The sequence below is a fragment of the Myotis brandtii genome, unplaced genomic scaffold (assembly GCF_000412655.1).
Source record: "Myotis brandtii unplaced genomic scaffold, ASM41265v1 scaffold123, whole genome shotgun sequence".
In the NCBI taxonomy this organism is placed as follows: domain Eukaryota; kingdom Metazoa; phylum Chordata; class Mammalia; order Chiroptera; family Vespertilionidae; genus Myotis; species Myotis brandtii.
Window position 1 is genome coordinate 15,100,952 of NW_005354291.1, and position 68,215 is coordinate 15,169,166.

Here is a 68,215-nt window from a genome sequence, read left to right on the forward strand (position 1 = left end):
GTGTGTGTGTGTGTGTGTGTGTGTGTGTGTGTGTGTGTGTGTGTGTCTCGCTCTTTAATCCTGTTGCTCGCTTGAGGAAGGAAGAGAATCTGAACTTGACTTCCGTTCTCAGCCCGGAGTTAAAAAAAAATAAATCCACTATTCAATTCTGCTTCACGTTTTTAGAAGGAAGCCTGATACTCTTAGGTAGTGCCCGAGTGCACCTTTGGAGGGGCACACACAGAACAGCGAAGATGTGACAGGGTTGCTGATGTCACGACAGGGACAAGGCTTTGCTGGAGGGTGCGAGCACTTCACTTACTTGGACAGTTCCTTTGCATGCCTGTTGTGGTCAGCCAGATTTTCCGGGAAGGGAATACAGGTAGCTTGTAATGGAAGAAGATTAAGATCTTTATTTCTGGCTTTTAACTTGGAGCTTTCAGCTCTTGAGTCCATTCTGTATGTACACCAGTCGCTTTTTGAAACGGGGCACCTGCACTTAGAAGAAACCCACAGTGAAGTGTTGCGGGTTAGAAACAGAACAGTAGGCCTCATTGGCTGTGCTTCTGCAATATGGGCATAGGGAGTTTCCCAAATGTACCGCATATGTGAATGTTTAGGTACTACAGCGTTTGGCCAGACTGTCTTCTCCGTGTCCTGTTGTTTTCCTGGCTCTAAACTTCATTTTGGTTTTGATGTGACAGAGGGGGAGGAAGACAGACTCCTGGCTCAGCCATTTAGAACTTTGTCATCTTGGGAAGGCCAGTCTTTCTGAACCTCAATTTCCTTGCCTGTAAAATTTTTAAAAAAGGAGAGAGAAATATACTGATTATATTGTCCCCCTCAGAGGCTTATTGTGAGGCTCAAAGTGTCCTTTCTCCACCCCACCCCTAGTCCTTGTCGTTTTAAAGGCTTGTTACTTTGGTAAGAGCTTCATAAAGTTCCTCAAGAAAAGTAAGTTTTAAACAATGATCACAGTCATTCATTCATTCAAAAAATAGTAAGCCCTTGCAGTTACAAGTACCATGTTAAGTATTAAAGGGGATAGTGGTAATCAAGGGAGAGGGCATGGTCCTCATGGAGCTTGTATTCCTATTCTGGGGGTGGTTGTGGCTTGCCCTGCTGTTTTTGTCTTTTTGGAAGCTTCAAATTAGCTATTTCCTTTTCTTCTTTGTCCAAAAGATTAGACCACTTTGTGGTGGTGTGAGGAAATTTTGTTTTTAGGCTGGTGGTATCTCCTCGTTTGTAAACAATGTCCCTATTAACTCTCCTCTGAAATGGCAGAAGCAGGTATATTTAGCAGTTCTGTATATATCTATGTGAAGTTACGTATTTCTGATTTGGAACTTGTTTTATTAATTGAGTAGGGGGAAAAGGGAAGAAATGGGCTAAACATTGCCACAGTCAGGGTTAGAGAAGCTACAAACTTAACTTGTATTAGAGCTGTAAGCTGAAATTTATGATCCCAAATTCTTGGTGCTGACCTGGTGTGAGATCTCAGTGAATGATCCACCTTCATTCGAAGAACTCTTACTGCAGTTGATAATAACTGACCTTGGATGCTGAGACCTCCTGTGTGCAAAATGGGTAAATAAGGAAATTGCAGATGCTTTTCATTTTACCATTTAAAGCTGTGCATTACAACGTAGGGGTGGGAGAAGAAGCATTGTGGATTTTTAAAGGAAGGGGCAAAAGGTATACGCCAACTCTCAAAATCAACTGATAAGGTCCAATTATTTTGATTTTTAAAATGATATTAATGGGACTATTTTTTAAAATATATATTTTTATTGATTTCAGAGAGGAAGGAAGAGAGAGCGAATCATTGATCGGCTGCCTCCTGCACGCTCCCCCACTGGGGATTGAGCTGGCAAGCTGGACCTGTGCCCTGACTGGGAATCGAACCATGACCTCCTGGTTCATAGGTTGACGCTCAACCACTGAGCAATACCAGCCGGGCTAATGGGACTATTATGGAATTTCTAAGTATATTTCAAATTTTTTTACTTAACTGATTGATATTAGATTTTGTGATAATGAATATTACAAATCAAACAGTTCTTCCAAGGATGTAGTAAATCTACATTCTATTAAACTTTAGAAGGTTTGTTCTCACTGTTTGAGTCAGTTGTGATCTGCATTGCAAGCATACAAACTTAATGACTTCACTAGAAGTTAATAATATTTATTTGTAGTTGTTTAGAGTTTATAGAATGGTTTCATGTCTTCTTGGGCAGTGTGGCCGCCAGGACAGGGTAATATTAGTTATTAGTTACTCACTGTCAGTAGGTATAAATAACTACTTATCCTAGAAAAGCAGATTATTAGCTAGGGAAAGCTTAGAAAAGTTTGGTCTGGTTGTAGTTGAAGAAGTTGAACCGCTGCAATTTTCCATCTTGGATAAGTTGAATATTAATAGTAAGGATTTTGTATCCCAATAAGAAATTTATTAATACATTTGTATATTTATTTATTTTAATCCTCACAGGAGGATATGTTTTCATTGATTTCAGAGGGAAAAAAAGAGAGAGAGAGAGGGAGAGAGAGAGAACATCAATATGAGAGAGAAACATCAGTTGCCTTCCATATGCACCCCAACTGGGGATAGAGCCCACAACCTGGGTATGTGCCCAAACAGGAAATTGAACCCACAACCCTTTGGTGTACTGGGCAACACTTCAACCAACTGAGCCACATAGGCCAGGGCTGTTAGTACATTTTTAGATACTGTTTATTTATGTTTATGAAGCTTTTGGCAGGGATTATAGTAAAAGCACTATCCTCCTCCTACATAGTAAACATCTGTCTGCACATACTTTGATTGTAGGTGGACAGGATTTGCCAGTCATCATTTTTAGGATGTAGTAATCACACAGTTGATTATGACTATGCAGTTTCATTCTGGAATTCTGGTTCCATTAGATCTCCATTTTTTTTTGCTTCAGGCCTAAAAATATATGAACCCTTGATCATAGTATCCCATTTTCAGTGGGCCTGGATCCCAAATCCTTTTGGAAGTTTCTGTTTTCTGAATGGCCATGGTTTACCACTCACTCCTGCCTGCCACCATAACCCCTGGCCTGCTGAGTCTGCCTCAACTCATTTAACAGCTCTTTCTAGGAAATGGAATTAGTTTATAATATAGTGATTGGCTTTGCATTGGGTAGACCTAGATTCACATCCTGGCTCCTCAAATTACTTCCCACGTGGTCTAGAATAAGTCATTTGACTTCTGTGAGCCTCAGTTTCTGCATATTTAAGCTGGGGTTATAGTGCCTACCCATACTTATACAGTAAGATATCTCTCTCTATTTACCTATTATGTATGTAATACATATTACATACTTATATGTAAGTATGTATGTCTATAAACAGTGTCTGAGTTATAAAATGAGCTTACTAAATGTTAGCTACCCTCTGCCTGTTCCTGGTGCCCGCGCTGGCAAAGCCTCGTGTGTGCGCCCGGGCCGGAGGGGGAGGGAGGGGGTAGAGCTGCCCAAGTTGAGAAGAATGATCCGATTGAAAACTTAGGCACCAGTTCATTCTTCCCAGCGCTCCCCTCACCCCCCGCCCGAGGGAAGAGCCTGAAAGCCCAGCAAATCCGGACTGGCTGAGTCCATGGCCACAGGTGAAGCGGCCACAGAGACATTTTTACTGTAGGGCGTGTGTGTGTGTGTGTGTGTGTGTGTGTGTGTGTGTGTGTGTGTCTCGCTCTTTAATCCTGTTGCTCGCTTGAGGAAGGAAGAGAATCTGAACTTGACTTCCGTTCTCAGCCCGGAGTTAAAAAAAAATAAATCCACTATTCAATTCTGCTTCACGTTTTTAGAAGGAAGCCTGATACTCTTAGGTAGTGCCCGAGTGCACCTTTGGAGGGGCACACACAGAACAGCGAAGATGTGACAGGGTTGCTGATGTCACGACAGGGACAAGGCTTTGCTGGAGGGTGCGAGCACTTCACTTACTTGGACAGTTCCTTTGCATGCCTGTTGTGGTCAGCCAGATTTTCCGGGAAGGGAATACAGGTAGCTTGTAATGGAAGAAGATTAAGATCTTTATTTCTGGCTTTTAACTTGGAGCTTTCAGCTCTTGAGTCCATTCTGTATGTACACCAGTCGCTTTTTGAAACGGGGCACCTGCACTTAGAAGAAACCCACAGTGAAGTGTTGCGGGTTAGAAACAGAACAGTAGGCCTCATTGGCTGTGCTTCTGCAATATGGGCATAGGGAGTTTCCCAAATGTACCGCATATGTGAATGTTTAGGTACTACAGCGTTTGGCCAGACTGTCTTCTCCGTGTCCTGTTGTTTTCCTGGCTCTAAACTTCATTTTGGTTTTGATGTGACAGAGGGGGAGGAAGACAGACTCCTGGCTCAGCCATTTAGAACTTTGTCATCTTGGGAAGGTCAGTCTTTCTGAACCTCAATTTCCTTGCCTGTAAAATTTTTAAAAAAGGAGAGAGAAATATACTGATTATATTGTCCCCCTCAGAGGCTTATTGTGAGGCTCAAAGTGTCCTTTCTCCACCCCACCCCTAGTTCTTGTCGTTTTAAAGGCTTGTTACTTTGGTAAGAGCTTTAGTAAAGTTCCTCAAGAAAAGTAAGTGATAAACAATGATCGCAGTCATTCATTCATTCAAGAAATAGTAAGCCCTTGCAGTTACAAGTACCATGTTAAGTATTAAAGGGGATAGTGGTAATCAAGGGAGAGGGCATGGTCCTCATGGAGCTTGTATTCCTATTCTGGGGGTGGTTGTGGCTTGCCCTGCTGTTTTTGTCTTTTTGGAAGCTTCAAATTAGCTATTTCCTTTTCTTCTTTGTCCAAAAGATTAGACCACTTTGTGGTGGTGTGAGGAAATTTTGTTTTTAGGCTGGTGGTATCTCCTCGTTTGTAAACAATGTCCCTATTAACTCTCCTCTGAAATGGCAGAAGCAGGTATATTTAGCAGTTCTGTATATATCTATGTGAAGTTACGTATTTCTGATTTGGAACTTGTTTTATTAATTGAGTAGGGGGAAAAGGGAAGAAATGGGCTAAACATTGCCACAGTCAGGGTTAGAGAAGCTACAAACTTAACTTGTATTAGAGCTGTAAGCTGAAATTTATGATCCCAAATTCTTGGTGCTGACCTGGTGTGAGATCTCAGTGAATGATCCACCTTCATTCGAAGAACTCTTACTGCAGTTGATAGTAACTGACCTTGGATGCTGAGACCTCCTGTGTGCAAAATGGGTAAATAAGGAAATTGCAGATGCTTTTCATTTTACCATTTAAAGCTGTGCATTACAACATAGGGGTGGGAGAAGTAGCATTGTGGATTTTTAAAGGAAGGGGCAAAAGGTATGTGCCAACTCTCGAAATCAACTGATAAGGCCCAATTATTTTGATTTTTAAAATGATATTAATGGGACTATTTTTTAAAATATATATTTTTATTGATTTCAGAGAGGAAGGAAGAGAGAGCGAATCATTGATCGGCTGCCTCCTGCACGCTCCCCCACTGGGGATGGAGCCCACAAACTGGGCGTGTGCCCTGATCAGGAATCGAACCGTGACCTCCTGGTTCACGGGTCGATGCTCAACCACTGAGCCACACCGGCCAGGTCTGGCCCTTTATCATCATTCATTCATCAGCAGCTACTAACTGTGCACCTACTATGTGCCCAGCATGTGAGTGGGTTCTTGGGAAACACCAGGGACCCGAAGAGGAAGAAGGTCTGTCTCGCGGAGCCTGCACCGTAGCTGAGCTTTACGGTCGGGGCGGGGAGACAGCTGGTAAACCCTGACACACAGGGAAGAAATGACGCAGTTTGAGAGCGAGGCCGGGGTCCCAGGCAGCCCCAGCATGGCCCCCTCGCAGGCCCAGAGGAATGGGGTGAAGGGTGGCGGCTGAATGAAAGGCCTCTGCAATTTTCCATCTTGGATAAGTTGAATATTAATAGTAAGGATTTTGTATCCCAATAAGAAATTTATTAATACATTTGTATATTTATTTATTTTAATCCTCACAGGAGGATATGTTTTCATTGATTTCAGAGGGAAAAAAAGAGAGAGAGAGAGAGAACATCAATATGAAAGAGAAACATCAGTTGCCTTCCATATGCACCCCAACTGGGGATAGAGCCCACAACCTGGGTATGTGCCCAAACAGGAAATTGAACCCACAACCCTTTGGTGTACTGGGCAACACTTCAACCAACTGAGCCACATAGGCCAGGGCTGTTAGTACATTTTTAGATACTGTTTATTTATGTTTATGAAGCTTTTGGCAGGGATTATAGTAAAAGCACTATCCTCCTCCTACATAGTAAACATCTGTCTGCACATACTTTGATTGTAGGTGGACAGGATTTGCCAGTCATCATTTTTAGGATGTAGTAATCACACAGTTGATTATGACTATGCAGTTTCATTCTGGAATTCTGGTTCCATTAGATCTCCATTTTTTTTTGCTTCAGGCCTAAAAATATATGAACCCTTGATCATAGTATCCCATTTTCAGTGGGCCTGGATCCCAAATCCTTTGGAAGTTTCTGTTTTCTGAATGGCCATGGTTTACCACTCACTCCTGCCTGCCACCATAACCCCTGGCCTGCTGAGTCTGCCTCAACTCATTTAACAACTCTTTCTAGGAAATGGAATTAGTTTATAATATAGTGATTGGCTTTGCATTGGGTAGACCTAGATTCACATCCTGGCTCCTCAAATTACTTCCCACGTGGTCTAGAATAAGTCATTTGACTTCTGTGAGCCTCAGTTTCTGCATATTTAAGCTGGGGTTATAGTGCCTACCCATACTTATACAGTAAGATATCTCTCTCTATTTACCTGTTTTGTATGTAATACATATTACATACTTATATGTAAGTATGTATGTCTATAAACAATGTCTGAGTTATAAAATGAGCTTACTAAATGTTAGCTGTTTGTCTTAGGTCCTGGAAATAGTTTCTGAGATGGAGATTGACATGTAGTTTACTGTGGCTGCTCTTGGCATCATTACTAGTGGCGGAGTGAGGGGAGCAGGGCAGGGGGAGGAATTGAACTGTGATGCAGTGATAATGGAGCTCTGGAGCTGGGATGGCCCTGCAGAGTTATCTAACCTGGAGGCATGGGGGCAGGGCCTTTAAACCTTCCCTCCCCTACTGACTGCTTATTCGGACCTGGGCAGCCCCAGGGAAGAGGGTCTTAACCAGAAGGTCTCTTAGCTGGAGAGCCTCTGTGGAGAGGGACTGAATTGAGAGCCTTTGGTTCCAAGTGAAGGAGAGCCTCTCTTACTCCCCTAGCATTATGGGTTTCCTCACTTAGCTCCATTCACCTGAAACACAGGTGTGGGATGGTTCTCACGACTAAGTAGGCTTCGTGGGCCAGGTTGGGAGTTACTAACCATCATAACATTGTTTTGATGGCAATATGTGCTCTGAATTCCATATATCTGTTTACAAATAGCTTTTTAGAGCACCACCTGTTCCTTATAGACCATATATATATATATATGTTTTGGCCAACTTAGGCTTATATCTATTGAAAGGAAAATGAAGAGTGCTTGCTGTTTATTTTCTAATCAAGGAATATTTATTGAGGGTATAAAGTATATAGACCACCATTGTGGTCTTGGAAGACATTTTCTTGCCTTATCTAGAAATTACTTTTGTTGGATCTTGAAAATATCTGCTACTTTTGATCTTGTCTTTGAAATCCACCTTTGTAATGGGCATTGATAGAAAATATTGCCTAATTCATCAAAGATTCATCTTGTGCACTTTGTTTATTATAGTAAGAACTATTCTGTGCTCTGCTAATGGTGTTTTATTCACAGCCCTTACTCTTTCTCTCTTTACTTGTTGCAGGACTTGAGCTTAAATTCTAGAAACTAAACCTTTGATGTTAGCTTTCCTTCAAGTCCAAGAATATATATCATCTGTAAAAAAACTGAAAACAGTAGATAAAACTGGGAACTCTTTGCAGCTTAATCCTCCTCTGAGCAATTTAAAGAACTTGAAGGTACCGAAAGGGAAATTTTAGGGGAAAAAAAAACTGTCTTGATTGATTTTTTATCACCAGCTCTTTAATATTTTTAAGGGATTGATTCAATTAAAGATATTTTGTCATTTCATTATTTTACCAGTCATAAAATGGGCATTATGGAAGAAAATTAAAAAAAAATAAAGGGGATAGGCAAAGTTCTTTTTTACTTTCTAGTCAAACACATAATCCCACCAGTTAGATCACCATTGTTAACGTTTTGATATATATTCTTGTAGTCTTAAAATTTTTGTTCTTACAGACAGTTTTTGAAAAAAGAGGATCATATATTTTACTAGAGGCCTGGTGCACAGATTCATGCACTGGTGGGGGCGTGGCCTGCGGGGATCAGCCCACTGAGGAACAGCCACTCATCCCAGTCAGCCGAGCGGTGCTCCCACTGTGGGAGTGCACTGATCACCAGGGGGCAGTTCCTGTGTTGAGCGTTTGCCCCCCTGGTGGTCAGTGTGTGTCATAGTGACTGGTTGACCAATTGTTCTGGTCGTTCTGCCATTTGGTCACTGGGCTTTTATTATATAGGATAATCTGCTTTTTACACATACAATATTTTGTGGGCATTTTAGCAGAGCCAGAAATTTACCGGTGTGTCACCACTTTTTTTTCTTGTTAATCCTCACCTGAGGATGTTTTTTTATTGATTTTTAGAGCGAGTGGAAGGGAGGGGGAGAGACACACAGAGAGAAACATCGATGTGAGAGAAGCACATCGATTGGTTGCCTCTTGCACTCACCCCGATGGAGCCTACAACCGAGGTACATGCATAATGTGCCATCATATGTCTGCATTTGATCATTCTGCTATTGTTTGATCTTTAGGTTCTGCTATTGTTTGATCTCTAGGCATTATCCAATTACTTTCTTAGGATAAATTCTTACCTGTGGACTTGCTATGTCAGAGGATATGCATATTATTATGACTTTTAATACATGCTGACAGATTGCCCTATAGAAAGGTTGTACCAGTTTAACCCTGCTGTTGCCAGAGCGTCCTTTGCTCACGGCCTCGATAATCCCTGGTTCTCACTGTTTTAAAGGCATGCTGGAGAACTGCTAGTACCCCCAAATGTCTCAGCAATAGGCGGGCCTCATTGGACCGACAGCCTGGAGCAGATGCTGCCACACTGAGGGGGACTTTCCAAGCCTTTATGGATTTCTGCTGGGGACTTATGTGCTCTTTAGTTTTTTGGTGGTTAACAGGTTCAACAAAATATTGAATAATGCTGAATGATATTTCCAGGAGGGACAAGCTCAGTTGCATCTGCAAAAGAAAATAAATATAGATTGTTGACAAGCTAGTCAGGGATCGGCAGTCCAGCCTGCCATGGACCCTTGATTGTGGTTTTTCAGTAAAGCAGTAGGCAGGTTGCACATACTGCTGTTTTTGCACAGCAGGGTGATAGTGTCTCCAAGGCTGCTGTGTGCAAAGTGTCTTAATTGTGGGCACCAGCATCCCTGTGCTTCCGAGCCATAGGAGGTTAGCTAATTGAGGTTAACTTCAGAGAACCAAATGCCAAGGGAGGGGTTGGGGCCATAGGACCACAGAAAGGCTTTTCTCGGGGGGCCGGGGGGTAGGGCTGTCCCTGTGGTTTATTTTGCATACTTTGCTACAAAGTGTATATCTCTATGCCAGGTTGGACTAATTATCTTGGTTTGTCATTTTGCTTTTATCATCAAATCAGTTTTAAAACAACGAACTCATGAGGAGGGCGGGGTAATTGTTTTGTACAAAGTGACTGTATGTGTGTTTTAATTCTGTGTTTCAGAATGCTTCCAGTTTTCAGTAATTGGTGAAATAGCAACTTGCTTTATTTAATCAACATGATGTTTTAGCTTGATTGTACTTGAGAGGTTTTTATAAACTGACAAAAAGTGAGTAGCATTTGTATTACTTAATAATTATATGTTCTGATTTATCAGAAGTAGAAAGGGAAACAAATTATTTCTGCTAAATTATACTTATGAGGATAATATTTGAAAACAGTTGCAGGAGTTAAAGTTAGAAACAAGAAAGATTAAGAGGAAGTTTAAAGAAAAGTGAGGAAAGAGGAAGACATAAAGAGGAAATGTTAAATGTTAATCATGTAATTGACTGTAATCAATAAGAAAGTTAATATGGTTCTCATATATACTCATAATACAGTGTATTTCACAGATTTAAATTGTCAGAGAAGAAAAACTTTTTCTCTACCCTCTTAGGTTCAGTATTTAGAGGCCTGCAAATTAAACTGACAAAAGATAGATTGCAGAGAGAAAAATCAGATTTAATCACAGAAAAAAAATGTGACTCATAGGGGCTAGGAGTTAGGATTTGTGGCGTATATACCCTCTTCATAGGAGAAGGGGAGGGGAGAAGGGCACTTATGGGAAAACAAATGACCTAATAATAGAAGGGGACGGAGAGAAAGGACACCTTTAGGAAAACAAATAACTTCTTGGAAAGACAAATGGTTCTTAGAGAATAGCTGGGAGATATGACAGTTTTGCGTCAATGTGCGGTTCAGTGTGGCCTGGAGACTTATCTCTGGTGATAAGAGTCAGTCTTCCCTGGTTGCTTCTAGGGAGGGGATTTATGACAATTGAGTTCTTTTGAGAGGCCTTTCTTTTTGGCAGGTAGGAGATTTCGGGAACTCAAATGCCTTCAGCTCAAAATAGTTTTTAGGCCACAATGGCATATTCTGGACCCCATCAAAATATATTGCAACTCAAATCATGTTACCCCTATAATAGCAATTATAGATAGTCAGATAGCAAGAGATAGTATCATAGTTCAGGATTTTTATTTTTCATTTCGTTGGAAATTTATTAGAAATAGAGAGCCTTAAGGCATATGACTTTATAAAGTTGATAAAGAGGATGAATTTAGACAAAAGTTAGTAGGATATCAAATTGCTCATGAGTAAGGGAGATATTTGCTAAATTTTAAAAGGTATATTTTGCCCTAAGGGTAAGCCCAAGTTTGTTGATGCTTTACCTCATGTCTCTTCAAGTTAAAGCACTCTGGAGAATCTTTTGACATTGATGCTGAAACTGAATCACAATCTATTTTAGGTTTCTAAATCAGCGGTCCTGAATGTAATGATTATTTCAGTATAATTCTTAGTAGAACTCTGTTATAACACAATTTCTTATTAAAGTGACACTCTGCTTGTTATGCCCGACAAAACTCAATGTCTGGGGAGAAATGGAAACAAACTGAGGAATGTACAGAAGCAAGTTCTGGCTATTTTTGATTGGCAGCAGGTGCAGTTTGTAATCTGAGAGACTGAGCCTGGGATGGTTGGTGACGGTTGTTAATGAACACACACAGTGTGCCAGAAGCCGTGGAGAGAGCCTGGCATTGAGAATAGGAAGTGTCTTCCAGTGGTAGAGGCAAGAACGTGCACGCCTAACATGAGGCAGCTCCAAGAATTCTTTCCATTGGTTTCCAGCTCCTCAGATCTCTTCTTATCTGGCAGCACTTACGTATACACTGCCGTAACGTTAGCCCTGTAGTGATATGGTCCGACTCTATTAGGCATTCAGTTTTAGAGGTCCAGGTGAGGTTTTGCAGTACAGAAGCCAAAAAGGTTAGATTCCTGGGTGGTAGGTGTGTTGGTGCTTCAAAACCCATAGAATCAAAAGAAAGGAGAAGTGACTGTTCCCTGTGATAGGAACGATGATGGTACTACCATTTGCCCTTTATTGAGAGCTTACAAAGACCAGGTGAGACACCTAGCAGTCTGCAGTCTAGGTTTGGGGATGAGGACACTAAGCTCCCGAGACAGCTGCCTCTCCTTCAGTGAAGGCACATGGGGTCAGGGAGATGTCGCCCGATGCCACAGTTGGATCCTCTTTGATGTTGGATTCATCTTGACTGACACACACGTGTGTATAAAATAAGAAGTTTTTAAGTAGAGGACTTAAATTCAGTATAAAACAATCAAGGAAGCAATAGAGCCATTTAACTTACTTTTAAAAGGTCTCATGCTTATCATTTTCACACTTGAGCTGAAATTTAAATTTGTAAAACAAGAAAAGACCTGAGCAAGGAAGCACTTTGCCCATACCTTGTGTACTCATGATCTGATTCCTTCTCATGATAGGACTTCTGTTCTTGTAATTGTGGAGACTGTGAACATTTGAACGGGCACTTTCTGTTCTGAATGGGTCACGTTTCATAACTGAGAGCTGATTATCTTCATTAGGCTAAAGTCTTCGAAGAGGGATCATTGGTCACAAGGCCTGCGGTTTTTCAGGCTTTGGTGCACCTGGCCAGCCCATTCTCCAGAAAGGGTTTAACCTCTTTATGCTAACACTGGCCCAGCACGGCGTGCTCCTTTCTTCACACTCCTCAGCATGGATTTTAATAACCATTTTCGGATGGATGAACCCCCCCCCCCCATTGTTACTTGTACCTGTTGGATTTTATGTATACTGCTCGTTTGCATTTTTTTTCTGTTTGTGTTTTTGGTCCATTTCACAAATGGGATATTTGGGTTCTTATTGATCTGCATCGGTCTTTGTATATTCAGGATACTTTTTGATGTTCATTTTCCCCTGTTTTATGGGTTGTTTTTTTGCTGTTTACTATGTTTTCATTCATTAGAAATGTTACAGTTTTGTATGATCACAGAACATCCACATAGAGAGAGAACTTCAAGAGGAAGATAGGGTAGAGTGAGGCAGGTTGTCTGTGAAATTGCTTGCAGGAAAAGTGGTTGGGCATGGTATAACATTCGTGACTGCGTTCACTTGGGCATCAGTGCACAGTAATGCTGTTACACTTGTGAGGATCTGTTTCCTTTTTGTATTTGATTTTAGAGGCTTTTTCACAGAGTTGGTTGCAACTCCTGCCGCCCTCTCTGACCTCTTGACCCTCAGCTTCCCTGACCACTACTGACCAATTGACAGCCGAGCTTCAGTGCTCAACACCTATCACTTTCTGTACATTTCTAAAACCCCTTGAAGTTTTTATTCCAGCCAGTTCCCAGGACTTTGAAACTTTTACATAAAGGCCCATTATTTCCTTATCACCTCTTCTCAACAACCAAGCTGCAAACGGAGGCCTCTTATAGGCTAAATTGCCCGTGACCTCCTTTTGATAGCAAACTTAAATGCTGAATCATAAGAAAGTTCTAGTTTTTCTCATTCTGGCATTTGGATTGAAATTACATTTGTATGTTAATAAAATGAGACCATAGCACTCAATTGAAACAAGAGTGTATTCCCACCCCACACATCATGTTGATTTGGTAGCCCTTGTGCTTTTTCAGATGTCTGAGATTTGGGAAAGGTTCCTAAACTGCTTGTTCTACAGATTGAGATTTGAGATTTGGTTATAGCTTGAGATCTGCCATTTTGCAAGGCCAAGGAACCTTTCTGAGTATAAATGTTCTTATCTTTAGAAAGTAAGGATAATATGACATTGTTTGTGACTAAATCTTTACAAACAAACTGTAGAGATGTTTGAAAAAGCAAATAGTTGTGTCAAGATTTGGGGTTTTTAGTGTTTTCTGGTTGGGTTTTTGATTTTTAGTTTGTCATGTGGTAGTGTGGCTGCTTCCCAATTTGTAATGAAATGCACACTCTGGTTAGTTGGAAGAACCCAGGCAGACCTTTGCTTTCCCCAGTGGAGTTTGCAGCAGATGCTCTCCTAAAATCCGTATTCAGCTTCCTTGGGGGAGCTTTTAGTTTCTCTTTAAGTTCAGATCTGGGAGTTCTTGCTGTGTGGATTTTCCCAGAGACTGCAGTGCTTGCCTGCTGGCCTCAGGGTAAGTCCAGCTTCTTGAATGAGTTGAGCTTTTCTGTAGTTTCTGAAAAAGACCTTTCTGACCCCAGAGTAGGGAAGGACTATGGCAGCTGAAGCCTTGGGGAGGGTTTTTGTTTGTTGTTGTTTTTTACCAGTGTAAGTATAGCTGACTTGGGGATTTTTTTTTCTTGTGATCTGTCAATCATTCTGTACCCAGGTTTCATTATAACAGCAGATTCCACTGTGATTTTAACCATTTGATTAACAGAGCCTTGCTTTTGGCCTATTGTACTACATGATTTTTGAGTAGATGCCTGCCTGTATTTGTAATCATGACTCAACCTAGTTTGTGTTTTGATTCACTTCAGGCCTTTCTGCCTTCTGCTCTTTACCTACCATTAGGGCCTTAGAGAGTGGGAGTTTAAGTGTTATTGTAAAAACATTAAAAGGCTTACATATGACTTTAATTTGTTTCCTTACTTCCCTTTTAGATTTTGCATTTTAAATTAGGTTAAAGAAAAATGAAAACAAAACAAAGAAGAAAGAAAACAAAACAAAAACTAATTTATAGAGGCATACAACAGATTGGTGGTTACCAGAGGGGAAGCGGGTGGAGGGAGGGTGAAATGAGTAAAGGGGGTCAATTGTATGGTGACAGATGGAAACTAGACTTGGTAGCAGCATAATCTAGTTCATGCAGATGTCAGTTTATAGTGTTGCACACCTGAAATTTTCATAATGTTATAAACCAATGGTTACCTCAAAAAAATAAATTAACAGAATTGTGAATATATCAAACTGTATTACGGAGTTATTCATAGTAATTTGTATAGGCATGTGATACTTGGCATGTGTATATATACGTAAATATATCAATGTGTTTATATTGAATCTTTGTTTTTCTTGGGATTTGATTGATTAAAAACAATTTGTAAGCTTCACCTTTGATATATTCATATTAAGAAATTTGACTTTGGTATAAATCAGTTTTTCTCATAACTTATTTTTTTTAACATTCTATGAGATATGTAATCTAAGGAATACTTGGAAGAAGTTTTAAAAAATATATATTTTAGAGAGAGAGGGAGGGAGAGGAATAGAGAGATAGAAACATCTATGAGAGAGAAACATGTATTGACTACCTCCTACGTGCACATTACTGGGAATCAAGCCCAAAACCCAGGCATGTGTCCTGACTGGGAATCGAACTGGAGACCTCCTGATTCATGGGTCACTGCTCAACTGCTGAGCCACATCAGGAAGAATTTTGGAAGAATTTTTAAAGAATTAATTTGAAATGTTTTTCTCTTGACAGATATGGAAATACTATTTAGAATTCATTTGAAATATAATCATATGTACATTTGAATATATTTACATATGTTAATAGAATTTTATGTAATATGGCAAATTCTCTATGGCCAGATTTCTAGATATTTTTGCTGTTTTATAAATGATATATTACTTTTTCCCTCTAGTTTAGAAATGAATAGTTTTGAGTCTTTGATAATGATCATACTGTAAAATTATATCTGTGTTCTGTAAGAGTTAGTAATTGGGAAAGGAATGAATGTCTAGTTAAAAGGATAATACCGGCACGTTGGCCGTTGTTGATCAGTAGTTGGCCTGCACACGAAAGGTCAAAAGGTTGCAGGTTTGGATCCTGGTCAAGGGCAAGTACCTGGGTTGCAGGTTCCAGCCCAGTTGGGTGTATTCGGGAGGCAGCCAATCACTGTGTCTCTTTCACCTGGATGTTTCTCTCTTTCCCTCCATCCTCCCTTCTTCCCTCCCTTCCATCTCTCTAAAAATCAATGGGAAAAAACATCCTCTGGTGAGGATTAACAAAAACAAAGCAAAAAAACCCCACGACATCGCTGGTTTAATAATATATCAATGGGATCTAAACTTTGCAGTAGGAAATGTCATGAGATGCTCTCTTGAAAACAAGTCATATCATAACATGCTGTGTGAGTGTACTTAGATGATGCACTGCTAGGCCAGGATTTAAGACATGACTGATTTGTGAGTCTAGTTTTCATTTTTACTGAGGTATGTATAAGACTTAGACACGCCTTCTCCTTTGACAAGTCTTTCCCTGTTGCAACAGATTCTGTAACTTGTTTGGTTGCTGAAGCACTGGCCTGCAGTATGGCCCCAGGCAAAAGCTTTGTCTTTCTGCCTAATCCCAGCAGAGTGACTGCGAGGGTGGGAGGGATCGCTATATATATACATTTTCTCAGGTTTATTTTGAAGGGAGGGTAGGGAGCAGAAAGAGTATATTTTTCAGGGAGTTCAATAGGGCAGTAAAGGTACATGGAAAACAAAGGTAGGGAAATGAATCGAGCACTTTGTGCTGGGGTGTTACTGGTTTTAAGTACAGTAGTCTTAAAATCATCCTGGGAGTTGGTACGTTGACCCAGTTCCTTGACCAAACAGGGTCCAGGAAAGGCAGGCTGAGTTTTTGTTTCTCAATGTCAGTGCTTTTTCTGCTGTCCAATTTGATAGTCTCTGTACTGGTAGAATCCTTTTTCTTTACATTTTTTACAAGGAAATTGCTTTATTCTTATTGATTGACAAGTAGACCTTTGCTCATGACTTATTTTTCTTCAGTTTAGCAATTCTATTAGCTTGAGTAGATTTACCTCATTGTCTATCTTTGTTTTTAAAGAATGCAAAGATTGAGGTCAGGAAATCTTTATATTGTAGTTGGGTTTAAGCACTTGCTTCTTTAACTTGGTTTTCCTTATATCTAGTTTTTAAGTAATTCTGAGGATTCATATGGTATTGAACATTTTGAATAAACTTACTAGTTGAATGACCTTGGGCAGACCACTGAAGGATCACCTGGAAGCGGGCTCAGGAAGAGTTTGTAGAATCTGAACCAAGGGATTGCTTATTTCTGTTTGTGGAACTTCGGTATTTTTAAGAAACATTCAGGAATAACTATGAACATTATCTTCATCCTGATTTTCAGCCTAAATTAGGTTTATTTTGGGTCCATGTCGTTTTGGGTCCTGACATGGCCTCTGTTAGTTAAGGAAAATATGAATTTCTACTCTATAGACAACAATGATATATTTATATGTCAATATTGGTATATTGTTATCAGAGTATTGAGGCCAGAATGGGAATAAAAATTAGGTAAAATAGGAACTTATAGCTTTCTGCTTAGTTTGAATTTGAGGCGTGGTAGGCTTGTGAGTTTTAATTGAAAGTAAGGAAAGAGTGGGTCTAGGCTAGGGGAATAAACTAAATATATTGAGTGTTAAAAGCCCAAGTTGTTAAATATAGTTGAAGGGCTCTTTTTTTTTTTTAAATGTAAAGCTTCCATGTTTATTTGGATAGAATGGTTTGTCTGAATAAAAGTCTTGTGTTTAAACGAGTGATGGCGAACCTATGACACGCTAACTCATTTTTTTGGTTGATTTTTCTTTGTTAAATGGCATTTAAATATATAAAATAAATATCAAAAATATAAGTCTTTGTTTTACTATAGTTGCAAATATCAAAAAATTTCTATATGTGACACGGCCCCAGAGTAAAGGGTTTTTCAAAATGCTGACACGCCGAGCTCAAAAGGTTCGCCATCACTGGTTTAAACCCTACTCTAAGCATAAAAACTTGTTTAACTGATTGTAATCGCCATGTACTCAACTTGCTACCCATTTTGGAGCAGTCTTACATTACGGTAACATAAGGGAAGATAAACTAAATCAGAGGTTAAGATAGATATGCTTAAGTGAGCTTGCTATAGTTCCTATGCTAATTAAGCAAGTTGAAAAAATATTTTTGTTTTAACTTTTCTTTATATATCAGCTTTAGTGTCTTTTAAAAATTTTTAGTAGGAGAAGATGCCTCAAAATATTTGACAAAATTTATTTAAAAGCCTCTTTAGTTTTCAGTTAAAAAGTATTTACCAGTTAATTAAGAAATGATTTTTAGGCACCAGTGGGATGCAGTTAGTCTTCTAACCAGTCTGTGTCCACTTCTTCTAACCCGCTTTGGGTCACTGCTGAAGCAGAGGTTTTGCTTCTGGGCCTGGTGGACGATCAGGTGGAAGGGAGGAGGCCTGATTGTGGAGTTCCTTGAATGTATCCAAAGGATTTGGGACTTTAGTCTGGGGGTTTCTGAAGTGCCGTGTGTTTGAGATAATCACAGTGTAATTTTCAGAAGGCTGATACGAAGGTGGTGGTCAGACTTTTTGTTTTTTTTATCCCCTAAAAGAATTTGAAAACACAGAGTCGTCCTTGCACATTTGACGTCACATCATTTTTTTTTAAAGGTTTACATAAATTTAGAGGGTATAGTTTCCATTTAATTGTAAACATTTTCATTTAAATGTACTAAAACAGAATACAAATACATTAACTTGATAACCATTATCAGCTCTTTAAAAATAATAATGAGAAATTTTACATTTTTTTCTTCATTTCTATTCAGTTTTTCCCCCCAGAATTTGATCCTAAGATGGAGTATTGTCCTCTTGAAAGCTCTTTATTGATCATCCTATCATGTTTTTCTATAAAAAATGTATATAAACTTAAATTTATATTGAGAAGCACTTCTGGAATGGCAGAATAAGGACTTCTAGAAGTCTGCTTCTCCATAAAGCCAATGAGAACACTGGCAGAAGTGATCAAAATAACTTTTTCAGAAATCTAGAAATTAACCAATAATCCCAGGAATGTTCATTCAAGGGAAATGACTGACTTCTTAAAGAATAGTGAGTTTTGTGTATGTTAACTTGCTCTACTCCTTTCCTCCCCAGCGTCCAGTAGCTTTAAAACAAATAGTATAGTAGTTCTCCGAAGGGGAAGAATAGGTTAAGAGCTCCCCCAAAGCCCTAGACCTAGAGAGCTGTCACTGTTTGACCTTCATGGAAGCTCCCTGATAAAGCCTCATTCAGAGGCTTTATTTGACCTGACTCAGAGATCACCCAGTGGTAAAAGTCCTATCCTTGGGTGTCTGTTGAAAACAATTGGCAGTAATTGTTTAATATGGCCACTGCCTGCAGCAGTGATACCAGTGGGGGCAAACAAGAGGTGGGCCAAAAACTTAACGAAGTTATATTGTGAGTGAGAGATCCGTAGGGGCTTTGAAAAGCTCTGACATATTTCTGGTGCTTTGGAAGACCAGTGTGCATACCCAGGAAAGACCTGGGGAGGCCCTCATTCTCTCTTCTGGCTGACCTTGAGGCTCTGCAGAAGTAGGAAAGTAATGGTTGAAACATAAACTGTTGAAGCAATGAAGATGTGCCCCAGCACACACACAGAGCCCCTGGGCGATGTCAGGGTGGGAGACTTACTGGGGTGGAAGCCTGGATGATGAGAGTACTTGATGCACCTAAAAAGGCATTTGGATTTACATTTCATGACAAAAAACCTTGTACTGGTTTAATAAGACACACTGCAGGCCAAACCTCCCCACTGGAATCTGATCTGGAGGAGTGTGTGGACATCATCAATGAAATCTTTCTTAAAATTTGTTTCCCTCAGAGCTTTGGCAAAGTATTGAACAGCAGTGAATTATGGCTTGTATCCTGTGACCTGGTCTGCCCATGACCCATGTTGCCAGCTAATCATGCAGCCATATGTTTTACCTGTTGGACAGACCAGGGAGGAGGTAAAGCCATTTGTCTTTTGAGCTGAGGCCATTGGGAATCAGAGGTAAGGGGAGGGGCCCACTCCACCATGGCCTTTGGTCTCCAGGTACTGTTGTGAGCCCACCAAGAGAGAGGAAGCAGGCCAGTGTTTTGGGGATGCCGTGCTGTAACTCAGGTGGTGCATAGGGATCACATATGAAAATAAGATTTAGGAGTTTTTATTATGGCCAAGGCGAGGATGCTGACAAGGGTAATAAATCAAGTTCTGTCTTTTTTGGAGTCTTTAAAAATGGGATAGTTTAACAGTGGTCTGGACAGTTTCTCTGCAGTTACATATAGGCACACATACATGCACACACTCATGCACACTTACATTTAACCTGGAGTACTGTTCCCATTTTAAGACTCTGAGTTGGTTCTGAGAACTCTGGGTCCCACCTTTCCTTCAGAGTGAGTGCTGTATAGTTCTCTGTGATCCAGCACTCTCACTAAGCTGACTTGAGTAGACACTCCAGTGGTTGCCCATGGCTAAATAATACAGACTTTGCCATATTAGTCTAGTTAAGTTACTACATAAACAACAGTACCAATAGTATATCCAGTGAGTAGAAGGAACTGATTTCCGGAGTTGCCATCTTATGTTATTAAAGTGTCCAGTGTTCAACAAAAATGTAACATACTCAAGGAAATAGGAACGTAGTATGGCTTATGATCTTCGCCACCATTTCCATCCCCTATGCTAAACTCTGCATTCCGCACTGGGCACATAACAGGGGTTCAAAAACATCATTTGAATCGTCTCACATTGATTACTGGCTGTAATAGGCTCATTTTCAGATCCCATGAATTTTTTTCTTCTGTAGTAAGTGTTGACAAACCCTGGTGTTTTGTTTTTTATTTTTTTAAATTCTCACCCAAGGACATGTTTTTATTGGTTTTAGAGAGAGAGGGAGAGAGAAACAGCAATGTGAGAGTGAAACATTGATTGATTGTCTCCTGCACAGGCCCTGACTGGGGATCGAACCCACAACCTGGGTATGTGCCCTGACCGGGTGGGAATTAAGGCAACCTTTCTGTGTACTGGACAATTCTTTAATCAACTGAGCCACGCTGGCCAGGGCTAAACCCTGGTGTCCTTATTATGTCTCCTAGAACAGGGTTCTGATTAAATGATAGCTTTTTAAAAAAAGTCATACATTTGCCCAAACAAGTTTATTAGTATCCTGAAAAATGCAAAGGCTTTTTTATTTTTTTTAAGGCAATAATATACATTCATTCCAGGAACAGAAAAGAGGAAACTGGGGATGCTGATGTCATCACATCAATGCATAGAGTATTATCAATATTTTCTGTTTCCAAATACTCATTTGTGTATATTCTTCTATATTTTTCATCATTCTGTTTATTCCAGTGTTTGAAAAAAGATGAAGCAAACCTGCTAGACTGGCAAGCTTCAGAATCCTGTGTCACTGCCAGGAGAAGATGCCCTGAATTTGCATTGATGCCAAGCAGGGAGGCAAGGGCTGACTAGTGTCTTAGAGAATGTGCTCAGAATTCCAAATAGCACTGAGCTGGTCAACATTCAAAGAGTGACATGAGAAAGGGCAACCCAAAAAGTAAACAGTTGTTTACTGGCAATTGTAATCAAGGCAAAAAATGACTGGGGTTCACAAGGGATCATGAGATTAAAATTTAACTGTTAAAGAACCTGGTTAGTGAAACCTTAACTTGCCTTTGAGGACTAGTTTGGGTTTAAAATAAATTCAAGCCCTTGTCTTTTCTTTTTGTTTCATAGTTTTCTGTTTGCAAAAAGTATAAGAAGATAATAAGCAATTTTCCTATGAAAGAGCATTTTGGATTTTTTGTATTAAAGCAAATGAAAGTAAAATGCAAGGGTTTTCTTTGTTCACCGTGGAAATAATATTGCATCTAGAGTAGTGCATAATATGTACACATGTACATGTGTATAAAATTTCAGGGATAAGGCTATATCTAGTTATTCATAGCTCATGTACATAAATGAATATGTGTGCCTTATTTCAATTGACATCTGTTATAAACTTATTTTTCTTATAGTTCTTATATATGAGTATACATATATAATTTTCCTAATTCTTATATTTAAGAATTATATTATTTTCTTGTAATTCTTATATATGACTACATTATAGGATTAATTTACCAATGAATATGACTTTTTTGTATTACTAACCATTTGTACGCCATAAGCATCTATAGACGCAAGCAGCGGACCTTTTTAAATTAAATTCAAAATATAGTGGCAGTTAACTGGTTAAAACAAGTTACTATTATAATTACTAATGCCATTAATAAAGCCCAGATAAGAGCAATAGTTTGTTATTCTCGCTATTAAGTTGTTACATTGACATTTCTTTTCAAAATTTTTTAAAAAAACTTTACTTTTCAATTGCAATTTCATTGAATATTATTTGTATTAGTTTCAGGTGTACAGCAGAGTGGTTTGATCATAATATAGATTATAAGTGTTCTCAGTATTTCCAGTACCCATCTGGCACCATACATAGTTATTACAATATTATTAACTGTGTTCTCTGTGCTGTACTTTACATCCGTGTGCCTATTTTGTAACTATCAATTTGTGCTTAATCCCTTTACCTTTTTCACCCAGTCCCCCAGACCCCTTCTCCTCTGATATCCATCAGTCTGCTCTCTGTATCTTTGAGTCTGTTTCTGTTTTCTTTGTTCATTTATTTTGCTTTTTAGATTCCACAAATAAGTGAAATCATATGGCATTTGTCTTTCTCTGTCTGACTTATTTCACTTAGAATAATACCCTCTAGGTCAGTGATGGTGAACCTTTTGAGCTCGGCGTGTCAGCATTTTGAAAAACCCTAACTTAACTCTGGTGCCGTGTCACATATAGAAATTTTTTGATATTTGCAACCATAGTAAAACAAAGACTTAAATTTTTGATATTTACTTTATATATTTAAATGCCATTTAACAAAGAAAAATCAACCAAAAAAATGAGTTCACGTGTCATAGGTTCGCCATCACTATTCTAGGTCCATCCATGCTGATGCAAATGGTAAGATTTCATCTCCTTTTTATGGCTGAGTAACATTCCATTATCTAGATGTACCACAGCTTTTCACGCCACTCATCTATTGATGTGTAGTTAGGTTGCTTCTATATCTTGGCTATTGTAAATCACACTGCAATGAACATAGGGGTGCATATATTCTTTTGAATGACTGTTTTGGGTTTCTCAAGATATGTATTCAGAAGTGGAATTGTTAGGCCATAAGGCAGTTCCATTTTTAATTTTTTGAGGACCCTCCATACTGTTTTTCATAGTGGCTGCACCAGTCTGCATTCCCACCAACAGAGCATGAGGGCTCCCTTTCTCCATATCCTCTCCAACACTTGTTTGTTGACTTATTGATGACAGCCATTCTGACAGGTGGGAGGTGATATCTCATTGTGGTTTTAATTTATATTTCTAAGTTGTTACATTGACATTTCCTAAGTAGCCATCCTAAGAAGATGGGATCCGTTGGACTCTAGTTGTCAATAGTGGTATGATCCAGCAGCAGGTTCAGATTATGTGGTCACATCTTTATCTCTTGTCATTTCTCCATTCATTGCTTTTTCCTCTGCCTCTCCTCATAGATCTAGTCTCACAGGTAAATATGGGACTCTCCTTTTCATATTTGTTGGAAATGAACTCGCAGATTTGATAGGTGAGGGAGGAGGATAACAGCATCCCAAGGAGTCTAGGCTTTGTAGGTTACAGCCAAGGAGAAGGGACCCCTTGGAAGAAGACAAGGTGGGGGTAGATTGGGGAAGAATCCAAGCCTACTTCACTATGTCTTAGTATCACCAGTGAGGCTGGGAGCAGGTGGGGGTTGGGAGGACCTGCATGGACCAGGTGGGGCAAGAAGTACTGGGGTGGGGGACTCAGTTGGCTGGCAGAGCACTGAGTGACAAGAGCCAGCCTAAAATGTGTCTGAGAGAAGAGCTGAGAGAGAAAGCAGGTGAGATGGAAATAGGTGGAGGCCCAGGAATGAATGAATGGCAGAGTGAAGCTGAGGGAGCTGAGCCAAGGGGAGATGGTGAGAGGTGTGGGATGGGTGAGGTGAGCGCCTTCAGGACCAGGAGCTCTCATGTGCTCTTGTGCTTGTGCCACAGGTGCTTCTCTGAGGAGCCAGCACGGGGCGTGGCAGAGAGGGTAGCCATTCAGGAAAGGTGCTGTGTTTGTGGGGCTCTTGGCACCAGTGGGTCAGCATTGGCCTCCCCTTTCACTTCTCCCACCCTTCTCTACAGACTTTGGAAAGTGAAGAGGGAGAGGAGAACCTTGGTACATGTCAAGTACAGATTAACATGTAGTAGGCAAAACTGAGTTGAAAGTTACGGGAAGAGGTGACAAATGGATTTTTGTTTTGATCATTTGTACCTTCCTTCTTCCAAAAATAAAGTGGCTTTCAAAAATACATGTAATACTATAAGATAAATAATAAATGTGAGAATATTAGTAATAGGGGCAATTAGGAAAACAAGTGGATGTCCTGAGTCATTACAAGAGGTAGGTGACAAATTTGGCTTTCAGATTTCTAGCACACAGAGGGATGAGGCAAACAGAAGCAGTGGTATGTTCTGCAGTGTCCATCTGATTAAAAAAGCAACACTCATCACTTAGCCATTTCTAAGACACTGTAAAATACTGAACGATGTGCATGACAATACCCTTTCATAAATAAAACAAATTTATTGGGTTTGCTCACGCCATTAAAAGCAGTCTGACCAGGGAATGGAACATTGTGGTCCTGGTAACCAGCTCTGTGGCACTTGGCTTCACTGAGGGACAGAGTTTTCCTAGCACAGGAGTCACGTGCCCAAGTACCTCTATGGTCCTGGCACATAAATAAATACATGAGTGGGGCTCGGCGGCAGGGGGAGGCCTGGATGATCAGAGAGTACTTGATGCACCTAAAAGGCATTTGGATTTACATTTCATGACAAAAAAACCTTGTACTGGTTTAATAAGACACACTGCACGCCAAACCTCCCCACTGGAATCTGATCTAAAGGAGTGTGGACATCATCAATGAAATCTTTCTTAAAATTTGTTTCCCTCAGTAGAGCTTTTGGAAGGTATTGAACAGCAGTGAATTATGGCTTGTATTCTGTGACCTGGTCTGCACATGACCCATGTTGCCAGCTAATCATACAGCCATATGTTTTACCTGTTGGACAGACTGGGGAGGAGGTAAAGTCATTCGTCTTTTGAGCTGAGGCCATTGGGAATCAGAGGTAAGAGGAGGGGCCCACTCCACCATGGCCTTTGGTCTCCAGGTACCATTTGGGCCCACCAAGAGAGAGGAAGCAGGTTGACGTTTTGGGAATGCTGTGCTGTAGCTCAGGTGGTAAATAGGGATCACATATAAAAATATGATTTAGGAGTTTTTATTATGGCCACATTTTGAATATCTGTGCTGGCAGAGGGGAGGACGTTGACAAGGGTAACAAATCAAGTTCTATAGTGTTTCAGAGGAAGCAAGAAAAATCCTTTAAAATTAGAAAATAGCTCTGAAGGATGACCTGAGTTTTTTTTGGAGTCTGTGAAAATAGGATGTATCTGAAGTTTTGTTCCCGTGTTAGGAGATTGTGATTTGGTCCTGAGAGCCTCTGCACCTACCTTTCCTTCAGGTGAGTGCATGCAGGACATGGAATGCTAGGGTGCGGTGAGTTCTCCCTGATCCCGCACCCTCAAGATCATGGTTTGACAAGAGAAAAGGCAGCCTGCTAATTTATTTCCTAGTACAGTGTGAGCCCATGTTTTGCAAATTGAATTATGCAAATTTCAACTAATGACATAAATAATATTAATAGAAGCTTCACATTATGTGCATAATTTCAACGGACACATTTCCCCAAATTATGCATTAAGCCATCTCATATTTTCAAAGTTAGCAGGTCGACTGAATCATAAAAATGCTCTGTTACCCAGTGGCCTCACCTTTTCTTAGGGAAAAAAACCTACTAACCCTTGGCAGTATGTGAACGCTTGTTTTTGTTGTTGTTGTTCTTTTTGTTTGAACTTCAAGGACTTTGGTGACATTTGTGTTATTTTAGAATGAACTGTTATTTAGATCATTATTATAACTTTCAAAATATCCAAGTGTGCTAATACTGGTGCTGAAAATCAGTATGATATGCCATGCTGTCAGTTTATGAGATGCAACTGAGAACTATTAGAACTAATGCTGCTAATACAAGCATCGGTAAAGCACCAGACAGCATGGCGACTGCAGATTTATGTGTTCGGAGGATGCCTTCCCCACACTTTACCCCCAGACTGTGGGTAATGTCTTGAATTATGTTAAGTTCTTCAGGAACACGTCCCATGAATCAAATGCAACCATGCTTTATGAATTCCTGTTACCTAAGCTTGGAAAAGATCACTTAGGTTGAAAAATACATGTAACAACGTATTTATTTGTCTGACATTGAAGAGAACATCTTTAAGGGGTTAGAAGAAGAGAATTCTGCTTCTGTTTCTTTGAAACGTGTCAGTAAATATTTATTGAATTGTTTTGTGCATGCTTGTTGTGGGGAAGAAATGTATTTCTTGAACCTACTGGTATTTATGTGTGGAGATTGGATGGTCACTTCCTGATTGTAGCTTTATTCTAAATGTATTCAACGTCATTTGTTTTTCACATCAGGTGATAGGGCTTTTAATAATTGCTTATTATATGCCAGGCTGTTCAAAGGGCCTTAACTCCTTTAATCCTCATGGGGACCCTTTGAGGTAGATACTGTTCTTCCTGCCTTTTACACGTTAGACAACAGAAGCACAGGGAGGTTGACTTGCCAAAATCTGAGAACAAGTAAGTTGCAGAGCTGAGAGTAAGATCCAGGTTGGCTGGCTCCAGAGTCTGTGTCCTCAGTGCCCAAGCTCTGTGGCCTCTCTGGAAGCTAGAGGTGAAGTTCCTCTTGTCGAACTTCATACCCTGAGTGGAACTTGTTCAGCAAGCAAGGAGATGTGTTCCCATGTAGCAGGAATTAAAGTATGGAAAAGATCCGTGTAATAAAGTAGGTGTTCAAAACCCCTGATATTTGCATTTGGTAATTGGCTACCAAAGGAGGATGGAATAGATTAGGTTAAGTTTAAGAAAGTGAGGAAGAGGGCCAGGCTCTGCCCCAAAAAGAATTTCAGGATTGAGTCTAGAACAGTGGTTCTTAACCTTCCTAATGCCGCGACCCTTTAATACAGTTCCTCATGTTGTGGTGACCCCCAACCATAAAATCATTTTCGTTGCTACTTCATAACTGTAATTTTGCTACTGTTATGAATCGTAATGTAAATATCTGATATGCAGGATGTATTTTCATTGTTACAAATTGAACATAATTAAAGCATAGTGATTAATCACAAAAACAATATGTAATTATAGATGTGTTTTCCGATGGTTTTAGAGGCGACCCCTGTGAAAGGGTCGTTCGACCCCCAAAGGGGTCACGACCTACAGGTTGAGAATGGCTGCTCTATTCCTTTTCCTCCCTAGAGTGAATGAGTGAGCTCTCCCGAATCTAAGGCTGGTTTTTTCACCCATCATTTAGATCTCTTTAACACCTATTTTGGGGGAGGGGAGAATCTGAAATTGGGATTAACTTTTTCTCACTCAACTGCATCTTTTGTAATTCACTCAAGTTTTACAGTATGGACTACAGTATAGAAAAATGCAATATGTCTCTGAAACCCACCTGTCTGTAGCCATTTTTTTCCTTGCTAGATTTTTCATGTTAAGGGGGTAAAAATTTATTAATATTTAAAGTTTAAGTACTTCGGAGCTGTATCCAATGCCAATTTGTCCTGCTGGTGTTTACTTATCTCTTTATGTGCCAGATTCTCCTTAGAAGAAAGCCAAGAAATTAAATTTTGTTTCCAAACAATAGCTTTGTAAATAGTTCAAGGAAACAGCCCAGACTATTTGAGATTGCTGCCCAGGATGAGGTGAGCCCTGAGTATTTTTACTTGGGCAGAGACAAATAGATGCTGAATACTGAATATTTGATGGCGAAGCTGTAAAAACTGGCACTGAGGGCTTATTTACATTTTTAAAAATTGCTGACACTGCATAAAGGAACATTTTCCCTTATTGCTTGTTATTCAAGCTATCACGGCTTAGACTAATGTCCCAAGGGATGTATGTGGCACAAGCCCTTGTCACCGTGGGATTCCCTTCTCCCCTCTCCCCTGCTCCCCCATTTAAGGTTTAGTTGTGTCATATCAACCTGTATTCCTTTTATGGGACAGCTATTCTTAAGAGCTGGGGGTTTTGTAAAGTTAGAGATAGCTTTCAGGAAGCAATCCAGTGTTTTGGTAAAAATACTGCTAATTTCTCATGTGTCATTTTGAATGCCACCACTGCTCTTTCTTACAATTACAGTCTTTTCCTATATGTTTTGGTTATTTAGGAAATTTTTAAAAAGACATGGCATTATTCATTTATTTACTGACTTTCTAAACACCTGTTGTGTATCTAAAACATTAGATAGAAAAAGTAGGAAATATATTGGAGCAATTTGCATTTAGTTGGGGAGCCAGGTACACAGGTATACAGTTATGCTGAAGATAGCATAGAAAGGTTTTTATGCAACTTGACAGTTTACAGTGTGTTTCCACATATACAGGAGTAGGCAAAAGTAGGTTTATAGTTGTGAGTACACGAAACACAGAGTTTAATCTTGTATTATTATTTATCACTTACTGTATTAGTTGTATCACAACTAGGCACCTTCTAGATGCCTCTGCAGTGTAGACAGGGGGAGGGAGAGGGGAGCCAGGCAGGGAGTTAAGAACCAAACCTCAAAGGAAACCATGTCTTTGAGGGTAGAGGCCAACCTACTCCTCAGAATGCTGTGTGAGATGTAGAAGCCTTGTCATCAGTTCCCTACTGTTCCCAAGGCCCACCCTGTGACTCACCTAATCCTAGGAGCCTTGCCCTTATTATCCTGGAGGTGTGTAACGGGGAGGTGTCTGTTGCACAAAGTATTTGGTATTAAACAAGCCTTTGGCTTTGTCTTTGTTTTTGAGGTCTAGCCACAAGGCCACATCAAAGTGGCAGAGCTGTAAACAAGCAGGGCTGGCAGGTTGGGGTGGGGACTCCTCGTTGTGGGTCTTGGAGGGTAGAAAGCTGGTGAGGATGGCTGTGGTGATCACAGACCAGGCTACAGGGACAGGGACTTGGAGTGTTACCTCCTCTGTGATCCAGGCATATACTTCTGTTAGAGCAGTGGTTCTCAACCTTCCTAATGCTATGACCCTTTAATACAGTTCCTCATGTTGTGGGGACCCCCAACCATAAAGTTATTTTTGTTGCTACTTCATAACTGTAATTTTGCTACTGTTATGAATCATAATGTAAATATCTGATATGCAGGATGTATTTTCATTGTTACAAATTGAACATAACTAAAGCATAGTGATTAATCACAAAAACAATATGTAATTATATATGTGTTTTCCGATGGTCTTAGGCGACCCCTGTGAAAAAGTTGTTCGCCCCCCCCAAAGGGGTCTCGACCCACAGGTTGAGAACCGCTGGCCTAGATGGAAAGGAGGAAGAGACTCCCCTTCTTCCTCCTACCCTCCACTTTCCGTCTTCTATTTGAATGAAAGAACAGCTTTTCAAAAGATACAATAAGACAGAAAAACCTTAACATAAACCATGAAAGATGAACATCGAATGGGTTAGAGTTCTCAGCAGGATTTGCCGTCTTTCCTACTTCTAAGACCTGGTATGCAGGAAGTGCTCAGTTTTGGTTTAGTGATACATTTGCAGCTTTTGGGGAAAGAAATAAATAGGATTTTTTTTCCGTATTAGTCAACCTTTTTTTTCTTATGTGAAAATACCTTTTAAAGAAATACCAAGTCAATCTTAACATTTAAATTTTTAAATTTTGGATATTATGAATGCAAAGTATAGTTAGGACCTTTTTACATTTGATTTCATTAGTCTTGGGTTAATATCACTCTGATAACTGCCATTCTATTTCAGAGACATCTCTTCAAGTCTCTTCCTCTGAAGGACTGAAGATAAAAGCAACTGAACTTTGTTTAATTCACTCATTATCATTTTAAAGGTCATAGACCTGGTGATTAGTTAATTTACTCAGTTTGCAAACCACTCTCTTCTACTTTTCTGTACATTCAGGTCTTTTCTCTTTGTCTAGGATTGCAGATCTCTCTTCCTCTGCTTTGCTTGTCACATAGGTTTTCATGTGCCAGTGTCATTTTAATGCAACTGTATTTGGCACCGGATGTGTGTATGGCCTGGGCCAGTGGTACCAGGAACACAAAGGCAAGTCAGAGATGTTCTCTCCTGAGTCATCACCTGGTGGGGACCAGAATGGGGACTCAAGTAAGGTTCAGACCAGACTGTGCTGGTGGGGGTCAGGGTGTAGGGGAAGAGGAGAGTCCTGGTGACATTGGTGTCTAGAGGTGGATCTTGAAGGTTGGAAAGCAGGGGATGAGGTTTATTTGTGCCAGGCCCTGCTCTAAGCACCACCTGTGAATGGGTATATTTCATCTTTATGACCACCATGTAAGGTACATGCATTTTTCACACAGAAAACGGACACAAAGAAAAGTTAAGTAACTTCGTGAGCTCACAGCTCATCCGTGGTGCTGTTGGGATTCCAGCTCAGGCAGTCTGGTTGCAGAGCCCATACTGTGAATTGCTACACTAGGGGAGTGGGATTTGGACCAATGAAGATTAAGGATTGTGGATTCCCCGGAGGTAGATGGGAAGCCCACAGTGGTCACAGGCATGGACGGAGTCAAGTTGGTTAGGGTTGTTTTGCTGAGGTCCTAGAATCTCACACTGAAGGGGATGATTGGTGGGATAAATAGAACTTGTAATTCAATGGGCAGTGCTGAGGTTGTGGAGGTTTTTGTGTAGCTTGCTCCCTCTCCTGCATCTTCAAGCTGCCCTGAGTTTTTGGCATTCATTGCCCCAGTTGAGGAACATGCTTATGCCTTAGCCTTTGTGTACCCCGCCCATCCTCTTTCCTTCCTTCAATAGTTGTACTTGTGGTTAAGGCCTATCTGGAGGGTCATCTGTACTGCTGCTGCTTTTTTACCGCACCTGTCCCCCATCATCCCACCAGAACTGTCCTTTCTAAGGTGTCAGTGACTGGCTCACTGCTCATCCTGGGGAGGACCTCTCCGTCTTTGCCTTACCCAGCAGTTCCCAACCGGGGGTGATTTTGCTCCCAGGGGATATCTGGCAATGACTGGAGACCTTTTGGGGTGTCACAGTTGAGGGGGTGGTGTGACTAGCATCTAGTAGGGGTGTTGCTAAACATCAACAGTGCACAGGCCACTCCCACAACAAAGAATTGTCCAGCCCCAAATGTCCAGAGTAGTGCAGAGTGAGAAACACTGATCTTACCTGGCACACTGGGACAGTCAAAGTCCCCTGTTCTTACACCCTTTCCAACTGCCTTGCTAGAATTCTCTCCTGACTAGTCCAGTGAATTCTCAGTTCATTCCTTACCAGTCTCTGTGGAGAACTCTTCTCCAGCCTTTTTTTAAAAAAATATATTTTATTGATTTTTTACAGAGAGGAAGGGAGAGAGATAGAGAGTTAGAAACATCGATGAGAGAGAAACATTGATCAGCTGCCTCCTGCACATCTCCTACTGGGATGTGCCCGCAACCCAGGTACATGCCCTTGACCGGAATTGAACCTGGGACCTTTCAGTCCGCAGGCCGACGCTCTATCCACTGAGCCAAACCGGTTTTGGCTTCTCCAGCCTTTTAATGTCACTTCCCAGGATTCTTTTCCACTCTTCACATTCCAGGGATTATACCTCCCTGGCTGGTTGCATGGCTCCACATCTGTATCCACAGCTCCAGCTCTCTTGATCTCCATTCACATCTTTCTCTACCTCGGTGGTGCACAGGCACTTCCAATTGAGCAGGCCCAGCCCAGGCCAGCCCCAAGTCTTCTTCCAAACCTGTCCCTCGCTGTCCATCAGCATCTGCTCATCTTCAGCACTGGGAGTCACACCTCGGTGGTGCACAGGCACTTCCAGGCCCAGCCCAGGCCAGCCTCAAGTCTTCTTCCAAACCTGTCCCTTGCCGTCCATCAGCATCTGCTCATCTTCAGCACTGGGAGTCACTTGCTGCTGTCTAGCCCAGACCCTTGTCATTTCTCACCTGGGTTACTGCACGCCTTGCCCCCTTCCTCTGGCCTCCCTGCTTCCAGCCTCACGTCCCACACTGCCACCAGGGTGAGATTTCTAAAACAGCTCTGCCGAGGGGCTCTATGGCTTAGAGTCCTCATTTAGCTTCTCAGCTACAACAGATAACTCTAACCCAAGCATGGCACAGTGGTTCCCACCTAGGAGCAGAACAAGCCTTCAGAGGGGCCTGTTGAAACATTATGGACGTTGAAATAGCAGGAACCCAGTGGAACCCCAATCTCCATAAATCCTGGTGGAAATCTTGATACCAGAAAAATTGTACCTTTGGCATGAATGGGCTACTGTGGGATTTGATCTCTGACCTGGTGTCAGCTGGGAACCCCTCGTCCTGTGGACTGAATGTCTCTTTTGTGTTTCTCCCCAGAAGCCCCTTGTGCCACGCCCCTGATCTGCAGCTTCGGGAGGCCGGTGGACCTGGAGAAGGACGACTACCAGAAGGTGGTGTGCAACAACGAGCACTGCCCCCACAGCAGCTGGATGCACCTGCAGTGCTTCTACGAGTGGGAGAGCAGCATCCTGGTCCAGTTCAACTGCATCGGCCGGGCCCGCAGCTGGAACGAGAAGCAGTGCCGCCAGAATATGTGGACCAAGAAGGGCTACGACCTGGCCTTCCGCTTCTGCTCCTGCCGCTGTGGACAGGGCCACTTGAAGAAGGACACGGACTGGTACCAGGTGAAGCGGATGCAGGACGAGAAGAAGAAGAAGTCAGGGTCGGAGAAGAACACAGGGAGGCCTCCCGGCGAGGTGGTGGAGGAGGCTAAAAAGTGCAGGCCCCCGAACAAGCCCCAGAAAGGCCTGAACCATGACCTCCCCCGCCGGCATTCCATGGACCGGCAGAACTCCCAAGAGAAGGCGGTCAGTGCTGGGGCCTACGGGGGCCGCTCCCCCTGTGGCTCCCCCGGCCAGTCCCCGCCCACCGGCTACTCCATCCTCTCCCCTGCCCACTTCAGCGGCCCCCGCTCCTCCAGATACCTTGGGGAATTCTTAAAGAACGCCATCCATCTTGAGCCTCACAAAAAGGCCATGGCCGGGGGCCATGTGTTCCGAAATGCCCACTTTGATTACAGTCCGGGTGGGTTATCAGTTCACAGGGGCGGCCACTTTGACACTCCCGTACAGTTCCTGCGGCGGCTGGACCTCTCTGAGCTCCTCACCCACATCCCCAGGCATAAGTTGAACACTTTCCACGTGCGGATGGAAGACGATGCCCAAATGGGCCAGGGCGAGGATCTGCGCAAGTTCATTCTTGCGGCCCTCAGTGCCAGCCACAGAAACATTGTAAACTGTGCCCTGTGCCACCGGGCACTCCCGGTGTTCGAACAGTTCCCACTGGTGGACGGAACTCTGTTCTTAAGCCCATCGAGACACGATGAGATCGAATATGATGTTCCTTGTCACCTTCAAGGTACAGGTGTTCACTCACCTTGCCTGCTTTCTGTTTGTGGAGAGCTGGAAAGCAAACAAGATGGGCCGCCTCTGTTCTGGCTCAGTGTTAACTGATGGTGCTTTCTTGTTCTAGTCAGGGGCTAGGTCACATGTGAATATTTCCGCTTTGCCAGGGAGGTGGTGGAGGTGGTGGAGGTCTGCTTTACTCCAATGTCACTGTGCCCCTAGAACAGTTGTCCTGGTGGGTAATTTCATGTGTTTGTTCTATTGCAATTTGAAGAGAGGATTCCTGGTGTATAGTTTTTCATAATTGGGAGGAAATTTAAGAGAAGAAATTGCATAAAAATGTCACTCACTGTAAAATCGTTGCCTTTGAAACCTGTGTTAATGTGCCCAGCAAGATATGTACTAATATTCTCTTTGATCCTTATAAGTATATGAAAGTAGGGGTTGGAGAGGGTCAGGGTGTTTGTAGATTATTTGAATTAATCTTGACATTTATGAAAGATGAGACTTTCTTTTTTTTTTTTATAAATATATTTTATTGATTTCTTACAGAGAGGAAGGGTGAGGGATAGAGAGTTAGAAACATCGATAAGAGAGAAACATTGATCAGCTGCCTCCTGCACACCCCCTCCTGGGGATGTGCCCGCAACCAAGGTACATGCCCTTGACCGGAATCGAAACTGGGACCTTTCAGTCCACAGGCCAACGCTCTATCCACTGAGCCAAACCGGTTAGGGCGAGACTTTCTTGATAGCAACAAAAGGAACGTGGAGGATTATTGGAGACTCAGATATTACCTTGGTGGTGAAGGGTGGGAGCTTATTAATGCTGTGGATGACATAAAAAGACTTAGGGACATTTCAACCGTATGTTGAATGGCAGAGGTGAGCAGTCTGTCAATGCATGTAACACTACTGAATTTATGTAAAGATGGGATGCATGTCATATGTCTTTATAACTTAAAAAGTGTGTTAAAAAGGCCTGTAGTGAAAATGACATCCCCACCTGTCTTCTTCCTACCAATCCCTGCTATCTGAGTTCCCAGAGACTTTTAAATCTTATGTGATTCTTCAGGTTTTTATCATCATATTTTAAAACTGTTATCTTCATTCTCCCAATTTTAGATACTACCTATTGACTCTTTCTCTCAGGATAATATATCACAATTAGAGGCCCGGTGCACAAAATTTGTGCACTTGGGCAGGTCCCTCAGCCTGGCCTGCGCCCTCTTGCAGTCTGGGAGCCCTTGGGGGAAGTCCGACTGATGGCTTAGGCCTGCTCCCCTGGGCAGTCGGACGTCCTTAGCGCTGCCTTGGAGGCAGGAGAGGCTCCCACCACCGCCGCTGTGCTCACCAGCTGTGAGCCTGGCTTCTTACTGAGCGGTGCTCCCCTTGTGGGAGCACAGTGACCACCAGGGGGCAGCTCCTGCGTTGAGCGTCTTTCCCCTGGTGGTCAGTGTGCGTCATAGTGACTGGTTGTTCTGCTGTTAGGTTGATTTGCATATTAGGGTTTTATTACATAGGATTCTTGGATAATCCTTAATGTTTTTTTTTAAAAACCATTAGTATGGAAATATTTAGTATTGAGCCAAGATGTATAGGTACTTATATTTCCTATATAGAAGTACCTCTTATTTTTGTTGAAGTTAAGAATTGCTTCATGTTCCATTTGCTTAGCCTTTTTTGAATCTTTGGCTGGTTGTTCTCATTCTCCAGCAGCAATACAAACTGCCTTTCAAAAACATTTCCACATACTTCTGACATTTTATGGATTTTTTTCCCTAGAAATTTTCCTCATGGAACCTTTCATCTTCTTGCTCCTGTCTGTCCTTGTGCATGCAATACCTGCTATACTACATAGTTGCCCTCCTAGGAATTTCTTTAATTCTTTCTTATTTTTTTATCTTCTGTTTCCTGGACTCCACATTTTCTTTTTCCTTGGTTTATTCCCTCAACTTGCTAAACATCCCCTATGAGTTTTCTGAGAAAGGGAGCATGTAAATAGATGTTTTAAGATTTTGAAAGTGTAATTATATCTTGAGTCTATCTTCTCAGTTGCTGTTTGGCTGGTTACAATTTTCCAAGTTACAGTTATTTTTCCCTTAGAATTTCTAAGGCATTTCTTCACTGTCTTCTGTCTTCCAGTGTTGCTATTGAGAAGTCTAATATTATTTAATATTACTCCTTCTCCTTTATTCCTCCGAGGGTTTTAAGATTTTCTCTTTCTCCCTAGCATTCTGCATTTTCACCATGATATGGGTCTTTCTTTTTTACATTCATTGGACAGGTGCTTTCTTGACTTTGTAAACTTATGGTCTTAAGTTTGGGGAAATTACTTTTGGTTTACCTTTATTCTTTATATTTTGGCCCTATTGTTCATCTCTATTTTAATTCTGCTTTCTGGAGGATTCCCTTGACTTTATATTCCAGTATTTATACTGAGTTTAAAGATTTTGTTCTCATATTTATAATTTCTAAGAGCTCTTTTTAATAGTATTCTGTTCTTGTTTCATGGATGCAGTTTCTTTTCCTTCTCAGTGGGGTAGGAAGCTGAAGTTGCAGGGATTGATCTCATGCATTTTTTTAGAGTTTCACCCAATCCCGTGTGTCGTTTGGCCTTTGTTATAAAGCAAACCACTCCAAATCTTAGTGGTTTAACACTGGTGATTTATAATTTCTCACAGTTCTATGGATTGTTTGTTAGGATGGCTTCTCCCACACATCTAACAGTTGGCAGGCTAGTTGGCTTCGGAAGCCTCAGCTGGAATTGCGCATCCCTGTTCTGTAGTGCCTTTCACCTCCCAGTGGGCTTGCCTGGGCTTTCCACATGGCATTCCCAGGAGGGAGAAAGTTAAGCGTGGACCTGAGTAACATTACATTTTGTTCATCAAAACAAGTTGTAAGACTAGCCCAGATTCAGGAGATGATGAAATAGACTCTGCTTCTTGATGGAAAAAGCTGTATAACTGTTGATTACTTGTATACCCTACTCGTTCCCTTTCAGCACTTCTTTCCACTCTCCCTGTGCTCGCTGTCCAGTTTGAAGGTAAACCATTTACCATTCCTCCATCCAACTTCTGGCCTCATAGTCTGGTTCAGGTTTGAGATACCTCTTAGTTTCACAGAAGACGGAGTTTTTGTGTTTTTCTTGTTCTTCATACTGTTTGGGGATAATTTTAGAGGGTAGTAAGTTGTAACACCTTTAGTCTCCATTTTTAGGCTGGAAATTTTCTTTATGAAGATGAATGAGGGTACAAGGGTGGAAGGTACATGAGAGTAGTAGTGTACTTTTTCCATTCACGATGGACAAATTCTTTTCATTTAATTCATTCATCAGCCAATTAAACTTATGAATTTCATGTGCTGGGTACTCTTGGTCCTTACCTTTTATCAGTTTGTAACCTTAGGATGTATGATGCTTTTATAAAAATATAACTAATTCCCTGGCCTATGACTCTAGTGCTACAAAGGTACCTAGTAACATCTGGCTATTACGTACATTAAGCGTCCTGTAATTTCCTAGGAACAAGGGGCCCCTTTGGCCTGTGTAGTCAGAGGCAATGTGAAGGTATATATCAAAAGGTAGACTGATTTTAGGTAGAGGTTCTAGCCAAACCAGGTGATTGTTGTTAAGGAGAGGAAGCAGTATGCAAAGGAATAGTGGTTTAAAAAAATGAGGCAGTGAGAAAGCTGGAGAGAACCATTTGGTTGAGCAGAGGTTCTAGAGTGGAGAATGAGTAGCGTAGATGGAGAACAGGTTGTAGATGCACTTTCAAGCTATAATAAAGAGCTCTGTCATGTCTGTCATGTTCTCTGGGGCGCCTTGACATGTGCCAGTGTTGTTATTGTCACATCTCGGAGAAGTCCATGCAGTCCTTTTTATAGCAAACGAGTGTAAATCATTTCTGCCATCAGAGTCCTGGCCATGTATTCCTCACAGCATTTTCAACTCCAGTAGAAAGGCCAGGTTCCAGGCCACAGGTTCCCGGCTGCAGCTGATTATATGCTGCTGAAATAACTGTTATTTTCAGTGCTGGCCGTATGGATGGTCATCCCTTCTCCATGCCCTTTACCCCTCACTGCCCTCCCCAGCCTCCAGCTCCAGGTCCAGCTTCCGTTCTCTGACTCTTCCCCTGATTAGGTATTTTTGTTTGACTTGAATATGTATTAAGATTGATCTAATGAGGAAGTTTTTATTGTACTTCTTTTCCACTTAGAACCACAGGTGACTGTTCTCTCAGGAATCTCCACTTGCTGCTTGATCTCACGATTCTAGAGTTCAGAAATGTAAACTTCTCTGTATTTAGGACAATGTATAATAGTAACTGAAACAAATCCAGAGACTCAGTCCACACCAGGAGTTTGTCTAGAGCAGGGGTCCTCAAACTACGGTCCGCGGGCCACATGCAAATACAAATATTGTATTTGTTCCTGTTTTGTTTTTTTACTTCAAAATAAGATATGTGCAGTGTGCATAGGAATTTGTTCATAGTTTTTTTTTAAACTATAGTCCGGCCCTCCAACGGTCTGAGGGACAGTGAACTGGCCCCCTGTTTAAAAAGTTTGAGGACCCCTGGTCTAGAGGTTAAGAGTCAGGCAGATGTGAATTGAAGTCTGGACTTTGCTGCTCATTATCTTTATGAACGCGGGCAAGCCACTCAAACTCTCTCAGTTTCACTTCCTCCTATCTGAATGGGAATAACAATAATTGCTTCTTTATAGTGTTGCTGTGAGGGTTACTAGTAAGTGCAGTGCTTCAGGTAGTTTCATAGCACACTGCCAGACCCTTGGTAAGCCCTCAGCAAAAGCTCCCTGTCAACCTCATCATTAGGGTCATTGCTACCAACACCTGACCTTTGTCTGTCCCTGCCCCGACCCTTCCTAGCAGCTGCCTGTGTGTCTGCATAGTTGAGAATTACAGTAAGTCCAGGAGGGAAACTGGGGATGAAGTGTTATTTAGAATCTTCTGGATGCTTGAATTAACATCCTGAAATGATCCCGGGCCACTCTGGGGATGGTATGTGCGACCTTTTATTTTCAGTGCCCTAGAGCAGAGGTGGACAGTATTGTCAGAAGCTCACACCACCCTTCCCAGATTTGACATGGAGGCCCCCAAGGGTATATTGTCTTTGGCTATTGAAATGCCCCATCCATTCATTCAACATACAGTTGTGGAGTGCTTTCCACATTTCAGGCACTATGCTAGACTCTGCCTACAAGGATGAGTAAGACCTAGTCCTCAAAGAGGAGACAAAATGCTGTAAAAGGGATCTCTGAACTACTGTACACCTTTCTCCAGCTTAAGGAGCACGCTAGTCCTTAGCACCGAGGAGTGATGGCCCATGGTCAGGCTAAAGGCAGCGAACAGCACATTTTGACTAAGAAGCCACTTAGGAGCAGGTGTGCTCCTGATGGTAGTTACTAGCACAGTGGAACTTCCTGATCCCCACACAGAGAGCAGCATTGTTGCTGTTACTCATCACTCCAGCAGATCCTGTACATTCTCTTTCCCAATGATTGGACCCTAACCTAAGCCTTCCGTATAAACTGGGTGGCATTTTTTTTAGGTGTTAATAACTAATGGAGGAATGGGGATGTGGCTTTTAAGAGCCCAGTAAATAACAAGACATTGAACTCCTTTTAAAATACCACTTACAAGTAAGATATAATTCTGGTTCCTAAATTAGATGTGGTGATGGCTGAGTAATTTTGAGGACAAGGACAGTTAACATAGCAATTTTGGCTGTGGTATAATTCTGGGCTCCCAGTGCCAGGACAGACTTTTGACTTTATCATGGGACTTGTTAGTGGGTGAGAGAGCCCACGAGTACAGACCAGTGTTGCCGGTCCAGTCTCTGTGTGCCACATGTAGGCTTCTGTGCAGAAAGTCCTGTTGGCCACAGGCTGGTTCTGAGCACCTGAGGCTTGGTCATTCGAGTTTGGATGTCTGTATTGGCAATCTGGCAGCATTTTTTGGAAAAGTAAATTGAAGCAATATTTAAACTTAAATATTGAACTTAAAGTACATGCTCCATTGACAGTAGTTGGAATTTATCATTATTCTAAAAGGACAACTTGGACATGTGATATCTACTTTGCTTTTTATATTTATCCAAATGATAAAATGTTTGCTTATAATTGATAGATGCGCCAATTTTTAACCCCCTTTGGAGACAAAAGGGGATTTCCTTGATGGCCACCCTCAGCATTGTGTCTCTGTGCACAGGGAGACTCATGCACCTGTACGCGGTGTGCGTGGACTGCCTGGAGGGGGTTCACAAGATCATCTGCATCAAGTGTAAGTCGCGGTGGGACGGCAGCTGGCACCAGCTGGGCACCATGTATACCTACGACATCCTGGCCGCCTCTCCGTGCTGTCAGGTTGGTATTGACCCCCACAGAACGAGCACTGGTGACATCAGGTTTCTGTCCCCAGGTGAACATGGAGGAGTCAGAGTCAGCATTGTAGTTACGGTGGGGAGGCGGGCGGCCTGGGGAAGCTGCTTTAGTGTGAGCATTTGAGACACTCCCCCAAAGCGCAGCAGTGGTGGTGGGTTTGCTGCAGTGTGCTGCAGTGGTCACTGGACTTTGCAGTCATGAAAAGGGATATTGTAGAGTAGTGATTAAGTGTGTGGGAAATGTTTTCAGTATTTTAAGTTAAAAAATTCTGAGTATAAATGTTCCCATTTGTCAAAAATGAACATAAAAAGGAATCTGCTATCCAGTTACCAGCTGGTTTCTGGATGTGGGATGTTGAGTGGTTCTTTAGTTTTCTTTTTGCTTACTTACATTTTCTAATGTTTTATATAGTTAACATGTACTGAGTTTCTAATAAGCAAAGTTTTATTTAAAAGGAAGAAGAAAGCTTCACTTTTTGTAACAGACAGGATTTCCTTCCGGTGAGACCAGTACAGTTACCCAGGACCTGCCTGCCTTGTAAGGTGTTTGAGGTTGACATGAAAGAGGCAGTTAGCACTGCTCAGAGAGCATCTGACATTTAGCTGTCACCAGCAAAACAGGGAAATAGTAACATGCAAAAACACTCAATAAGTCCATAGAAACACAGGAGATAACAAAATCCTTGGAAATACCTTGGTTTATTTCCAAGTGCTTGGAAAAAACAAGCTTTTGTTGTATAATTCCTTGATCTTCGTGGGTCGGAGAGATATTTTCTTTGACTCTTCAGTGGCCACGCCTGGCTTTTAATAAAGTGATAAGCACTTTATTAGTGTACTACATAGTTTTGCATCGTTCGCATGCTTTGATTTTTGTGAAGAGACTATCCTTACTATTCACAGTTTATTCAGAGGATACTCTGTGTCCGTTGAATTAAAATGTTGGCAGTCGGTATTTCACCTGTACTTCGTCTGTACTAGTGATCTTACTAGTAAAGGTGAAATAGGGCCATGAGAGACCTAAATGGCCATCCATAGCCTGTCATTTAATTCCACAATTGACTACTTTTATGCTATTCTATTCTGTTTAAAACTTGGCCTTGGAAATGAGATATTACAGTCTATCAGTTACTCATGGCAGCATTTTATAATACTCACTGTGCCTTAATGCCAGCTCACGAGGTGAGATAAACAAAAGGAAGTGGCTCCTCTCTCTTCACACACACACACACACACCAGAGAGGTCTGTCTTTTAGAGAAACAAGGAAATAAAAGCATGGTGGGGCCTGTAATTCATAGCATGTTATCACTTGGAAGGACCTGGGGGATCTAGTCCAGCCTCCTTGTTTTCCACATATAATGGAGGCCTGGAAAATGAGAAGGTTTTACACAAGTGTGTCACAGCGATGAGTCAAACCTGTACTTCCCAGGCTGGCATTCTTTCTAGTGCACCACTGACCGGCAATGGGGTTATTTCCTTACCTTGGAGAAAAGCAGAGTGGCCTTCTGCACACCCAACCTGTTGGACTTCTTGTATCTTTCTCCCTTAAAACAATTTGAGCCCAGACTTTTATTTTCCGCCGCCCTCCCTACTGAAATGGAAAACACGTTTGATTGCTGTTTGGCTTTAAAAAAACCAAGTAACTGTGGTCACTGTGAAGGTATAAGTGTTAGACATGACTAAGGAATCAAGGAAAGTGTTCCAGTCAAACTTTGAGCCAAACATAAGCAATGATTAGTTATTAGAAAGGAATAAACAAGTTAAAGAAAGATGTGTGCTCAGAATCTCTCACCTTTACTGTTGCTCAAAGAGGTCAGTCAGTTAAAAGGGAGGCTATCTCAGGTTAGAGAAAGGTAGTCCACGTAGTGGCTCGGAGCGTGGGCTCTGGATTTAAGCTGCTTGGGTTCAAATCTCAGCCTTTCTGCTTCCTAACTGTGTGGTCTTGGGCGTGTCACTTTACCCCTGCGGGCCTCAGTTTCATCCAAAAATTCACAGTTCTAATCACCTCACCGGCAGTGTTTCAGGGACAAAATGAGGTTATACTTTTCTATTACACTTTTGGAATGAATCTAAATTGAGAGCCTGTTGTATTTATCATTTCTGGTTATTCACTTAAGGCCTGTTGGTGAAAACCTCTAGTATTTGCCGTTAGAGAGTCCTGGGCGTGAATGAAGATACACTGTGCTGGTGGGTTCTGGAAGCCTCAGGATAAATACAGCACTGCTTCCTGGATTGTTTCTTTTACTTTAGCATTTTAGGGAAATTTTATTTTCATACAAAGAAAATACAAGTATAGTTAGGAGTAGAGTGAAACATGTATATGAATTTTAAAAATAAACTTAGAATCTTCAAAGAGGTTTATGCAGTTTTGGGTGGGGGAAGTCAGCCTCAGCCTCTCTTTGAAATCTCGGAGGAAGAAGGCATGTCCTATTGTTGGAGACTTTAATGGAGAAATTTAGGGCGGTACAAGTTTACATTTTCTTGTAGCGGTGCTACATATGGGGAGAGAAATCAGAGTTAATCTTTCAGACTAATGAGTACTTGAGTACACGTATGTCTTCTGCTTATCTCATGCTTTGCCTACCCTGTTTTCGGGAATAGAAACGATACGGTGCTATACTCCGGGTCAGTTTCGCGGCTGTAACAGTCTTGCCTTTGGGGTCAGATGACTTGGGCAGGTTCCGGAGGCAGAAGGGTGTGGCCGCTCACGTGCCTGTGTTTCCCCCCAGGCCCGGCTGAACTGTAAGCACTGCGGGAAGCCCGTGATCGACGTGCGGATCGGGATGCAGTACTTCTCCGAGTACAGCAACGTCCAGCAGTGTCCACACTGTGGCAACCTGGACTACCATTTTGTGAAGCCATTTTCCTCCTTTAAAGTTCTGGAAGCTTATTGATGAAAGCTTTGTTTTGGTAATAGCTATTTTATCGATACTATTACTTTATTACATATCTTTTCTAGGGAAACATTCTGTGATGTTAATTTCTTTTCTAACTTAAAGGAAAGTTCCTTTGTGTACGTGGTCACTGAAATGGGCTGCCCCTGCCCTCCCCTGACTCCCGAATGTTGGTCTGTGGTCCTGGCCAGAGCCCAGTGGGCAGTCCTGTGAGTTGGCGTAATGGTTCCCTGTCACAAAGAGTCTCTCTTGCGGCTTTTAAGGTGGTGGGGAGGATGGGCGGAGTTTAAGAAAGGAGTTATGTGGTTCTAAACCAAGAGTTTGGTAGGACTTGGGAGCACACTCTTCTTACTCAAAGTCAACCGTTTAAAGACCCGCTTTAGATCTTCTCTGGGCGGTGGGAAGACTTGTGACAGGTGAATGTAACTCTGTGCCTGGAGCTGATGGTGTGTCAGTCCATCTTGTTTAGCTTCTGCAGCGCACTTTGACGTGCAGTTTACACTCACTGACAGTTTATTTGAAAGTTAACATGAGGGCTATTTCCATCACTCTTCTAGTTTCATAGTCAGTTTTCATACTGAAGATAATATCCAAATTATGAGACATATGAGAGCTATTGGTATTGCACATATTTTTCGGTAAGCTGACCTATAGCAGAGAGAATATACTAAGTGAATTTGATACACATGGATTTAAGAGGACAGAAAGGTAGAAAACTGAGATTTGAATTTGGTCACATTAGCTCCCAAGGAGAATCCATGAATAATAACATGATTTGGGCAGCACTGATATATGCAGGTTGCACTGTCGAAATGCCACTTCATGTCAGACCCTTCTCACAGGTAAATCTCACAGCCACAGACCTCACTGGTGAGTTTGGGAACCACTCATGGCCACACTTCTCTTCCCCCAAATTGCTGACAGCAACGTTTTACCCATTTAATGCTGAGTTTCTAAAATAAAAAATTTGGCCCTAGGGAGGAAAGGAAAACATTATTTGTGAGGGTATGAGGAAAAGAATAATTTTAATATTTCTGTTTTAAGTGTATTTCATTTTGGAAAAATCACTGAATTTAAGGTATAACAATATGTTTGAAAGTAGATCATTTGGAAGATCTCTATGATACCTTACCATTGGTGAAAAAAAAGATGATACTATATGTCTTTATTTTGTCAGAGCATTGGGCTTTCAACATACAGCTTTCTGCTCATTAGATATTGGTGATTTAATTAGACATACATCCTGTGCCCTTATAGGATTGGAATATTGCACAAAAATGAATTTGATAATTTCAAATATGATATATGCTAATTGAAAGCTTAAAATAAAATTATTTTACGGGCAACCAAATTTGGAGTTATGTGAGCATTTATATTACTCACTTGGTTTATACCATTTTCTCCCCTCAGATAAACAGTTGTTTTTCCTCTCAGAAGTGTTCAGGCATTATTGCAAGTGAGCTTCAGTTCTACATGGAACATTGATGTTTTGTTTGAAACAACACAGCCTTAAAAAGAACCCACATGTTAATAGTCTTCATCTTTCAGTTTGGATGATTGTAATTCAGCTTACCGCATCTGGTTTGGTGTTTGATGATCTGAAAAGTGTTTCACAGTGGGGGAACTGCTCCATGCCAGTAAGAAGCAGAAAATCGTCATTGGTCTGACAGTATTTGATGCAACTGCAACAGGTCTATAGGACATAACCTTTGCAAATTTGTCTGTAATACACAGAACTGTAATTGTGGGTTAACTGTTTCCCTGTTGATTCTCTCATGTACCCAAGTACAAAAGTTTCTCTTGTCTTTCGAGCACCATTTGGCTTTTACCTCTGAATTTAAAATGAATAGTAAAGTATTTGTAATGCTGTTCTTTAACCCACCTAAATTTTTGTAGAGAAACCTGCTAGTATTATTCTCAAACTTAAAGTTTATGTATAGATTCCATTTAGCAAGTTCCTCGGTCTAAAACTGCTCTGAGCGTAGTGTCTACTGCATTCAGTATTTTCTCCTTATATCACTTTCTACTTCCTAAAAAATAAGTATGACATAATTAGGTAAAACTTGCTTTTGACCTTTGTTTTGATGAAAAAGGATCCTATGGATGCTGCAGTTACACAAAAGGAGAGGCATAGATAGGTATCATATCTGAGGATATCTTTGGCCTTCAAGGCATTGCATTCCTGTCTAAAATGGAAAAATTTGGTTGATTTGAGAATAAAATATAATGGATTATACAATAATATAGAGAATAAAACTTATTTTGGAAACCTGCTGACCTTATTATTTTCCCCATGCTTTCTCAAACTACTTTGCTCTGAGTACCTTGATGGAAATTGGAATATGTCAAAAAAAGATGATTATTTTTGTTGTGGTTTGGATATTAAAAGGTACTAGTCACCCAAGAGATCCATCTTCTGTTTTTCTGATGAATAGTGCTCAATAGTCTGAATCACTCATAGTGACTTATAATTTCAAAGCAACTTGTTATCTGCTCTAACTTTTTTATCACTTATTTTTAAGAGTTACACACCTTGAACAAATACAATTACCTAGTTTAGTTTAGTGAGAAAACTCTTTCTGATGGTCTCATCATTTTCTCTTCAGACCAGCTCAGTTCTCCACTTTCTTCTAGTTGCATCTGCAGCACTTAACATACTGGGTTTATACCTGGAAAGAGATATTGGCGTGAAACTGGGGAGTTAGGTCAGTTATCCCCTAATTAAGAAAGCGCTTTCTGCGGTCTTTATTTTAGTTTTTGTAAAAAAAAAAAAAAGTTCATTTTCAGAGTAAGAAGTATTTTCATATCTGTTTTGGGGAAGTTAATTAATCAGAAAAGAATATTATTAGTTGTTTAAACCCTAAAACTAATAGATAAACTGATACATAATTGATTAGACCACCAAAACTAACCTGCTGAAATCTTTCATTTTTGTCCTATAAGACCATTTCTTAACTTGCCCTCTGTTCTCCTGTGCCAGGTCAGTAACTCTAGCTTGCTTTTTTCATTAGTCTCACGGTAGCAGCTGTTGAGTAATTTTAGTTGGAGATTTGGGAGGCAGGGAAGCGAAAGTGCTCTTGTTCGGTGTTTTGGTTCCTATAACCCGATGCTGCCTAACTCAGCTCATCTCCATGTCCTGTTGACTTTATTACCCTTCCAGGTAATAGAAAGAAAACATAATGGATGGGCATCTTTAAAACCAGCTAAAAATGTATTCTTGTCATTAAAGATTTCTTGTCAAGATGTTTTGGATTGCACTTTTGTGGAGGGAAGACAGTGTAAATAGTTCACGAATGTTGACAAAATTGAAACATTTGGTTATGGAATTGTGTGTGATGGTAGAAGGTTTCTGTTTGTGAAATGTATGTAATAAAAATAATAAAGCTTCAGAAACTTACATTGTGTCACTTTATTTTTTGAGCTTGGACAGAAAAAGTAATGGAGAAGACTTTCTGAGGTTTTGTTCACCATTCAGGTAACCATTTCACAGTCACTATTGTGGCTAATAAAAACTGACCTTTTTATGCTGTTTGGAAGTGGTTTGTCACAACATGGTAAACTCTCTTTGCAACAAAATAAACATTCTGTATAACAGTTGATTCCCTATGAATAATCTAAAATTATTGTTCTGGTTGTAGGGAATTCTATTGAATAGATAGATATTCCTATTCTACAGATGTTTTCCTTGGTTCCTAGGCCTGTAACATTTTTCGTAATGAAAATATTTGGTCATATGCTTTTTCATGATAAGAAAATGGGAACTGAGTTATAATGAAACTTCTTGCTGACTTTATGCACTTTGATCAAGTGTAGTTTATCTTTCAAATCTCCTTGACTCCTCACTTCTTTTTTGAGCCCTAATCAGTTACTGAAACATTCAATAACATTCAGCAAGTATATTTTAAAGTCTAGATATATGCTCAGAAAGTTTTTGTTTGTTTTCCTTTTCAACCAGCCCCCTACCCCCATCCCCTTTGCAACCATCAGCCTTATATCTGTATCTGTGGGGTCTGTTTCATTTTCTTTATTCATTTGTTTTGTGTGTGTGTGTGTTTTAGATTCCACACATAAGTGAAATCATATGTTATTTGTCTTTCTCTGGCTGACTTATTTCACTTCCACAATAACATCTAGGTTCATCTATGTTGTTGCCCTTCATTTCAAATATTCTTAGCCAATGGGTTGAAATGCACACAATCATTAGAACATAGGATAAAATGTGGAAATGTGGGTGAGGAAAGAGCCCAGTCTGCCAGTGGATTCAAAGCCTGTCTTACCACTTATTTGCTTCCGACATCTGGGGCATGCATTTTGTTTTGTTTAAAGGCTCATGGACTTGGGATATTGTGATTTCTACTAGTATAATTTATGTCAACAAAATTTCTTTGCAGTTGCAAGGAAAGTATAATTCTTACTGTAGTAGAGAGAAAAAACAAAGTTAAATAGTAATTGTTAAGAATTAAGTTTAATGGAAGAAAAGTATGATTTGTTGTTAGTAGTTTCCATTTCTTAAAATATTGCTAATATTGTTTTTACTTAAATTTGGCAGCAATTAGATCGCTAATTATGTAGACCACACTGTTTCTCTAGTAATAAGGAGTTAAATTTTGGAAGAAACAAAGTTTACCTTGAGCTTTGGTTTGTTTCATGTTCTCTCAGCTCTCCATACCTGAGATAAACCTTATCTAATAAGTGTGAAATATCTTTGAAGATAGTAAAGTGCTATGCAGTGTTACCATACAGTGGAAATAATGTATTTTTAAGGCATATTTTTCTTCTAATGACAGCCTGTAGCATTGTGATAATTACTTTATATAAGCTTGATCTGCTATTGGTATGCCTTAGGGAGAGCAAAAATGAAAATTAACAAAGCACTTTGTCTCACGGAGTTCAGTCTAACAGCACTGACTACATTTGTCAGGGTTCCAATGGGATCGGCCACCACAGCACCATTTCCTGGTGATGGATCCCATGCCAAGTGGGTCTGATACACTTGATTGAACATGCAGATCATATCTTAAAATCAAATTTAGAACAACCTAATTACATTCCTTATAAACCCAATATTGGAAAAGTCATAGCCATAATAGTCACAGAATTTGGAGATGCCAGAATTTAGAGATGCCAGAATTTAGAGCAAGGGGTATGGTTTTTGTTGTATTCAGAATAATATATATTTGTTAAATTTCATTGAGCAAACTCATTTTAGAGAGAAACTGAGGCCCAAAGAACTTAAATCTAAAGAAGATCATGTAGTTAATGGCTACTTGGGAATTAAATGGCTACTTGGGAATTAAGTGTGCATTTCTTCTCCTAGTCCTTCCTCAAAATGAGATCAACGAATGGGTACATTGTTTTCAGTTGAGAGATGACTTTGGGCTTGTTTTGACAAGGCAATAAACTTAAAAGGTGTAGCAGCCCAGGTGCTAAAATGGAAGTAATTCTGAGAGTCCTTGCTGGGGCCCCTGCATAAGGGTGACATGCACATTTGATAGCAACTCTTATTCTTAAGAAAAACAACTAAAAGAAAAATTATATTTGAAATCAGTAATTGTGTCCTCTATCCTCCTTTTTCACGCATTAATTTGTTGACATCTCTTCCCTTTTGTTAAGATTATTGTTTGAGAACTGTGGTTGCAAGGTGACATTTCAGCAGTCTACATTAAGAATCCATCATTTTATTCACCTTGGGATCTGACTTTGAGATGTTTTTGGATTCAGACATGTCAAGCCGTCATATTTGATAGCATTGATCTATCTAATTTGTACAGGGTTTTCCTTTTTGACTAACTTTTCAAATAGCTTGGAGTGTTTCATTTTCAGTTTCTTACTTTCTTGTCTGAAGGTCTGGTATCCCAGACTTTTTTGAGTTTTTAAACCTGGTTAGTGTTATTTGAAATTCCATAAAACCTTAGGAGAAAAAAGTGCTGGTTACAGGTTTCTTTTAGAGAATTAAATTTTTTAGACTATTTTGAGTTTTTAAACCTGGTTAGTGTTTATTTGAAATTCCATACAACCTTAGGGGAAAAAGGTGCTGGTTACAGGTTTCTTTTAGAGAATTAAATTTTTTTCATGGTTTTTAGGGGCTATCTTTTGGGCTAATGATTAGTGATATTCCGACTTATTTCAAAACCATGGATTGGCAATCAGTGCTTTACATGTTATTATTTTCATCATATTAACAGTTCATATATTTTTCTGAAGTTCTGATGACACAGCAAGTGGTTGATGAAGGAAGAAAAGTCAGGTGAAGCCCCTAGGCTCGGGTTTATCTCCCATGGCTCTAAAAAGAGAGTGGTTTGGGCAGGAGCGGATGGTGGGAGTCCTGGGGGCTGTTGTGAATATTTCAAAAAGCTTAATAGAGATCACATAACATTGCCCACCACACGGCTGCACAGGATATCTAAAAGGTCAGTTTATTTTTGGCAGGAGTTAAAGCAACCTTGGTTATCTCATACTGCTCAGAAGCACTGGCAGTAGCATATGCCTTTGATGAATAATATATGAGAACACAAATGAATTGTGACCTAATAAATGCTATTTATTTTATAGACATAATCTTTCAAAGTTGGTTAGGGTCATATTAAGTGTGTGGGGGGATGATCTTTGGTGATGACAGAGTTGGAAAATGCCATTTTAAAAAAAGTGCCCACTTTTTCTAATCCTTTTCCTGTGTGATACTTTTGCTTTCTATTTTCTGTACCTGGTCATCTCTTTCCTACCTTGTCTTCCTGCCTTTCCTGTTGCATCAAGTTTCTTAACCACTAGAATGCAGTAAAAGTCTGACAAATCCAGACATGAGTTGGTCAGTAAATAAAAAAAGTTCGTTAAAAAAATAGATGCCTACAGTTGGCACAGAGATGGTTAAGTGGATCAACAGCAAGATAGAGACCAGAAGTAGATCACACTTACGTATGTGGTCAATTGATGTTTGACAAATCTGTAAAGAGAATTCATAAGAGAACAAACAACCTGCTTAAAAAATAGGCAAAATATTTGAGCAGAGACTTCACCTCCCCCCCCCCCCCCCCACAAAAAGACAAATGAACACAACACATGATAAGATACTCAACATCATTAGTCATTAGGGAAATGTAAATTAAAACCACAATGCAATACCAGTACACACCTGTTAGAAGGACTAAAATTTTGAAAAGACAATACCAATTGCTGGCAAAGATGTGAAGTAACAAACTCTCATACACTGCCACTGGAATTCAAGTGGCAGTTTCACAAAAACATATATCTGTCAGATGACCCACCCATCCCACTTCTCTGTATTTACCTGGGAAAAAAACGAAAATATGTTTCAGGAAGACTTGTTCATGAATGTTTGTAGCAGCTTTATTTTGTTATAGCCCAAATCGGAAACAATCCTCATGTCCATCAACGACAATGGATGAGCAAAAAAGGAATATCTGTACAATAGAACACCTCTGAGCAATAAAAAAGAACAAATTATTGATACTGGCAACAACATGGATGAACCTCAAAACAATGGCACTGAAGTGAAAGGAGTCCGAGGGAAAAAAGAATATATACTGTATGATTCCATTTAGGTAAAATGCTTATGAATCTATTGTGACACCCCTCCCCCGGGATGATTTATATACCATAAACATTTTATTTAAATTTAACTCAGGAATTCACATATATTGGACAGTTTGGTACTTTTGTTTGTTTTAATGTGTGATACCTGCAGTTGTAGGACCATGTACCTTTATTGCAAACCTTTTGTAATGCATTCTTTAACAATACTTTCCATTGATTCTCTTTAAAACAAAGAACTTAAAGACACATGAGAAATTATATATATATCTATATATCCTATATACTAAAAGGCTAATATGCAAATAGACCGGACTGCAGAATGACCAGTCGCTATGATGCTCACTGACCACCAGGGGGCAGACGCTCAATGTAGGAGCTGTCCCCTGGTGGTCAGTGTGCTCCCACAGGGGGAGTGCTGCTCAGCCAGAAGCCGGGCTCATGGCTGGCTAGCACAGCGGCAGTGGCGGGAGCCTCTGCCACCTCCGCGGCAGCACTAAAGATCCCTTGGGGGGTGTCTGTTATACTTGCCCAGACTGTGAGAGGGCCAGCCTGGGTTAAGGGACCCCCAACCCCCAGTGCATGAATGTCGTGCTCCAGGCCTCTAGTATATATATAAACTCTCTAGAATTTTGGGAGAAACAATATGCATATAAAAACTTTCTAGAATTTTGGGATTTTTGTCCCCTAATTGTTTACTCTTACATCCCTTATGTTTCAGCCAACAATATTTTTATGTGTGTATAATTTGCCTTATCTTTTGAAAACATCCTCCTGAGTTATTGAAATAATGTTTTCTTTTTATAATTATATTTTATTGGCTTATGTGCAATTCTTATTAAATTTCATCATTGCAGTGACAGGTGTAACTGGCATAAACAAGTTTGGGAACAAACACAACTAATTTTGGTAAGCACACAAACTTTGCTGGGGAAAACCGAATGCAGACAGACCCTGCCCAATAGTGGGGCCACCAGCCACCAGAATTAACGGACTGGGGTCATTCATCACACTGCAGTTTTACAAAATGAATTGGAGTCAGTGCATGTGCTGGACTGGGTACACAAAGGTCAACTGAGGGAGATCTCCACTGCTCGAGCTCTCTAATGATCACGTTCCTCGTCTGTAAATATGAAGACTATCTACCTGTGGGTATGGGTATTATTATTAAGGTATAAGTGAAGTAATGTAAGGAAAGTGCTTAGTACAGTCCCTGGCATGGAGTAGGTGCTGAAAATGTGCCTGGTTATGATCATGTATTTTATTTCAGAAAGCACTCTTATAAAGTTAGGCAGAAAGGACCTTAGCTGTTGTCTGAACACATTTGTGTTACAGATGGGGAGGGGAAGATGGCTCTGCACACACATCCGCGGCTAGGGCTCAAGGTCTGGAGCCTCACCCAGTGGGTAACCCTGAGGCAGCTCTCCTGGGGGCTTCTTACTAAAGGCTCCTAAAAACCTGGAACTTCTCTAACACTAGGGGAGGAATTGCGGGTCTTATGTCACTCTTCAGAAAGCTGACCTAATAGCTGTGAACTCTTAAAAAAATATTTTTATTGATTTTTTAGAGAGAAAGAAAGGGAGAGGGAGTGAAATACCCTGACCAGGAATCGAACAGGCAACCTGTGGTGCGTAGGATGACATCCAATCAACTGAGCCACACTGGCCAGGGCCATTTTTTTTTTTTTTAAAGAGAAATCTGTGCTTTTCTTGGCTACTTGAGGGGGATGAAGCAGAAGGAGAGGGCTGGCCCTGTTTGCCCAGCTGGCCGAGCTTCACCGACTGGTTATAGGTGATGGAGAAGGCACCAAGGTAGTGGCCAACCCTCTCAGACTTGATTGCCACCCGGTCAATTGTAGACGCCACCATGGGCCCACCACCTCGGGCAGGTGCATCCTCCCCACCTGCCCTGCTCCATGGGCGGTGCCTCCCCCGTCCCTCCCCCCTCCTTGGCCTCGCGCAGGCGCTGGGCGGCCAGTGCGGCTTCCTCCGCATGCCCAGGCCCGGTTCGGTTCCACCACCGCCCCATGGGCCAGCCCAGCAGCTGGGGGAGCCCCACGCTCGGCAGGTGAGCATGTGGAAGGTCCGCTGCTTCTCCACTTCCACCATCTCGTCGGTTCTTCGGAAAGCGCTGTGAGCATCTTCTAAAGCCATTGGCCGACATCTGCTTTTGAATCGTCGGTGCTCCTCCACATTCGTCAGTGGGCCTGCGAGCCAGGTGGAACCAGGAGAAGCCAGGTGAAAGCAGGACGCAGTGCGCGCTGAGGTGAGAAGGGGTGAGGAGGCTGGGAGAAGGCTAGGCAGGTGAGAAGAATAAGCAGGTGAGATCTCACTCCGTAGGGCGGCTTAGAAAGTTTGTGAAGGATGATCCATCTCTTCCCCTGGTGGCGAAAACAAGCGGCTGCCCACAAGTTGCATGATAGGGGCTGGATTTTTGTTTTGTTTTGTGTGTATGTGTTGTTGTTTTTCAATCTGAAGAATGCTCATGAAGGATGGCATCCGCATTCTTGACATAGTGCAGTGAATGTCACAAAGGCCAACACGCGGAATGCGATGGAAACCTCACCTCACTCTGCGCTGGCCCGGAGGAGGCCCTTTAGTTGTTAGGGTTTGCTGCTTCTGGCCAGAACCAGCCTGGGGGATCTAGGTTGCAAGTTGTACCTGCTGACATGCTTCAGGGTCAGGAAGCCCTGGAAGGCATCGGAACTCAACAGCCAACCAGGGCCAAGAACCTGGCAAGAGTGCTGGTCTCAGGTAGGAGGCCTGGGTTTCCACTGGGCCTCCGACACACTCAGGCAAATCACTTAACCTGTAGGTCATGCTTTTGTTACCGCATGAAAACACAAATACAACTTTCTAATAGTCTTGAGTGAGATCTAATGAATTAATAGGCTAAATGAATGTATAAACTGTTCAGTGAGAAATAGACACGCGAGTTTATTGAAGTGAGCAAGTCAGTGATGACTCCATTTATTTCTAAATTTAAAAAAATAGCAGCTATCCCAGATGCCTTTGCTCTTTGGTGTGAGGCAGCTGTGACTGTCTCACTAAAATCGGCCTTTCACATGTCATGCTTGATGTGCTAAATGCTGTTCAGTTCAGCATTTATTGAGCACATACTGTGTGCAGGGATAAGAGCTAAAGGGAGCCATGAGTATTTGCTCAAAAGGCTGATCCTCTTCAATTGCTGAGAACATCTTTTAAAATGTTGCCACATTCTACTTTTGAAGTGTCAGCATTCCACAAGAGGTGACAAGTCTGCTTGAGGTATATGCACCTAAAATAGTTCTTGCTGAGAATTACTGTCTTCATCTGTGATCTTCTACCCTAACACTGAAATGAAATTTTAAATGTAGATTCTTTTTTTAAAAGAACTAATTGGAATTCTAACAAAGCATTTGACTGTAAGGTTTGCGTTTTTAGATTAAGAAGAATTGTATTAGATTGAAAAAATTCAGAAGAGAAATTTCACTCCTGGCATGGCTCTCATTTACATTTTTGTCAGGTTTACTAAGGCATGTGTGGTACTTGTGCAGGGGAGCAAGAGCTTTTTGAAGAATTGAGTTGGAATCTCCATCATTTTCTAGATGTCTTTAATCTGGTGGCTATGTAGGCGGGATCTGGGCTGTGGTTCTTACTCTTTTGAAATTGGGATTTTGACATTAAGCATTTACAATGATGCTTATTGTAAAATGTACTAATGTTTTATTATAACTTTTGGGGTAAAAACACTGCAAAGGAGATAACAGGCATATTCTGTTTCTGTTGCTAAAAACTATGATTTCTCTTCAAGCTGATGTGCAAATTTTAAGGAAATATCTCTAGCAAATCATCTAAGCTATGCGAGAAAGCTTATTCAGAATTGCTAAGTTCAAAAGAGATGATTTTATCTAAAAAGGATGCTTTTTAAAATAGTCAAGTTGAAGGCGTTTGTTACTAGAATTGCCTCTGTTAAGGTTGGAGCAAGTACTTTGGCACTTAGTTTTCTTGCTTTATACATAATTTTAATTAACAAGATATTAATTATGAGTCTAAAAATTTCAAAATTTATTATTAAACCCCAATGAAAGGAAATCAGGTCTTGAAGTACGTGTTCTCTGCTGTGGAGATGTACTAAGTTTGAAAGTATATACTTCTGAGTCAGATTTCTAAAGTTGTCCAAGGAAGTACGCTCTCAACTCTTCAAAGGTAATACTGACTTTGTAGCTGTGGGAGGTACAGGTTGGGCAATGGCAGAGCCAGATGAAAACAGAGGTTTACAGGATTGCAATGTCAGCATTTAGCAAGGATGATCTTGTTGGGCATGAAGTTGCTCAGATGTGAGGTACTCAGAAGTTGCTAGGCTGTTGTGCGGTGGAAGCCATGTGATGGGATTCCATGCAAACACGAGGAGATTATTCTCTCCTCGAGGGCAGGGACTGTGTGTTTGACATCCTGTATTCATAATGCTGAATACAGGGCCTTACCCATTAGCAACCTGTTCAGTGAACGGGCTGGCAGCTCTGCACACCAGACACACAAATAAGCTAGTTGTGGGAGAATTCAGAGAATCTTTTTTGTCACCTCTTGTGCTATGGTGTACTTTATAATGTACTGTGCTTCCTGGTTTTACTCTTTGATGCCTGCTCTTCTGGGGATTCCTTTCAGAATGTCAACAACCAAAATATTAAAAGTAAAGAAGATACCTGGATTATAGGAACTAACCTCTGTTCTGGGCCTTTGGTAAAAAACACTTTATCTCTCACATGTTTAGCATAAAGGTGATCATGTTTAAGATTGTTTAAGTAATTAAGATTAAAAAATTAGAATGAGAGAATGTCAGAAATAGAAGGCACCCTTAAAATCCTCTTTCTCAGTCCTCTTAGAGACAGGGAAACAGACACAAGGATTGCTTAGAACTGAGGCCTCTAGAGCTGGTCCATCCAATACAGTAGCCACGGGCCAAATGTGGCCATTCAAATTAAATGTTAAACATTTAAATTAAAAGCCACATTTCTAGTTTTCAATAGCTGCACATTAATAGGCTTAAGGTACCAGAGAAAATCAAATGCTTCCTATTCAGCACAAGCTAACCTTTTTGGTGTGTGATGGCCCACCACCTCCCTTAGTACACAACCCATAACCACTGCTTTCTCTCCCAATAGTGATATGTATTCTTAATTATTTTCTGTTGATTGAAATAACACTATATAAAATTTTCATTTCCAAGTTTCTTCATTGTATGTGGTTACATTAGCACATTTTAGAAACCTGTTTGCGACTGACTTTATCAGTAATCTAACCAACAAAGATCATATCCATATGTCTGTGGTTATACATTATATTTTATTGAATTAACCCAGGGCTGTTTAAATGATGCAAATTGTTTGGCCTCTGGTTTAGCTGATACAGTCCTAGACTTCTCAGAAACCTTGATGAAATCTTCCACAGTTGCATAAATCAGATATTTTAGGAATTTCAAATTCTAACTCATCAGTTGGTTTCTTTTCTATTTTATTTTACTTTTTGTTAAGCAGGACTTGAACATATGAACTTTGACCTTTGTTTCCAAGATTATTTAAAAAATTATGTGTATATACATATAACCCTTCAAGATCCATTGTTTCACTGCACTCCAAGATATGGTCTCCATGTAGTACATATAGAGCTGCAAGTTTATATTCCTTAAGCATTTTAACTGTTGACTTAAAATATTCAATGTTCTTCTCTGAAATTTACATTTAACTTCAGTTAATTGTCTTTCTTTCTCTCCCCTTTCACAGCCTAATTTGAAGAATTGTCTGGATTTTCTGGCTGGTATTTTACCTATTGCAATCTCATTTTTACCCTTACTACTCTGAAGAAATTGCTCTAATAAAAGAAGCCAATGTCCCATTATTGCTAAATACAGTAAATGCTTTCATTCCTTAGCTTAACCTCTCAGCAGCACTTGAGGAAGCTGCCCACTCCCTTTTTCTTGAAACCCTTCCCTTGGTTTCCATGACAATGCACTCACCTGATTTTCTTTCTATCTCTCTGGATGCTTTGCAGTCATTCTCTATCCATGTCTTAAGTCTTCTCTTACTACACACCCTCTGGTAGAGAGGAGATAGGAATTGTACAGCAGTCTGACAGCTCTCTGCAAAGACATCCTCACCCACCAGTGTGTCCTTTATCATTCTAATTTTCTCAAATATAGGCTATAGGTAGTTGACAGACTACTGATGGTGGTTTGAGGCCACCTCCTGAGCAAGTTCTGCAAAGACAGTCCAGTTTCATCCTTTAGAATGTGAGGGTGCTTTGTCACTTATATTCTATCTTGGGGCTTTAGTTTAAGTTGGGGCAACAGACAAAAAAACCCAAAACAAAACCTGTTAGCATGTGTATCTTTAAAAAATGTTCTCATTTTAAGTCTTGCTTTTTATTACAAACTGTTCTTTGTTCTAAATGTTAAATGCATCTCTCTACCCTGTTTGACAAGCTAGACAGCTTGTTGAAATAACATTTTTGTTAATGTCTTAGTTTTTTTACATTTTTCTTGATGGACATGTGAATGTGCCCTTGACCAACTGAATTACTAAGCAAGGAATACATATTTCCAACAGTCAGAAGGAATTCAAGAACAAATCAGGGTAAATTGATCAAATTATATTTCTGAAATAGTACTGGCGTTGGGACTCTTGGGTTCCCCAAGATAGAAATTGAGAGGAAGCTCCAGAGAAATTTCCAGGCAGATTTTATTAAGCTTATGCTCGAGCGCAAGGGAGGAAGCACAGAGGAAAGGAAGGTCCTCTTGGCTGCTTTTATAAGCTGGGAGCAAAGTGGGTGAGCTTTTTGAAAAAATCAGGCTTGTGGAATTTTCCATTTAGGGCTTGGGTGACTTCCTTTTCCAACCGTGTTGCTTGGTAACTATGTTCATGTGCCTGGGCTGTGGAGGCAAGATGACAGGCTGCTCATTACCACCACCCTAGGAAGATCTTATAGCAGTAAAACATTGGTCAACTGCAACTGCAGGTCAGTAGTTTCAATGTAGGCAATTTGAAGGGAGACAATATCAGCTATCTCTGTATTTTTGAGTAGGGAGTGGAAGGCTCACTCCATTCTTGTGGTCAGTTTATCTAACATTCCTTCTGGCTACCTAGTCTTAACTTGGCTTCTTGGTATTCTCCATTTCCAGGCCTAAATTCCTATGCTATCTTCAAAAGGTTGTTATGTAGTTCAGGGTAGTGCTTAGAGACATTCTGAATATGTGCTTCAATAAGAGATTTGATGAGGATTCTCAATAAATTCTTATGAACGTGATATTGTATTAATGCAAGGAAATTGTGATTGAATGATGGTGTGCAAAATGTAGATTAATAACTGATGTCTAAGTGGAAGAAAGTTTCTGTGTTGTTCTGTGTGTGTGTGTGCACGTGTGTGTGTAAGCATGCGTATGCATGGATGTTTCCTCATTGTGGAAGTTAGCCTAGTTGGTAGGTATGAATGTGAGTGGTGGAGCCAGACCATCCTGGGTTTAGATGAGGAGATGTATATAGAATACATAGCACAGATCCGAACTCTAATAAATGTTACATACATTTATTACTATTACATCATTAACTGTATTCTGTAAAGATGTAGCAAGTGTACTTAGGCAACTTGCAGGTGGCCTATAAAGCATGAGAGATCCTAAATATATTGAATGACAAAATCACATTGGGAATGATCTTAATAGACTGGAATGATCATGAGGTGGCATTTGTCAAAGATAAATGTGAAATATGCTCAGAGGTCCCCAAAGCTAGCTCCATGTTATAGGATGAGGATGACATACTTTTGAGAACCTTTCATTCAACAAGGATGAGAATGTGATATAGAAATATAGAATCTAGAAGGACACTCTCCACTATGTAGCCACTAAACATATGTGGCTCTGTAAAATGAAATTAGGTAAATAAAATAAAAATTTAGTTCCTCAGTTTCATAGTCACATTTCAAGCACTCAATAGCTAAGAGTGGCTTGTGGCTACTGAGTAGGACAGCATAAGTATAGACCATTTCCATTATTGCAGGAAGCTGTATCGGGCAGTGCCAGTCTAGAATTCAGGTGGCTCATAACTTTCTACACTGCACTGGTGAGGCATATGGTTATGTTAGAATTTGAGTTACACATTTTAGAGGGTCATAGACCAAATGGAACATGTCAGAGTAGACGGCCTGGAAAGTGAGAGAAATAAAAACCGTGTCATATAACACATGTTGAAGGGCCAGGGTGATTAGCTAGAAGAAGAGACAGCACCTCCTATCTGCTAAGTACCAAGGCTATCATACAGAAGAGGAATTAGAGGACCTCATGGCCCAAAGGGTTGACCAAAGACTAATCTGTGGATATTAGAGGAAGCAGGAATCATTATGCTATGCAAACCCAATAGTTTAGAGAGGTTCTGGAGTCAGACAGCCTGTGCTCAAATTCTACACTGTCTCCTATTTGTTGGATGACCCTGGGCAGGTCCATCTCTAAGCCTCAGCTCCCTCATCTGTAGAACAGGATAATATTAGTATCTTCCCACAGCACTTTGAGGAGAATAACAACATTACATATATAAAATAAAATATCTAACAAATGTTAGCTATTATTATTATTGTGTCATATTCTGGCTGATATACAAAAGAATCATCTAAGTATGGAATGAGCTGTTGGGGAGTTAGTAATTCCCATCGCTAGAGGTGTTTAATGTGCTGATGACTCTTTGGCAGGAAGTGTAGAGGGCACTGGAGCTCTGAGTAAGAGGTTGAATCGGAGGGGTTTATTTTTGTGTTTTTTTGTTGTTTAGTGTTTTGGTGTCTGCACTTCTGTAAGCTTAACAGTTTTAACTTCTAAAAATATTTGGTTCTCTTATCAAGGAAAGGGTACTCTGTTGGGATCACATAGAACTTTACTTTTTTGTGTTTTTCTACATTTTATTGTTATATAATAAGCTAACACAGTTTATTTATTTTAAATTTATTTTTTATTGTTGACAGTATTTACAGATGTCCCCTATTCCTCACCCCTCTTTGCCCACCTCCACTCAGACCCCACTCCACTCCAGGCCTTCACTGCATTATTGTCTCCATGGGCTATGCATATATACATATATGTTCTTTGGTTAATCTCTTTCCATCCCATCCCTCTAAGACCTATCAGCCTTTTCCATGCATCCATGTCTCTGGACCTATTTTGTTTGTCAGTTTATTTTGTTCATTATATTCCACATATGAGTGAGATCATGTGATATTTGTCTTTCTCTGATAGGTTTATTTAGCTTAGCAAAATAATCTCCAGGTCCATTTATGCCAGCTGCATAGTGTTCCTTCCATTGTGTAAATTACTGCAGCTTTTTTATCCACTCATCTGAAGGGCACTTGGTTTTAAGTTTCCTTCCTATATAAGCATCTATGGTTATGTTAATTTACCTTGTTTCATTTCATGTTTGTTTTTACCGAGGCTATCCACAAGCCTTGAGCATTTTTGCCTTGGTCAGGTGGCAGGTCCTTGCTGACCTTGAAGGATGGAGCAGGAGGGAGAGGAATGGAGGGAAGGAGAGATGAATGAAAGTTGAGACTCAGCCTCTGTGTCCTGCCCAGTACTTACCAGTCTGTATACCTCAAAAAGAGACTAGATAAGCCATAAGGCCTATCCTCAGAATACTGCTGATGTTTTGGCAAGAATGAGAGCTGGAGTGGCCTTGGTGTTTTGTGGAAGGTTCTGAGAGATGTCCAACATAGTGCATGCCTGTTCTCTCAGCAGCTCACCGAATTGCTGAATGTGGATTTGTAGCCCCTGACAGCAGCTCAAAGTGCCCCCTTTGAGCTAAATTATGGGATTTACAGAATAAGGCATATAAGAAAACTCTATCAGTAAGTATATGAATGATTAAATGGAGACATCTTTCAAAACTACTTCTTGCAAAAAGAAGGGAGTAGGGATGGATGGGAAACATGATGGTTGTATGTTTATGTGTGAAAATATAGCATAAATACTTAATGCATAATCCTTAATTTTCTGTCCGCCAGGACTGTATTCAAGAGTAAAATCATAGTAAAACACCAGAAACTTTAGCAAGGTCTCAAATATAATTCTCACAGTAGTAGCTAAAATATTTTAGTTTGTGAATGTGCTTTCTCCTTTAAGTCTATAAATCTTGCATCTAATATGACACTTCTTTGCCCATTTCCTATCATTTGTACTTACCTGGTCTCCTCTGAGAGGAGGAGGCACACCTGTACAACTCATCAGAATACGCTTGGGTAGTGGCTGTGCACAGTGGTTAAAGCACCAGGGTTTCTCAGTAGGGAAGGGGCCCCCTTGAGGTGTTCAGGTTCTGTCACCCAGCTGCAGATGTGTGAGCACATCACCGTGTGCTGGATTCTTGACTTGATAGGGTGTTTACTTACTCATATAAGTATGTGTGTACACATTGTAAGATTTTCTGATGTCATTAGACACTAAAAACATTTAAAAAGGTAATTTATTGATCATGGTCAGAAATTTGCTATTTGCACTGTAGAGGAGTTCGTGAATCCAGGGAAAGGATTTAGCACTTTGAGAGTTGTCCTGGCAACATTTTCTGAGAGGCAGGCTGAAAGGATGCTTTGGGTACCCGCAGAGCAGCTATTTTGAGCACAAAATCCCATATGTTATTTGTTAATTGTTGACTCAAAAAAAATTAAAGAATTCATCATGACTTCTTAATGTAAACTTAGTGACAGTGGTGATAGAACCCAGGAAAAAAATGGAAAATCCAGATCTCCAGTTCTGTACTTTGAGACATATTTCCTCTGCAATAAATTGTGGCTGGGTTCCTTGAGTGTATTTTGTCAATTGTGGAATACAGATATAGACGTATCATTTTCCTATTGTTTCTCTAGCGTCGGTGATTCCCACTTTTAGCTCTAGAGTCTCCCCGGTGTCTGATACAGGATAAGTACTTAATAACTGTGCTCTGTGTTAAGCTGCATTTGCTGCTTGCCCACTTCTTACTTGAGTGCAATACAGCAGGGATCCCAATTGCAATTGGGTTTCATTTGTTCAGAGCTGAATTAACTTCCTTGAGGCTTTTCCAGCCTAACCGTGGTAAACAATCACCGAAGTTGGCAGATGATGAGGCCTACTTAATTGCGATACAAAGGTGGTTTTCAGTCCTGTTGCTGGGTGACAAGCAGGCCTGGGCTGGCCGAGACGCTGGCTGCATCTCTAGTGCTTCAGTAGGTGGCACTCCTGTTCCGTGCTGAAGCTGTTCTGTGATGATGTGGCTGTGGGTTTGGGCAGGCAGGAAAGCAAATCGTCAACTCATGGCAGTTTTTGGGGGCAAGCAGCAGCACTATCCCATCATCCGTGCGGTGACAGCTGCTGCTGTCTGTCCCTACTTGCAGGCAGTTTCAGAGTAGAGGCTTTTGGATTCTGACTGTGAGAGTGGAGACTTCAGGAAGTGAAGCCGCTGGTCCAAAATAAGCTGGTTAGGAGTCAGTTATCTGGTTCCCTGTAGACACACCTGGGAGCACCGTGGAGGCTGGGACCAGAGCGCAGGTTGGTCCTTCCCTTCTGTAACTCTGGTTTGGAACAATCTTATCAAAAAGCCTAACTCTCTGAAGCCCCATCCTGGAATCAAGTTAGTAAAAATCTAGAATATCTTGAACTAGTGACAGAATTGTATTTTTTATACCTAAATGCTGGCTTCCCCTGGTCAGTCTTTATTTCCAGCGTTCTGTCTTATTACTCATATAAGAACATTAGCCCTTGTCAGATGGTGCCTCTACTTGGGATTTAGAAAATATGGCCACCACACTTACCCTCCAGTTCCTGACAGCTGAGTCTCAACCAATGGTATGGCCTGAATGTTTGTGTCTTCCCAGAATTCATATGTGAAATCCTAACCTCCAGTGTGATGGTATTAGGAGATGGGGCCTTTGGGAGATGATAAGGTCATGAGGGTAGAGAGCTCCCACGAATGGGATTAGGGCCCTATAAAAGAGTTCCCCCAAGAGCTCTCTTGCCCCTTTTGACATGTGAGGATACAAGTGAGAAGATGGCCATGTATGAAGCAGGACGCAGGTTCTCACCAAACATTGAATCTGTAGGCACCTTGCTCTTGGACTTCCCAGCCTCCAGAACTATGAGAAATAAATTTCCGTTGTTTATAAACCATCTAGTCTATGGTATTTGTTGTAGCAGCCCAAATGCACTAAGACAACCAACAGTGTGCCTCCTCTCTCCATCTACTTCAAACTCATAAACTCTTATACAAAGTGATGGGAGACCTTCAGCCATTGGGATTTAGTTTTGCTAGTCTTTTAGTTTATGGGATGACTATCTGACATGTTAGCAAATTTTGTACACATTCAAGAGAGAGGCAATAGCTGTGTCTTTCTAAAATTTAAGACGATAGAAAGGAACTCCTCAGAGAGATGAATGCACCTGTAGGTCATCTCAAATGTGTCTGATAAACACCTGACCAGGATGCTGCACCACCCCTCTTGTGAAGGTAGGGTTATTAATTTATCACAGCACCTTCTCCTGCTGGGCCATCTGACTTGGCACATGGATAAAACTTATTTGTCTGGTTTGAGCCATGGTTGATCTTTAATATTTTTATTATATTAGATAATAATAAAGGCCAAAGTATTAGCTGAAACAACAAAACAGGTCCTTCATAGTTGATTATTAAAAGAAACAGAAACTTTAAGGAGATGGAGTCACAGGGGATCATTTAATTTTAGAGCTCAAGGGAAACATGAAGAATTTCTGGAATCTTAAAATGATGAAGTTGATGTCCCTCATCACCTGCACCTGGGTGGGTGACTTCCCCTGCCCCTTCCCACTTTCTTTTGAATTGTTTGTCTTATTGCTTTATATGATTTCTGTTTGTATTATGAACATTTGTGCTTTGTTGTATTTATTGTGACTATCTTCTCCCATCTGGTCTTGTCTTTTAATTTTATTTATGTTTAGTTGTTTTGTTCCCTTTAACTTTCTAAGATCATCAGTTTACTTGTATGGCAGGCAATTAATTTGTTATAAAAAGCTCTCACTCTCCTTCCTTTGGGTATTGCTTTAAATTACTCCCAGAATGAATCAGAGGACTTCTGGATCAGTTTCCTAATACCAGGCAAGGCAGCAGCCAGATGGCCCAGCTATGACAGCACAGCTAGTCAATAGTAGATATTTTTGGGAGATGAATTGTATCACAGAAAAAAAAATCTCTCTGCGCAAAGAATGAGTCATGGGCCTGCTGGTTGGCTGGTAGCATCTGCAATCAACTCTCATTTGCTATCTCTGACTTACCAATTAAATCATAAATGGATTGGACACTTTCTCTTTGGCTTTAAAAAAATGTATCTTTATTGTTGAAAGTATTACAGATGTCCCTTTTTTCTCCTTCTAGCTTACACCTGCCCCTGTGCCCCAGGCCTTCACCACACTGTGTCCATGGGTTATGCATTTTATATATAATCTCTTCCCACCCATTCCCACCGTCTCTAATTCAGGGAAATGTTCTGGATATTCAGGGGTTTGATTTCAGCTGGATGATAGCAGCAGAGACAAAGCAGACTATAACTCTGCCTCCAAGGATGCCAACTTTGTTAGAAATAGTGGCCACCTGAGGAGTTCTTCTCATTTAGAATAACCAGAATCAAGTTAACCTGGTTGCTACCACTTCTTGTATTCCCTGCTCAAACCATGGCTGGTCTGTGTGGAGAAAAGCATTGAGAGTTTATCCAGACATACTCATCGCCTTGCCTGAGGGTGGGAGTTGTGAGTCAGTGGTGGCTGTCACCTGGCACCGGTGGTAGATGCAATTATTTCATGAGTAGCCTCCACTACACTTGTAGCCTCATCCACCTGCCTGTGTGTTCAGAATCCAGATTGTCAGCCAAAAAGGAATGAGCCCCGTGACACTGTAAGTGAAAGAGGATTAGTTGTGCAAACAAAAGTCTGTAACAAGACATGATCCTATAAAAAACAAGCTAGTCACAGGACTAAACCACATCTGCAGTGTTTCAGCTTTTCAGTTCCCAGCCCCATCACACACACGCCATAAACTCATACACAACTATACACACATAGGCTTGTGCCAAGTTATTATGCATAAATACAGTCACATACAATTATAAACATTCACATGGAACTGCATGCATAGAACACACTCACAAAACTATATAAATATATATGCACATATTACACACAAGTACTCATACATACTCTCACACACAAGCATGCCCTCACACACATTTATGGTCACAGACAGATAACCACACAGACACATTTTATAAAACCTTCCTCTGCTGGGAACGCAAACTTTCCACTTGGAGATCTGGGTATCATTTGTAATAAAGTGCTCATAGAAGTTTCCTTTCTGCTTTTTGGTTGCTGAACATTGTGATTTAGTGGGACCGCTTGGCGTCTCTTGCAGCCCCTTTCCTTGCTAATGAGTCCCTGGCGCATGTAATGGGAGGAACTCTCAGGCCCCAGTCACATGACCAGGTGCTCTGTTTCTGAGCAGATGGAGCTCAAGGTCTGGGTGGTCCTGAAATCCTTCAGTTAGCCTTGTCATCCAAGAACCTCACACATAGAAGGCCTTCAGTGTTTGTTGAATAAATCCAAGAATTTGTGATTGCCCCATTTATGCTTCCTTTATCTAATTTTTAAAATTAAAAAATTTTTTTTAATTTTAGGTAATTTCTTCTCCTTACCTGATTCTTAATGAAGGTGACCAAGGTGATGTGTAGATCTCTTAGAATAAAACCCTCCCTGGAGAGTAGAAAGCCCTATATAACTTTACAAGTCTCTTAAGGATTTTAATCAGACTCCAAAACCCTCAAACATCTGCTCCACGGCTCTCCTTTTATAGATGAGTGAACTGAGGCCCAGAGATATTAATTTCTCCAAATTTACCCAGCAACTTGGTAGCAGAACAGAAACTAGGGCTCCAGTAACCTAATTCCTGTTTTAGTGCTTTCTTACACTTTTTACCTTGATTAGACTTAACTGGTTTTTCCAGGGAGTTAATTCCTGGATAAGAATGTTAAGAAAACAAGTGAATTAAACATGAATTTCTGTACCCAGAGCATTACAACAATCTGTGAGGAATTATAGTAGTCTCGGTAGAGCAGTTGCTATATTCTAATTTAGTCTACAACACTGGAGCACTCCCATCTGACATAAGTTTACCCTCATGACTTTGGATGTGATGAAAGGCATCTCTGTTGTACTATGTCTGTAAATTTGAACTCTTAGACATAGAATCATGAAGATGAGACAAAGACTCACCTACAGCAGCAGCAGAATTAAATCCAGGTCAAATTTTATACATGTGTGTTCATGTGCATGTGTGCACATGTATGTGCATTCACACACACACACACACACACACACACACACACATAACCACAACTAGCACTATCAGGAGATGCCCCCAATGAGACTTAACTTCAGGTATTGAGGACATAACTTACCAGGGTCGAGAAAAATCTTTATTGCCATCATTTACAAATGCTATTCTAATGGAGTGCCCTCATGGCTGATATACCACCTTTAATGTTCAGATTCTAAAGTACAGAAAAGGAAATGATTTAAATCTTGTGCACTTGTAACCCATATATGCAATGTGCCTCCTAAATCTAACTTGCCAGTTTATGATGGAACAAATTTTAGAGAACAAGGTTATCATTTTTATTTCATACTAGAGGCCCAGTACACGAAATTCATACACTGGTAGTGTCCCTAGTGGCTGCCATCTGCCGTCTGGGGCCTCCCTCCCTTCCCCTGGCCAGCCCTCCCCCCGTGGTCGAACTCCTGGTCAAGGGGACCGTTTGTATACCATGCTTTTATTATATAGGATTTTTAGTGAATTCTCTACATTTTAAATTACTTCGACTTTTCCTAAATACTAGATTTAACTAGTTAGAGTTAGAGGGGCTAAGGAAATTTTCCTGAAATGATTTCTCTTGTAATAACCTCTTTGTCTTACTGAAAAGCAGTCTCAGGGTATAGCCTCAGAGGCCAACCCAAAAACACTGCCACCCAGAGGCTGAGCCACAAACTGACTCTTAGGTGAATACAAATTAAGGCAGACGATCACAAATACGGCCTGCTTTAAAATCAGGACTGTGATTTACAACACGGAGGAACAGTGTAACGCAGGGAAATCTCAGTTTTGCAATGAACACGTAATACTTTTATTATCTCAAAAAAGAGAGAGCTATTTAAAAATATGTATCTATACCAGGCAAAAAGGAGGAAAAACAGCCTTAAGGGGAGGGTTGAATTTTTTTTCCATTCTAGCTAAACAATCCTCTTATTTAAGTATGCTAAGAAATGCCATATTCAGGAAGCCCCTCCCAGATCAGTATGGTCTGGGGTGAGAAATTAAGCAAAAGGCAGAATAGCTGGGTCTTTTGGGGCAGTGGTTGACAAACTGTGGCTCGTGAGCCACATATGGCTCTTTGGCCCCTTGAGTGTGGCTCTTCGACAAAATACCGACTTCTGCGCATGGACCACGAAGTTTCAATCGCACTGTACGTGCACACCCACACATGGTATTTTGTGGAAGAGCCACACTCAAGGGGCCAAAGAGCTGCATGTGGCTCACGAGCTGCAGTTTGCCGACCACGGTTTTGGGATCTTGCTAGAGAAAATTCTTGGAGTAGTTAGAGGAACTAGGTAGAGGCAAAATGAGTTGACACTTTCCACACACCCTCCCTTGCTCTTCAGAGTATTTCTGAAGGACACATGGCAGAGCAACCTGTGGAAACACAATCTCATGGGAGGCTGGTACTGGAGAGAAACATCAGCCACGTGATATCTGTTCTCTTCTTATTAGCCCTGGGCATCATGTTCTATTTTCCTTCCCTTCTTCTCCTTCTCCTTCTTCTCCATTATTTTCTTCTCTCCTCCTCCTCCTCCTCCTCCTCCTCCTCCTCCTCCTCCTCCTCCTCCTCCTCCTCCTCCTCCTCCTCCTCCTCCTCCTCCTCCTCCTCCTCCTCCTCCTCCTCTTCGTCTTCTCTCTCTCTCTCTCTCTCTCTCTCTCTCTCCAAGAGATTTTGCAAAATGTTCACTCCACTACATTCTACTCAGACAGAGATAAAACAATCAACCAACAGCAGAATAAAACCATAATCTTTGTTAGGTGTTGTTGAGACATAGAAGCAACAAAAGTTAACATAAACATAAATTAAAATTAAAAGATAAAACCACTGCCAGAGCATTTGGGGTGAAAAATACCTTTTTAATAGGTAAATTATACTTACTTCATTTAGAAAACACACCAAACAACTTGTGTTTTTGGCATCTCTAGAAATAATTACATAAAGTTGATAAGGACCTTATTCTTTCAGTACTTACGAGTTACTAGTGGCCCGGTGTATGAATTCGTGCACATTGAAAGGAAATTAATTAGAAGAAATATTTTAATATTGCTATTTTCCCTTTCTCTATAATAGAAGTGTCAACCAAATTCATGATTGACAATGAGAGATCGAAATACACATGTGCGATTGGCGCCAGTGAGAGCTTTATATGTATCACTCATGCGCGAGTCAACTTAGCCTTTTATGGATATAGAATAAACTTGCTTAATTAGACCTGGTTTCTGATTTAGCTAAACTTTTTCCAGCCCAGTGAAGCACCCCAACTTCTCTTTCAGGTAATTGTCAGCAATACAGCAGTAAATATCAACACGAAGCAGATTATTATTGTAGATCATGCAGGGAGAACAAAGGGTAAATTTGACTATATTCTGTGCCGTGAGAAAACCTGAAGTGATTTTCAAGGTCCACTATTTCTTACTTCTTTTCAGTTGGATCAAGTTTCTAAGCTTTCTAAATCTCCATTTTCCGGCTAATGAAAAGAAAATAGGATTCTACTGAGTCTCCTATCTACCTACTCCAGGACTTCTGTGAGGATCAAATGAGATGAGGCACAGGAAAATGCTTCACAGACATTTGCTTAAAGTGTAAAAATGTTTGCACCTGGCTATAAAGCAAGTCATGTTCCTGGGCTGAAGAAACTCCAAGGAGGCTAGTTGCTAGGGAGAGGAAGCCATGTATTGCTACATGACATCATTACCTGGTGCCCACAGTGACTGTTTCCGGGCTGGGCTGGGCTGTGGGCCACATTTTGTACCATGGGGTCTTGGCAGCATTGGCTCTAATTTGGTGGGGTGTTGCTCCGGGGTGGTGGTGGGGCCTGTGTCCCACTTGTGGGAAGCTGAGTGTTGCTTTGTAGGCACCAGGTCTATGGTGCCATTTCTCTGTAAATGGCCAGTGCACATCACGGCAGCTCCTGTGTTGAGCGTCTGCCCCCTGGTGGTCAGTGCGTGTCATAGCGACCAGTCAGACGGTTGGACACTTAGCATATTAGCCTTTTATATATATA

At 40.9% G+C, this 68,215-nt stretch overlaps 1 protein-coding gene and 1 long non-coding RNA gene across 3 annotated transcripts; both read left to right on the forward strand.

Moving 5' to 3' along the window:
• The first annotated feature begins 1,873 nt into the window (after positions 1–1,873).
• Positions 1,874–45,689, forward strand: HECA (hdc homolog, cell cycle regulator). 2 transcript variants are annotated; one of them, XM_014533876.1, is made up of 5 exons: positions 1,874–1,965; positions 31,976–33,016; positions 39,229–39,383; positions 42,128–42,308; positions 43,703–45,689. In XM_014533876.1, the coding sequence occupies exons 1-4, from the start codon at positions 1,953–1,955 to the stop codon at positions 42,290–42,292; spliced, it is 1,374 nt and encodes a 457-aa protein (XP_014389362.1). In that variant the 5' UTR covers positions 1,874–1,952; the 3' UTR covers positions 42,293–42,308; positions 43,703–45,689. The 2 variants fall into 2 exon arrangements, with proteins under 2 accessions (XP_014389362.1, XP_005859199.2); XM_005859137.2 differs by having other exon boundaries at positions 42,128–45,689.
• LOC106724868 lies at positions 3,416–8,091 on the forward strand. Its single transcript, XR_001360711.1, has 2 exons — positions 3,416–4,380; positions 7,826–8,091. It is a non-coding gene; the product is annotated as an uncharacterized LOC106724868 (long non-coding RNA).
• Positions 45,690–68,215: the final 22,526 nt, after the last annotated feature.

Bases quoted from the DNA above. Each gene is read 5' to 3' on its own strand.
- HECA (XM_005859137.2), top strand. The intron at 33,017-39,228 runs GTACAGGTGTTC...CTCTGTGCACAG, and splicing joins TGTTCCTTGTCACCTTCAAG to GGAGACTCATGCACCTGTAC. The intron at 39,384-42,127 runs GTTGGTATTGAC...GTTTCCCCCCAG, and splicing joins CCGCCTCTCCGTGCTGTCAG to GCCCGGCTGAACTGTAAGCA.